At 28.1% G+C, this 72089-nt stretch overlaps 4 long non-coding RNA genes across 7 annotated transcripts; all 4 read right to left on the reverse strand.

Moving 5' to 3' along the window:
• Nucleotides 1–25360: 25360 nt before the first annotated feature.
• LOC136089270 (uncharacterized) lies at nucleotides 25361–27442 on the reverse strand. Its single transcript, XR_010642911.1, has 3 exons — nucleotides 27019–27442; nucleotides 26700–26893; nucleotides 25361–26513 (listed from the first exon to the last, which is right to left on the reverse strand). It is a non-coding gene; the product is annotated as an uncharacterized LOC136089270 (long non-coding RNA).
• Nucleotides 27443–29285: 1843 nt separating this feature from the next.
• LOC136090118 (uncharacterized) lies at nucleotides 29286–31797 on the reverse strand. 4 transcript variants are annotated; one of them, XR_010643183.1, is made up of 4 exons: nucleotides 31211–31797; nucleotides 30611–31011; nucleotides 30062–30134; nucleotides 29286–29379 (listed from the first exon to the last, which is right to left on the reverse strand). It is a non-coding gene; the product is annotated as an uncharacterized LOC136090118 (long non-coding RNA). The 4 variants fall into 4 exon arrangements; XR_010643185.1 differs by having other exon boundaries at nucleotides 29287–29379; nucleotides 30915–31011; XR_010643182.1 differs by lacking the exon at nucleotides 30062–30134 and having other exon boundaries at nucleotides 29294–29379.
• Nucleotides 31798–46348: 14551 nt separating this feature from the next.
• On the reverse strand, nucleotides 46349–47317 carry LOC136089392 (uncharacterized). Its single transcript, XR_010643009.1, has 3 exons — nucleotides 47210–47317; nucleotides 46625–46737; nucleotides 46349–46531 (listed from the first exon to the last, which is right to left on the reverse strand). It is a non-coding gene; the product is annotated as an uncharacterized LOC136089392 (long non-coding RNA).
• Nucleotides 47318–55266: 7949 nt separating this feature from the next.
• Nucleotides 55267–55969, reverse strand: LOC136090251 (uncharacterized). Its single transcript, XR_010643292.1, has 2 exons — nucleotides 55835–55969; nucleotides 55267–55545 (listed from the first exon to the last, which is right to left on the reverse strand). It is a non-coding gene; the product is annotated as an uncharacterized LOC136090251 (long non-coding RNA).
• Nucleotides 55970–72089: the final 16120 nt, after the last annotated feature.

Raw genomic sequence — 72089 nt, forward strand, 5'->3', positions numbered from 1 at the left:
ATTCACAAGCCATAGCAAGCCCTAATCTGTTACAGAAGTGAGTCAGATTAAAGATTGGTTGCCTGTTCTAAGCAATCAAAATCAGAAGACTTTTTGTCAAGACAGGAATAGTTGAGTCGTCAGCAAATAGACTTTAGATTTAAGGTTTTCACGAAGATCATTAATGTAGGTTAGAACCAAAACAGGACCAAGGATGGAACCTTGTGGTACCTCAGAAGTTACTGGAAATTAATAAGAGTATTGGATTTGGAGGATGACTTTATTAAAGCGGTTAGAAAGAAACAATTTGATAGTATGAAAAACATTTCCAGATACACCATATGAAGCAAGCTTATTGAGAAGACCAGCAAAAAATGCCAACTTTATCGAAAGCTTTGAATATGTCAAGAGCAATTGCTCAAGCCTTGCCGCCTCCATCTAATGCACGATAAAATCTTTTAATTACAGCAGTTAGCAAGTCTGCCGTAGAGCAAGAGAATCAAAAACCGTATTGGTTGTCTGACAGTAATTTATTTGATCAAAGACTCAAAGACCTTGGTAATAACAAAGAGAAGACTAATCAGACGATAATTGGAGGCGTTTGAATGTTTTCCGGAGTTTTTGAAAATCCGAACAACAGACGTCATTTTCCAGCAGGAAGAAAAACATGCTTCAGCCAAGCACTTGTTAAACAGTTTGAAGAGAATTAAAGAAGAGTTCTAGAAAAAAAGACTATGAAAGACTGTTGTCTGGGCCACAAGTCGTAGAAAATTTTAATTGAGATATAGCTGTAGCAACGGAAGCATGAGTGATTTGAATGTCTAATAATGGGTTAACCTGTTTAATTGGAATGAAAGGAAGATAATGGCCATAAGATTCGAATTAGAAGAAAACTTTTTTGCAAATAGTTCTGCTTTATCTTTGGGAGAGGTAATGAGTTCAGCCCCATGAATTAAAGTTGGAATGTTAGACCTACCCTTGTTAATGATGCTGTTAAAGATTTTCCAAAAGTCTCTTGAGCCTACTTTCTGAGATAAGATACAAGTGGAAAGATTTAATGAGAGAATTGAGAGTAATGGAGCTTAGCATCAGACAGCACATACTTACATCAATTTCTTGCAGTAATAAATGGCTGTTTGTTCTCAAGAGAGTTATTCTTTTGATAAAAAAGGGAAAAAATGATTACGGTCAGATATAGCAGTTGTACAAGAAGTTGAAAACCATGGAGTAGAATAAGGCTTGACTTGGAACAGACGAGAAGTAAAAAAAGCTTCCATTCCAGCCAGGATCCAAGAGAATAAGCAGGAGGCGCATTTATCAGTAGAGAGAGAAAAGACATCATCCCACGGACTACCATAAAAAAAATTATAACAAAAGTTTCAGCTTTAGGATAGTAGTAAGCACTGTGATGATAGGGTGAGTCCGAAAAAGAAGTATAAGATAAAATATTTATAAAAATCATTACGTGGTCAGAACCACCTAAGTGAGAAAAAGGAGAAACTGAACACAAGCTAAGGGCAGAGAAAAGACACAAATCAAGGAGTGAAGGTTTAGATTAGGGTTGCTAAAGTTAATTATCTGAGCAAGAGATTAAGAGATGCAGAAGTTATAAGTTTTAGTGCAAGCAGGGTCAATGGCGTTAGAGCCAAGCCATTCAGTGTGATGAGCATTAAAGTAACTAATAACAACAATATTAGCAGAAATTGAACAGATGATTGAATTGATGGCGGTTGAATAACCAGCAAATATCATCTTTCTCTATAAAATGTTAAGTAATGATATATTGATAGAGAAATTTTGTTGAACTAATGTAACTCATCAAAATATTATCATACAAGTCTTTTTATAGTACTTAAGAATAAACTCTATTAAAAACGATGTGTGATGATAAAGTTATACAATTATTAAAAGAAACAATTAGTATAGTTTACAATACCCACAAAACACGGCTGTTTCACGCAATGTAAAATTGAGTATTATGTCACGAGTTTAGCAAAAAAAAACCAAACAATTTTCGCAAAAAAAGGTATAATAATGCACCAACTTTAAAACCATGCCATATTTTTTTTATTAACGTTTTTTTATTTCAAATAAAAAATTATAAAAGATAAACCTTTCATTGTTAAATAAATGCTTACATTAAACGAAATAAAAATTATTATTATCAAAATATTGTTAATGACTTGGGATCACTTTTTTGTTTATTGCGATTTTTACGGAAAATCTGTCTTTGGCCAACTAAAATTTAATAACATAGCTACATGCTTGATACTTGAAGTTCGGAACACATATCAATTAATGTCTGTTCTAACATATTCTTAAGTTATGATTTTGTTACAAAAAATTACTTTTTAAGGTAGCAGACCCCCACAAAAATCAAAAAAATGTACAAAATTTTTTAAATTTGATTTCGATGCAGAATTTAACAGAGATTGGTAATATGAAAACTCTTACTTGTAATTTAATTTAGTTTTTTAAGTAATTATGTTTTAGTGCACCTCAGTTTTCAGACTTCCTTAGTTACTGCCATAGCAACGGGTTTGTTGTTACTTTTTAATCAGTAGTTTGGATGAAATTTAAGTCTTAAAAACATCTTGTTTGCTTAATTTTATTACCAGGGCTCAAAACAACCTTAAGATAGATTCCACAGCATGAACTCTAGTAAATAAAATCGTATCTTTTGACAATATTTGCGTGCTCTTTTTAAAAGCCTATTTGAAGTTTGTATTTTATATTTAAAAAAAATGACTTGTAGTACGATTAGAAAAAGTAAATATAAGTTCAAAGGCAATCAGCACACATGCAACGAAAAACAGAAAAATACTTTACCTTATCAATTGCATGTTGTTCAAGTGCAAAGAAGTTATTTTCGAAAATGAATACTACTCAATTTGAGTAGTATTCATTAGTAATCGTCATTCTTATCCTCGACATTTTGAGACTCGAAATGTCGAGGATAAGAATGACGATTATGAAAACAATTATAACTTTATTATGAACTTTTCCATCTTAAAAAGATTATTTAGTAAGTATATTTGTTGTCCTGAATGTGGAAATAAGATTATTTTGCAAGGTAACCTTGAGAAAAAAATGGGATTTTGCTTGCAATTTGAAATTTTTTGTAAAAACTGTGACGAAGTTATAGACACATTCCAAACTTCAGTAGTAAATAAAAGAAATGCAGAAGTCAATGCACAAATTGTTGTTGCTTTTCGTAGGGTTGCCAGATGTCCCGGTTTTACGAAGGAGAACTAAGTAAAAAAAATATTTTTACATATTTGGCGCAGAATTCTCCTTCGTAAAATCGGGACATCTGGCAACCCTACTTTTCGAGAAATAGGAAAAGGTTATACTTCTATAGAATCATTTAATCGTTGCATGAATATGCCAAGACCAATGACAAAAAAAAACTATGATAAAATTAAAAAGTCACTCCACATTGCTTATGTTGAAGCAGCTAATAGTTGCATGTTGAATGCTGCAAAAGAGACATATGATATTCTTTTGTTGGATGATAACAGTCATAATGTAAGTATTGTTGATTGCCATGTTTCTGTAGATGGTACATGGCAAAAAAGAGGTTATACATCCATTAACGGTGTTGCAACTTTGATATCAACAAATAATCAAAAATGTATAGACCATTTTGTTTTATCAAAACAATGTAAAGGTTGCGAATATTGGAACAAAAGAAAGAATGAACCTGGTTATAATAACTGGCAAAATAATCACAATTGTCTTATTGACCACTTAAAATCTTCAGGATCAATGGAATCTGTGGGTGCCATTGAAATGTTTGGAGGATCTGTGGAGAAGTACAAACTAAGGTATACATCTTATATTGGAGATGGAGACACATCCTTGTATAATGATGTTATTAAGTCTGAACCATATAGACCTAATGTTAGTATTGATAAAAAAGAGTGTATTGGGCATGTTCAAAAGTGTATGGGAACACGGTTGCGAAACTTGCATCAATTAATGAAACTAAGTATACTGTCTGATGGGGGGAAAATAATGGCTAAAGGACGATTAACAGATAAAGCCATAAATACTTTGCAGAACTATTATGGTACTGCAATAAGACAAAATCTCAACAACATTTATGAAATGAAAAAGAGTATTTGGGCAAAACTTTTTCATAACTCAATTATTATTTCATAACTCAATTATTATGTATAAACAGCTGGTGCATGTGGCAGTCAAATAAATTAACAGGTAAATTGAATTACAAAGCTAAATTAAATCTTCCATTAGCAATAACAGAAATTTTAAAACCTATCTTTCAAGATTTAAGCAGAGATGAATTATTATCCAAGTGTTTGTATGGACAGACGCAAAATAATAACAAAGCGATCAACAACTTCATTTGGAAAAAATGTCCTAAAGATGTTTATGTTAGCTGAAGTACTCTTGAAATAGCTGTATCATCTGCTGTTTTAGAGTTTAATGATGGAGCAACTGGGCTATATGAAGTTTTTAAAAAACTGCAGATAAAAACCAGTCGATTTATGCACATTGGGACAATTTTAAAAAATTCAACTCGAATAGGTTATATGATCAAAAAGACTTCCACAGCAGGTATCAGTAGAAGAAAGGTGCTGAGAGCAATAAAAAAAGGATTCATAGATAAAGAAAATGAAGAAGGAACATCATACTCTGCTGGTGGTTTTTAGAATGATAACAATTTTATTTATTTTTTTATTACGAAATCTGTAAAAGCATTTTTCTTGTGTTTCACTTTTTTTATACTTTGCAACACATTAAACACGTTTTCTCAACTTCTAATGAAGATTTTGATTTGAAATTTTCAGGAAATGTTCCTTGATGTGTTCTCTGGGGTTTGTACCTCAACAAAGGTCTAATTTTTATATTAAGTAAAAATTTTTATTTTTTTAGGTACTTAATTTTACTAATTTAAAAAAAAAATCTTTTATTTTATTATCTTTTGAAATATTTACCCGTTTTACAAAAAAGTGGTTGAAACCCTAGTTAATAGTTCTTCTAACATACCTTGAAAATTTGGAGTCAGTAGCATTTACCAAACTTTTATAATCTTATTTGAAAATTTTTCAAAATGGCTGCTTAAATGTCTAATTACTCCCTGGTTACTTTTTTTTTCAAAATTTCAAAATAATAATAAAAATATTTAATTAATATAAAATAGAATTTAATTGCAATTGATGCTCCATTACAACGATTTAAGCAACTTTATTTTAAGGGGATCTGCTACCTTAAGGCATTTATATATCTAGTTTTATGATTTACAAATGCGAAATAGAAACTTTTTGACGAGTAACCTAACTTCGACCTTTTATGAGTATGAAAACCAAAAAATTATTTTACTGTACCTTCGGCTATGTTATTAAATATATTTTCAAACTTGGCATGTTCACTACTAAATTTGTTTTTGCGTGAGTTTTTGTTTTCATTTTTAAGCAATGACGTAAGTTACGTCACAACTTTAAAAACGTTTCCAAATCAAACTCCAGTTTTATTTTTGTATGTAATAAACCTTATCATTTTTGTGAAATTCTCTTCGTGAACTTTCAATATTTGTTAAATACATCTTTAACTTTGATAATGTATTTAGTTTCCACTTAACCCTCCTCCCCTCCTTATTTTTCTAAAACATTGTATGTAATGTTTTGCGATTTTGTTGTCTGACTTTAATAATCCTTGTATCGGTTCACATTAGATTTAAATAAAGTTTTTTTGTTTTAAAAATGTTCTAAGAATGATCATATTACATTAAACTACAACAATATTTTTTTTTTGATTATTTTTGCTGAAAAGTAACATTAAATTTTTCAAAATCAGCTGAGCTCGTTATTTCTGCGTATTTTTTTTAAAAATCAAAGAAAATTTTGACATCATTAAATGCCAAAGAGTAAAACATTTAATTGGTGTTTATATTCTTTTTACAGAACAAAATCATCTCAAAAGAAAAATATTTCAAAAGTTGTAAAGGTTTTAGTAACACCCCTTAGGGTCATTCCACGCCAAGTGGTCCAGAGGTCCCCGCACAACCATCTCCGATTTTAATAAAATTTTGACAATATGTTTTTAAACATGTTTCATGAACATTGCCAAAATTTCAGATCAAAATAATTATTATTTCGGATTTTGTGGTACTTTTTGTAAAGCTTACCCCAACTTCAATATCTGTCAGTGGCTAAACATTGAATTTTTGGGGTCCTATATTTTTGCAATGAAAGGGTAATATATCTTAAAAACGTGGTTTCTTAGTAAACCGAAGGTGCAGATCACAAATAATTTATTACAAGTTTCATATTATGCCTACATATTAGTCTATGGTTCGCCAAATATCGTCACAAACGCAACACTATAAATACTTTTTATTTATTTGTAGGGTCATATCTCTAAAACTAAAGGTTTTTGAATATTGCTATTTTGTCTAAAGGTTCTACATACTATCATAATGATATGGATTAAAAATTTGCTATTTTAAAAATTTCTCTGCTGAGTTATTCTGAAAGCAGTATGGCGAAAAAAGTGAAAAACCCTAAAATAACGTGTGTTTGAACCCCTAAAACTTGATGTGGGCAAATTTTTTTTGTTTTTTTAATTGTATTATTGGAAAGACCTTATTTCAAAATTTTAGAAACAATAAAAACTGTCTTGGAGAGATCTTTCTTATAAACGAAAAATACTTGGTCAATATATAAATTTTTTGAATTTTACAATTTCGTCCTAAACATAAAGATTTATCATACTGCATCAAAATCAATGCTTATTGTGTCAAAAATCAAAATATTTTAATGTTCAAAAAATATTTTTTAACATTTGCTTGAGTTATTTCTAGGGATTTTTGGGTCTGGGTACCCGGACACGGCGAGTCTGTGGCTGAATACCCGGTCTAAGACTCAGCGAGTCTCGCGATTTGAATGCCTGGACTTGTTTAGGACGCATCAGGGTGTTTTTTGAATCCCTGACCTCTCTAGTCATCTGTATGTGATGCATAATAGCATGCTTAGATAATGCTGTAGTTATATTATTGCTAGGGCAACCCACGGTAAAAAAAGTTCATAAAATTAACGGTTGGATCAAAACTGTCAATTACAAAATAGTTGGGTAAATCTAATCCAGAAAGAGGCAAAATATAAATTATAATATTTTTTAATGTATTTTAAAACAATTTTGTATCATTTAAGAAACTCTTCAAGGTATTAGAAGTGGGCACTTTAAGAAAATATTAATATGGAACATGAGTTGACAATACGCTAAAGCCTATTAAATTAAATGTTGAAGCTTATAGTAGAAACGCTGCTAATCTTGCAACAGCCCGATTAGCAATTGATTTTATGTTAAGAAAATTAAAAGAATTAATGGTACTTTAAGTAGAGAGCTATTAATGACAATAAAAACTAGAATATATAGCCATTAAATTCAAGATTTAGAAGAGCTATTTTAATCTCTTGAAAATGGTACTACGCCAAGGAAAAGAAAAAAACTTACAACAGATTTATTGAAGAGATTATCTTATTATCTATAAAATACTGCGGATAAATGCATGTTATTGGCAATTTAAAATACTAGAGAAGTTGAGGCAACTGACTATGGGCACCAACCAAAAAGGGGCGCTTGTTTTTTTTGTTATATATGTATTTTTTTAAATTTAATTACGAAATTTTAGGCGACGATTATTCATATGCCTAAGAGCACCATCAATCCAACACGTCACAAATGCGGTCCTGGTTATAGATGCAAAATCTAGTTAAATAATACAGCTTTTACAACACGTTTTCTGCAACAAAAAACTAAAAACAAATATTTTTATGTTAATATATTGTTTCTTATCTACAAAAAAAAAAATTTGCGATAGAAAAAATTCAGTTGTACGAAACTATAATCAACTTGATTCCAAATTACATATTTAAAATAGCTTCAAACTTGGAATTAATGTCTGAAACAACAATTGACGGTAAATTGTAATATCGACCAGTTGCAGAACTGATTGGATTTGGAATGACTGCAATAACATGCTGCTCAGGAACCCAATAATTGTCCTTGGTGCTAGGCCAGTAAAATGACTGAGCCATACCATGAGGATGCATAAAATCAATGAAAACATCTTCCTGTTCTTCTGAAATTTCACAAACATGTCCAATCCACCAATGTGCATCGTAAATACATGCAACGAAATTTACAGGACTAAGATCAGACAGTGAAACTAATTTGGTTGAGTTGTTGTTGTAACTCTCATTAACGTTTGCAATAAAAGATGTATTGTCATTTGAAATACGACTGACACAAACCTGATTTTCATTTACAGATACAAATTTGTGATTATCGCGAGTACCTGCAACTGTGTTTCCAGTACTAAATCGTTTCTTATGATTGTCTTTAATATTTTCTACTTTATCACTATCAACATAAATAAATGAAATACCCGTGATACTTTCCTTGCAAAAATCATATAAATTTAAGGGCGTTAAAATTTGATTATCAATTGGCCGTTGAAGACTGGCACGTGCTGCTAAACGCTTCACAGTTCCTCCAATTCCATCACAGGGAGATTTTCCATGACTAGTTGCAAAGAAATTCCATTCTGCTCTAATACCATAGTCAGTATAATGGTGACATAAATTCATAAAATTTTTGAAGTTTTTGTACTGTGCAGCTGAACCGTTACTGAAATAATGAACAAGTTCAAAAGATAAAAATGTTTTAAGTTCAGTTAATAATTTACTAAGAAATACATGAACAGAAATAGTATCGTGATGCATGCAATTACTGATAACACAATAACATTTATTTTTAAGTATGTCATTAAGTTTGTAGTAAACAACAAAAGGATGCAAAGTTGTTTGGCTGTTTTCCCAGTGAAACCCTTGAACAGCATCTTGCACAACAAATGAATAGTTTTCAGAAAAATCCATCAAAATGATCAACTCATTTGATTTCAGTTCATTTTTCAATAATCGCAAATAGTTGTTTTGGTTTTTGGCAATAAAATGATGCTTAGATAAAATAGATACTTTTGAAATTAAATCATCTATGAAGTCGTCTACTGGTAATTGCAAAGATTCTAAAGTTTCACGATCTACTTTTATCCATTGCTTGAATGTTATAGTTTCATCAGATTCAAAGTCTTTAAATTGCTCTTCAAGATAAGCCTTTAATATTTCATTCCCTGGACATTTATTGCAACGATGAAGCATACATTCTTTAGATTCAATATCACAAACTATTTTTTCAATTAGACATTTATAGTCTACCGTAACTGGGCTACTTGCAAGCATTAATTTTATATTCTGGTGAATAGTACATACACAAATACGATGGGTACCTGAAGATCTAACAGTTATACACCATTTTGGACGTAACTCGCAGAATTTAGAAAATCCGACTTCAACTCCATTTTCTTTTTTATACTCCAAAAAAAGTTCCTTTAAATTAACTAACGGCAATTTTTTTTGCGTATGCACTTTTTTTGCACCAATGCGTACAGATACAAAATCCTTTTTCCCTGGACATGTTCTGCTAAAAGCTTCGTGTTCATAAAATTTCAAAATTTTTTCTTTAACATATTCTGGCAATTTCTTTGCTGCATTTCTTTCTGGAAGTGCTAAGATTCCACTTTTTGCTTTTAACTTTTTTGCTGCTTTAGCCATTCTGTCTGATACTTTAAACTCACTTCATATTTTTATTCTTGACCAACTGTTTGGTATAAGAGTTAAAACTTGAGCTTTTTCACGGGGATTACTGATTGTTGATATTTTATCTTTCAATTCTAATATCAAATCTGACCAATCAATGCAATTCTCACACTCTACACTTGCACAGCTTAGTGGTAGGACACTATTATCTGGCGATAAACCACTAACAACAGCTATTTTTTCTGCAACTGTTATTTGCACTTTCGAAATTTTGCTTTTTACATAACTAGCATGATCTCTCTTACTAACACGTTTTCTTAAAGGTGAAATTCCAAGCTCAGAAAGGCTAGTATTAATAGTGTCAGTTAAACAAAATATATCATCTATGCCATCAATATCGTCAATTTTTTCACTTGAAGAGCTTGTGGTTGAATAAGCTTTGCGGCAATTTGAACACAATTTTTGACCTGGACAAATAACTTTATTTGTTAAATTCGAAAGACAGTCTGTAGTCTTTTGGTCAATACATCTCAAGCCTTTAACTGAGCAACGATTGGCCATACCAAAAGGGTTTAAACAATCGCGCTGTAAATGCGTGTATTTAACCAACAGCAGTGATTTGTGGTGGAAACAAATTAAAGTAATATTTTTAATTAAATTATAAGTTCGCTTCACAATCAAACTCTGTTTCTCGTTCAAAAGTTCTGAGCAAAAGTCAATAAAACCGTTTTTTCGAGAATAAGTACTTAAATGACATAAACTTCCATCAAATTTTCCAATACAACAAGTAGTTAAGTTTTGTTCAACAGACATGTCAGGATAAATTTAAAATAACTCTTATTATAAGATCTATTCTGATTTTCGTCTTCGAATATTAGATGTTTGTGATAAACTTAAATAATTGAAATTAATTTAGAGAGATTTGTCCGTAGAATAAAAATATACTTACTTACTAAAATTACCTCTACATGGCAATAGTTAATATACAGACCTTAATATCGTTTTTAAAATATCATAGACTTTGTAGACCTAACTTAGCTTATAAAAGCTAGATTTTTTTGTTCATAAGAAAGATCTCTCCAAGACAGTTTTTATTGTTTCTAAAATTTTGAAATAAGGTCTTTCCAATAATACAATTAAAAAAACAAAAAAAATTTGCCCACATCAAGTTTTTTAGGTTCAAACACACGTTATTTTAGGGTTTTTCACTTTTTTCGCCATATTGCTTTCAGAATAACTCAGCAGAGAAATTTTTAAAATAGCAAATTTTTAATCCATATCATTATGATAGTATGTAGAACCTTTAGACAAAATAGCAATATTCAAAAACCTTTAGTTTTAGAGATATGACCCTACAAATAAATAAAAAGTATTTATAGTGTTGCGTTTGTGACGATATTTGGCGAACCATAGAATAATATGTAGGCATAATATGAAACTTGTAACAAATTATTTGTGATCTGCACCTTCGATTTACTAAGAAACCACGTTTTTAAGATATATTACCCTTTCATTGCAAAAATATAGGACCCCAAAAATTCAATGTTTAGCTACTGACAGATATTGAAGTTTGGGTAAGCTTTACAAAAAGTACCACAAAATCCGAAATAATAATTATTTTGATCTGAAATTTTGGCAATGTTCATGAAACATGTTTAACAACATACTGACAAAATTTTATCAAAATCTGAGATGGTAGTTTGGGGATTATTTCGGAAATTGGACCGTTTGGCGTGGAATGACCCCTTAAGCTATTAATTTGAATTAAAACAAAAATGTCAACCTTGAAACAGCTGTGAAAATTAACACAATACATCAAGTTATCATGAAAATATTTAGTTTGCATGCTCGAATGGGGATCATAATACCATTCTATTTGATAATCATTGTATTAAGAGTAAAGTATAAAAACGCTGTGTACATTGAACAAGTGTGAATATAGCTGAGAATATCACGGAATTGCACGTTGTTATTGAAGAGAACTCTCATGCACTACATGATACAGTTAAAGCCCTGACATCAACTAATCATTTTACAATCAATTGTAGGATTCATAACTCCCTTAAAAAAAGAAAATAATGATCACATCGAATACACCAAAAATTAACTAAATAAAAGGATAGAGTTGAAATATAAAGAACATTTATTCCAGGAGATAAACTGACACCCTGTTTAAATAGTAGGTGCAAAATATACCAGCCATAATATATGGTATTATGGGATACCTAGATAGTTAGTATTATATCAAGTGAAAATTATTAAGATATTTTATCCATTTTAAGGGTTGCTAACTGCTTGTAGTGTATACTAGTTTAGCTCGTAAAAATTCTTTTATTTCTCGTTTGTTATTATTTGGTTGTTTTTTTTGCGATATACGTTTAGATTTTCATTTTAAATACTCATTGAAGAAAAGATTTTGAATAATTAAATCCTAATTCATTGATAAATTTTCTCAACGAATCAGGATTTTTCACCACATTTTTCACCGCCGACAGGTTCAACAGTTGATTTAGAAACTTTACATAACTTTTGAAATTATTGAATATAAGCATTTTCAATTTTCAATATCAAAATTGTAAAAACTAATTAGATGTAAACCAATTTTACAAAAAAAAAAACTTATAATGGAATCATTTTATTAGCTAATAAGAAAAATCAATTTTTTTTTTAAATCAGTGGTAAATTTTTTTTTTATCCTGTAAGAAAAAATTTAAAAAAGTTACACCCTACATTTCGTAACCATTTGTAACTATATTATTCGATTTAAAATAGGACAAAAATAGGAACTAATTTTTGTCTTTTTACTAATTATTTGCTTAAAATAAATACAAAATATGTAATCACAAAATTATATTTAAAAAATTTGTTACGCTTACCATGTAAACACAATCAATCTAAACACAACGAATTTTTATTTACCACTTGAAAAGTATTTATATTACAAGCCCAAATTTGAAACGCTTCAAGATTTTGGGTTATTCGTCAATAAAAAAAAATTACAAGGGTATTTAAAGTTTTCGAACTTATAAATTTTAACCTGCAGTCAATTTTACATAAGAACTCCGGATTTGAAATTTATAGTTTCAGTAGATTAAATGTCCTAGCTTTTCCCCCCAAAGTAATCCTTAAGTCTCCGAACATTATCCCCCCAAAGTAATCTTTAAGTCTCCTAACATTTTTCTAAATATCAAATGCTTGATATTTACGACTAAATTATAGGCCGGATGAATAAAAAAAAGCAATTGCTTTTACTTAGTAATTGGTCAGCTTTACATAAATAAAATTTTAAAGTTAAAGAAACGCAACTTTAGGAAAATGAGAGACTAGATTATATTTAATTTTTTGCAACGAGCTGAGTTAATATGCTTCTCAGATACAATAGATAGGAATAAAAGAAAGCTGATAATTTGGATTTTAATTTTGAACTTCGTAAAATTTTTATTTGTAAATTAAAATCTAATCAGTTCTTAGCACATGGAATAGTGTAAAGAAAATAGTGAATATGGTTCAATTAATGTGTTTAAGTTACAATTAAAAAAATAATAGCAAGGTGACTCAATTGTTGAAAATTAAAAAAAATGCACATTTGTGTGCACTAAATTTCAACATTTCTTTTCTTTATTATAAATATTGTTATCACAACCAAATGAACGTTTATGCCAATAAACTTCACAAACTTATTTACCAGGGTAGCAGTCAAAGATGAAACATTTTATGCCCCCTACATCCATACGGCTTTTTACAAAAAGAAGAAAATATATTGTTACCCGAATTTAAACCTTCAGTCAATGTAGCAGCAAGTCATTTGAATGTTCTTTTAATTTCATTTGAATATAGGCACTTTTTCAATTTAAATCAAGGCATCTTTAAAAGAAGTTACAACGTATAAGGTCCATATTATTTCTGCCTGACCAGAGTTAGAGATTAAATTTCCTCTAGGCTGTAGGCTGTGCAAATTTGTAGTTAATAACTTTGTTAAATTAGGAGAATGTTCATGTAAGTTTCTTAGAAGCTACCTCATTGCAAGATGATATTTCTGTAGTAAATGTTTTAATGGAAAGTGTAACAAAAAAAAAAAAGTTAAAGCTAACCACAACTAATTCCTTTATACTTTTCAAAATCCAATATATATACATATATACATATATATATATATATATATATATATATATATATATATATATATATATATATATATATATATATATATATATATATATATATATATATATATATATATATATATATATATATATATATATATATATGTAAATATATATAAATTATATATTATATATATATACTTAGTTAAAATTTTTACTTGAAGTAAAAATTTCAACTAAGAATTTATTTTCCGTTTGGTGGAAAAATAGAAGACTTAATAGCCACAAGGGAAAACAATCTATGACATAGGCTATATGCACTGCAAATGGCAAAAATAAAAATACCTTTCTTGTTTACAAGTATTTCAGATAAAATTCAGCCTATTGGCAATAGGCTGTAATAGTATTGCAATAAATAGGTTGCAATAGTATTGCAACTAAATCAAGACTACAAAACAATCTAATCAATAAAAATCAGCATGGTTTTGTACCTTCTAAATCATATATAACCAACTTACTTAAAACAATCGATGAAATAACGAACTATCTAAACAATAAGACTTCAGTAGATGTTGTATATTTTGACTTAGCAAAAGCCTTTGATAAAGTTTCACACTTGAAATTAACTCACAAGATAAAAAATTATAGCTTCTCAAAAAATTATTTAAATGGCTTCACAGTTTCTTATCTAATAGAAGACAAAGAGTGATTTTGGGTCAGAATAAATCCGAGTGGAGAAAAGTCTTAAGCGGTATCGCTCAAGGTTCAGTTTTTGGGCCTATTATATTTATTATTTATATTAATGACTTACAGGACACACTTAAATTTCCATTAAAACTATATGCCGATGAAAGTAAATTGATTGCTTCTATAAGCAACGAATCCGAAAGATCAAAGCTTCAAGATGATATTATATCTATGCAACAATAGGCAGACCTATTTTGTATGTGTTTTAATGAAAAAAATGTAAAGTTATGCACTTTGGAATAAAAAATAAAAAACTCAAATATTTCATGATAAATATGACTAATAATGATGAGCATGTAGTATCACAAGAAACCGAAATAGAAAGTGATCTGGGTATCATTATTACAAATAAACTAAAATGGCGCAATCAAGTCATAAAAGCAGCAAATAATGCAAACCAAATTTTGGGGATGGTTAATGAAGCTTTTAGAAATTTGGATGTCTGCACCATGAAACTATTATACACATCACTTGTAAGACCACATTTAGACAATGCTATCTCGGTTTGGAATCCTCACCAAAAACAAGATATAGACCATTTGGAAAAAGTTCAAAAAAGAACGACAAAAGTCCCATCTTTAAAAAAAATGAAATATGAAAACAGATTTAAAGTTTTTAACCTGGAATTGTTAGAGAAAAGAAGAACTCGCGGAGACCTTATACAAATGTATTGAACAGTATATGGCTGCGACCAAATTTCATTACAAAAACCAATAAATTTAAAAACCAACAGAGTATTAGACAGAAAAAAAAGCAGAAATCACTACTTTAGATTCTCAAGGGAATACACTCCAAAATGTAACACAAGGCATAACTTTTTCATAAATCGAGTCTATAATAATTGGAACAATTTAAATTATGAAACTGTTAATGTAAAAACGATTAACTCTTTTAAAAACAATATTGATAAAAAAGATAAAAGAAAACTTCAACTGTTATAAGTAATCTCTAATGTGATTACTTTCCGCGTAATTTTTACACTATGGTTTTCAGTTTAATAATAACAATAAGAAGAAGAAGAAGATTTAAGATTTAAAGATGATCAAAACTTTATTGAAAGTGAAATATCACAGTTATTATTAAATAGTATAATTGAGCCTTGTTCCTCCCTATGGAAAGCCCAAATTGTGATAGTAAGCCACAACTTGGGCTCTAACAAAATTAGGTTCGGGTAAATCCGGATATTACGGAACCGTTTTTTCGGCCAAATTCTGCGACACGTTTTCAAGTATGTTGAAAAGTTGCATGGTATGGACTTGTTTTGCTCTTTTATTTTTTAGAAAAATGCATCAACATAGATATTTTTTGAATACTAGAGTTATTGAACTTTAATTTTGCATGGATTTCTTTGATGTAAAATTTTATTTTTTATAAGTTTGATTGTTGTTAAAAATTTGCTTGTTTTTTGGACATTAAGTATATATCGAAGGAATGCTGGTTCATATTTAAATAAATAGGCATTGACTCTAATACAGAGCGTAATGCAGTTTGTAGAAATGTACATATTTTTTTATTATTTACAAAAAGTAGTTTTTTTCTAAAATGAAATGTAATGAGAATAATTTTAAATTAAATTGAAATTATTTTCATTTAGTAATGTAATGTAAATGGAGTTAAAATAGAGTTATACTTTTTATTTATTTAGCTGGTGGAGAGCATTTCCTCCATCCCCGTATTTTTTTTCTTTCGTTGTTTAAAGAAAATTTATAAATAGGTTAACACTATTTTTTACAATTTTTATTTAACTTGTTTCATATCAAAAATTTTAAAAATTAAATTTGCCAGCTTCATCCACGTCATCACTGCCATCTAGCGCCCAGAGTGAAAACCAAGACCTCCTCGGTAAGTTTTTACTGTGTTTTAATTTTTGTTTTTCATTTTAATTTTTCGAACACTCATTTAATTTTATTTTAGATAAAAGTTTGTCTAGGAGTGGTTTCTTGGTTTGGCGCTGAAGCCACCCTGGGCCTAAATCAAAAAGGGCCTTCTGCCAATGAGCCCAGAATGGAGGTAAAGACCTGCCTCATTTTAAATACAAACCTCCAGGTGGCAGAAGGGATGGTAGAGGATTCAAGAATGTAGTTATTAACAACTATAAATATACTTTTCAATAAATTTATATATATTCACTTAGCTGAATCTATATACACTTATTGATAGGTGCATGTATAGTGTGTATGTATACATTTATTAAGTTGATACTTCTATATAATCTTTTTGGATATTAATTTTTGTATACCAGGTCTATAAGCATGAAGTGAGCGTCGAGTTACAGATGTATCGATAAAGAACATTTGTTGTGAACGGGCCTTAACTTTTTTTTAATTTTGTTGCTCTGACATCTGTCAAACATTTGGTAGACATCAAGTCATTGTATAAACAACATCATACTTTTTAATCGTGTTAAAAATGTCGAGTTTTCTACCAGAAAATGATGATTTGCGGAAAGCACTAATTTTTTGTTTTCATTTGAAGAAAAGTGCTGCAGAATCGCATCGAATGCTTGTCGAAGCGTATGGTGATCATGCTCTATCGGAAGCAACATGTAAAAGATGGTTTCAACTGTTCAGAGATAATGATTTTGATGTGCGAAATGAAGAACGTGGAAGACCACCAAAAAAGTTTGAAGACACAGAGTTGCAAGCAAAGCTGGATGAAGTTGACATTTTAAGTAAAAAAAAAAGGCAGAAATGTTAAATGTTTCACAACCAGCAATTTCTGACCGTTTAAAAGCTATGGGAAAGATCCAAAAGTACGGGAAATGGGTGCCACATAAATTGAATGACAGGCAGATGAAAAAGCAAAAAACCACATGTGAAATGTTGCTGTTACGACACGAAAGGAAGTCAGTATTGGATCGAATTGTGACTGGTGATGAAAAATGGATTTATTTTAAGAATTCCAAACGCAAAAGATTATGGGTAAATCCAGGAGAAGCATCAACATCGACTGCAAAGCCTGATCGGTTCGGAAAAAAGATAATGCTCTGTGTTTGGTGGGACCAGAAGGGAGTGGTGTATCATGAACTTCTAAAACCTGGCGAAACTGTTGATACGCAACGCTACTAACAACAAATGATCAATTTGAACCATGCATTGATCGAAAAACGACCAGAATGGGCCAGAAGACACGGAAAGGTAATTTTGTTGCATGATAATACTCCGAGTCATACAGCAAAAGCGGTCAAGGAAGTGATAACATCACTTGGCTGGGAAGAGTTACCTCACCCGCCATATTCACCAGACTTGGCTCCTTCCGACTACTATTTGTTTTCATCGATAGGACACGCATTGAATGAGCAACACTTCAATTCTTACGAAGAAGTCGAAAAATGGGTCTCCGAATGGTTTGCCTTAAAAAACGATCAGTTTTATTGGCGTGGTATCCACAAATTGCCAGAAAGGTGGTCAAAATGTGAAGAAAGCAATAACAAATACTTTGAATAAAATATTTTTTACTTTTCTATTAGAAAATAGTGTTTTATTTTGAGAAAAAAAACGCTCATTTCATACTTATAGACCTGGTATAGTTAAGTTGGATTTTTGAATGAAAAATTTGTGTTTTATATAAATACTATTTATTATTACAAAAAAATAATATTTGAGTTTTAACCCACCCTACCCAAGGTGTGAGAGGTGTAGAGCTTCCAAATAGTACCCTCTTGCACTCTTTTCACGCGTTTATTCCTAAAATCTATCTTTCTTTTGATGCTAAATTACATGCATTAGATTTGAAGATACTAGGTAATAATCTTGATATTGGGTCAGAGGGTGCACCCGAAGCCAAAAGGACTTCTAGCCTATCAACCTAAAGTATCCAAATAATATTTAATGGTACCCTGTTAGAATAAATTTAAAAATACAAATAAAAATTATAAATTTCTATTAAATAATAAAATATTCTTTTAAAAAATCTCATTTTTCAATATAATAAAGGGTTTTTTAGACGTCCCTCTAGCGCCCTTCGTACACCCTTTGTATATACATATTGCCCTTTGTTAGAACTATTTTTTGATACCAAGTTGTATGTATTTTCATAAGAATTGACCAAGTTATGACATTTTATGTTGAAAAACGTATAACCCTTACAAAAAAACCCAGCGAACTTCCAGTGAAAGTTCACTGGAAATGTAAAAGATCACTGGAAATTCACAGAGTTTGCTGGGTTTTCCGCAAAGTTAACGACTTCGCTGGAAGTTCACTGGAAGTTTAACGAAAAACGTCATTTTATTTCCAGTGATCTAAAACTTGGTTAGCAGACTTTAACATCCCTCAGAATTAGGTCGTATTTTTCGGTTACCGGATCATTTTTTATCCTATACATTGTCGCAAAACTTTTGCGGTTAGCGAAAGATACTATGACTCAAAATGAGGTTTTGATTTTTCTAAAAACGAAGACCAGATATATTACTGATTTGGGGAGAATTGTAAGAGAGTGCTTCTAGATTGGCTAATTTATGGATAACATCCAAGGGAATGCTGCTACATCGACTTAGGGTTTGGGTTGGGGCAGGTATAGATCAATCGATGTACCAGTACTCTCCTACATTTCTCCTAAAATCAGTAATATATCTGGTCTTCGTTTTTGTAAAAAATCAAAACCTCATTTTGAGTCATAGTATCTTTCGCTAACCAACTTTTGCGGACTCCCTAAGTCCTTGGGATGTTAGGATTAATATTTATTTAATTTAAGTTACAAGTACTAATAACATTTTTTTTAATAAAGCGAGTACCATCACTTTCTCCATTTTTATTTTATATTGAATTTAATATTTTTAACTCTATTTTAAACTGACTCATAGTCAATCCATTAACTCTATTTAACTATTAGAAGTTTATATTAAATAAATTTATTAAATAATATATAAAATTATTAGGGTATTTATTGGAGAAAACCTTTTTTTTTTTGGTAGATATCTACACAAACAATTGAAAAATCTAGATTGAAATATAATATATTCAATTTAGATTTTTCATTTTTTTTTTGTAGATATCTACAAAAAAAAATGGTTTTCTCCAATAAATCCCACAATAATTTTTATAGTAATATAGACTATATTATAGTGTAATAGGTTTTATATTAACATATTTAAGGTATAGCATAGCTCCACTTTTATTAGTGGTACCCATGTTGCTTCTGGATTTAAATAATAATAGAAATCCAGAAGCAATAAGGATCTTATCCTTTCAGTTTATTCAGTAAAAAGGTAGGTTTTTTCGGTTTAATATCACTGTAACTGATGTGAAGATCTTCAATAAATGTATTTCAATCAAAGCATTGTATTTCAATAGAATGTATTGGTCAATCCAAGTCACAACTAAAGAGGTTTTATGTAATACAGTTGCAATGAGTACAAATTATTTGTCACAAACCTAGGATCACCCTTTTTGCTTCCCTTTTGAAAATAAAACTCAAAACCTTACATATAAGAGAAAAAATGTTTATGCAATAAAAGTTGTCAAATCTGCGTTATCAGGAATATACCATCCATCTACATCATGTTTACAAAAAATAAAGATTTAAAGCTTATAGTTAAAAAGGAATAAACTGTCAAGGAAGCTTAAAACTCCAAAATTTCCTGTTGCACATAAGGTAATTTTTTATTTTGCCAATGACATGTTACTTTTGAACAAATGCAAAAAGTTTCTACACTTTTAGAGTTCAAGTGAAAAAAGTGTTCAAACATTAATAAATGTATGTAATGTACTTTTATTAACTCATAGTTCTGCTATAATTTAAAATAATAATCTTTAATACAGCTGTATGTATTTTCAAGTTTTTAATTATTTCATTATATATTCATTGTTTTTGTGTTTCTCTTTGATAAATTCAATTTATGAAATAAATGTTAACTTGGTTTAACTATTAACTTTCTTATTTTAATATTTGTAATATTTTTATTTCTTTTTTATTTTAATATTTTTTTTTTTTTTTTTTAGTCTGATTGCAAAGAGTATTTTTATTTTATCTGATGTTGTTTATTGATGTATCATAATTTATGATTGGTGTATCTTAGTTTATGATTTTTTTTGTTTTGGTGACTTTTATTATAATTATCATGACAATTTATCTTTTCATTCTGATTTAAATAATCTCTAAATATTTTATTGAAACATTAAAAAACATAAAAAGCAGGCAACATTTTTGTTTAATTCGTTAATATTGGCATTTTAGTTTTAAGTATAAAGTTGGAAAAATTTTGCAAAATTTATTTTTTGGTTTGGTAATATTTGTGAACAACTGTTAATTTAAAAAAAAAAAAAAGAAAAAGAAAACTGAAGAAAAAACTGCAGAAGTGGATTTGGACACTCATCTTATGAATGCATACATTCTGCATGAATTGACTTAAAAAAAGTCAATTCATGCAGAATGTATTAAAGATTATAGGCACGTGTTTGTTGTGATCCTGTTGATGTATTATCATCATCATAACTGCAGCAAAGAATTTTTTTTACCTCTTTGCTGCAATTATGATAATGTGTACACTCCGATTATGTGAGTATAACAGTGATGTGTTTGATTGCCAAGAGGAACACCTTTTGGCAAAAGATTGCAATATGAATGAGATAAAATATTTATAAATAAAGCATGAAGGAGGGATATCAATGTCCATGTTTCTCAGGTCTTAAAAAAATTTCTGGCACTTGAACTGCAACAAAATATCAACAGGACTGGAAGTCGTGGCAAACAAGCTTTAACCTGGAAAAACTACTCAAAAATGTTTAATTCAGATCTACTCTGATTAGATCTAAGTTTAATTCAGATCTACTCTGAGCATTTTTGTATAAATAGGAGTCGGTCTAACTGTCTGCTCATACTCATAGTGCTTGATTTAACAACAATAACAAAAATTTTGATTTTAAAGCAAAAACAATAAGTAACAAAAAAAATTCAATATACTTCCAAAATATTCAAAATATATATAGATGTTAACAATTTTTTTTACTTATTATAACAGTTACTTGTTTAATCTTCACTTCCAACAAAGCTGCAAGCAACCACTACTAGAGTTGGAAGTTACTGGAAGAGCCAAGATAAAGTTTATGAAGAAAGATAACAACTCACAGATGATTGACAGATTGCAAATCATATGAATCAGAAAAGCAAGATGTAGGGAGAGAATTCCAAAGAACATATGTTCAAGTAAAAAAACTAGGTAATTAAGAATTTTTACTTAGGAATAGTCGCAGTTAAAGGATAAGACTAAATTGAATGATGAGTAATAAAAGCATAAATTTAAGTAGATTGCAGAAGAGACGCTAGCTCTTTAGAGCTGCACCTATTATAGTATATTTAGAAAAGTGAAAGAGAAGCAACATTACAACAGTGTGATAATTTTTGGAGGCTGGCTGCAACCTTTACTTGTTTACATATATTATAAGCTATTATTATGCAGATATTTATATTGTCTATATGATTCTATAAAGCTCTTACTTATTATAAGATCGCTTGCTCATCATAAGTTGAACTTTCTTACTTATTATATGATTGTTTACTCATTATAAGTTGAATTTTCTTACTTAATTTATATGTGAACTCATTTAATAACTATAGTTTTTGAACATAATTATAGATTTGAATAAATTAATGTTAAGTGATTATTTTATTATATTTATAGTGTCAACTTTTTCCCGGATCAATGATGTGACAAAAGAAATTGAATCGAAAGTGGCTCCATGTTTTAACAAGGCAAGAGATTGCTATAATGGTCAAATGTGGTGAGGTATGTAAATGACTGATGTTTCAATCGATGAGAAAAATAACAATCGATGAGAAAAATAACAATAGTTAGAAGGGGATTGAAGAGGATGGTGAAAACGATCCTCAACAAAAAATCGGCAGATTTTAAATAAATATAAATATCATGTTTTAAATAAATATTTATACGAATACTTAAATATAAATTTCAATAAATAGTAATATAAATTATTTAAATGATGTTTTTAAAATTTTGTTAATAAAAAAAATTTCAAAAAGAGCCACGCTATACTACTCATCTTTTGATTAGTAGCGTGTGGTGTTTTTTTGTAGTCGCAATTGGACCATCCCTTAATGAACCCTTATATTTGGTGCAGACATTTTTTATCAGGCTCCCTAAAGTATTTTTAAAGCGGATGGTGGTGCCGAATATAACTTTTTTTCTTTTTCTTTTTTTTTTTTAATTCTGATTCACTCCCAACAAGGCTGCAAGCAACCACTACTAAGTTGAGATTTACTTTGCTGTTTGATGGACAACGCGTTATGTTGGTACGACTTATCTGGTTTTATATGTTTCAGTGAAATAACATTTTGTAAATGAGCCATGGGTCTAAACTTTTGTTAGGGGCATATGGATTCATTTTTAGTTTGATACAATGTTTATCACGTAAATAAACTATAATCACGTAAACATATCTCTTTCACCAAGATATTTTGTTTGGTTAAAGAAAAGTTTTTTTATTGCATAGTATAGGTTTATGTTTATGCATAAAAATGTTTGCTTTGCAACACAATAACTTCATGAAATGGTTTTCATGCACTTTTAAGATTCCCAAAAATAATGGAAATGCGTCAAAAAAAATCTGTATTTTGAAGTAACTTAATCCTCAGCAATATGTTTACATATTCTTATCTTTTTTTAATATCTGAGCCTTCATATGCTTACAAGTGTTATGTTTATGCAAAAAACATGAATTTTCTACAAAAAATATTATTTTTATTGCAAACCTTTATATTACGTTGAATTTCCTATAGATACCAGATTTAGAAGTGCATGTGCATTTTTTTTGGAACTAAAGTAGGCTATCCACGTCCACTAATTTGTGTAGTATAGTTTTTACTGAAAGCCACAGGAGTTTTTAGTAATTTCTCAGACAAAAACGAAATTACATGTAATGTATATATATATATATTTTTTTTGTCTTACAAATTGCTCAACACACCTCTGATTTGCTTTATACAACACAAATTAGTGGACGCGGATAACCTACTTAAGTTCCAAAAATATTTACATGCACTTTTAAATCTGGTATTTACAGAAGATTAAACGTAATATAAAGGTTTGCCATGAGAAGAACTTTTATTGTAAGAAAACATGTTTTTTTTGTAATGTGAGTTAAATCAATATACCAGCATATTGATAATATCAATATGCTAGTATATTGATTTGATTCACATAAATAAGCTACAAGCATTGCATCTGGTCTCACCGCAAGATTAAGTTAATTTGAAGTTTTAAATTCCATGTTCGGTTTTGTCTTTCTTTTTTTTTAATTTTCATTTGTATTTATTTTGTTTTTTTGCCCCCATAAAGAACCATTAACAGAGCACTGCGAAAAAGCATTTAACAAGAAGTTCACGCGAACCACGGATCCCTATATTTAAATTGCGGAAGGTTTAAAGTTATATCGATTTAAAAGATATTTCTAAACAGTACTTTATAGAAGGTGGTAAATCATAAAAAATAAATCGTTTTATAATAAAATTATGGAGTATTTAAAATGTCGGTCATTTTTATGTAAGAAAGAGAGAAAAGGTCATCAATAGAGACATTTTTAAATTGAAAAAGAGTAGTTATTGGGCGGGTCCGGACGGCATCAAAACCTATATTGGACTAAAAGGAGAAGGGTTGAATTTTAGCCCTACGTATTTAGATTTTTACAGAAACATAAAGAAATTACTTAAAATCACATTCATGTGAGCTATTATTTCTTTGTCTAAAAAGTTACTTTTCCCCAGCATTTTTAAGGTAAGAAACTTAACTTTATAAAATATTTTTCTTTTTACTCTGAAAGCTTGATTAATATTATATTAATTGATTGGTGTACAATAACTAAAACTGGTTTGTGATACAAGAAAAAAGTTAAAAATTATCGTTTTTTTGCTAAAAGATTATTAATTTTTTTTAATGACAACTTTGAACAGCTGCGGGGAAGCGTAAAGTGGTTTAACTTTTTTTTTTTTAAGTAAATGAAAATGTGGTCCGTTTGCAACAATCTTGCCCAAATTTTTCATATCAGATTTTTACAAAAATGGAATTCATGCCGTTTTTTGATTATTTCCAATAACTGTGAAACGGAGATCTCCGTTAATTTAATGGAGTATTAGTTCGACGGATTATATCCGTTAGGGTGAAGTGTCCTAATTCCGGCCACATCTTTACAATTTCGTTTCTAAAAAAAATGCCACATTTTTGCAATATTTTTTTTCTAAAAATGTGTTAACAAATAGGTCTTCAAGACAATCATACACTGTTAGAAAGATATGCCTTTCAGCACTCGGGTCTTAATTTTATTTTTTATAATAAAAACTGCGTAAACAAACAAAGATAACAAAGGTAAAAGAATTTGACCAAATTACAGCAAATTTGACGAAATATCAGCCTGGCTTTGAATTTTTTTCGATTCTATTTTAAATTGGAAATAATGCAAATGCTCATATTATAAACGATAACAAAGTTATTTCTTAAATATATTAATTCAAAATATTATAAAACGAAAAATGTTTTTAAACTTTTTGTTTTAAATATTCAGCTTTTATCATGCAAATAACATAAACAATTTATATTAAATGATGTAACCTTATTAACATAAATATCTTACTTGCCACAGGTGCTATATTTCAAGAAATTAAATTTAAAATGGAACTTGGTAATTGACTTGAATTTGGTCGCTTTACCCTACACGATTGAAACATACCGTAAGTTTAACGGATACAAAGTTGAAGTCACAGGATCCTTCGTAGCATTGAAATAAAAAACTATTTCGGTTGTCCTGACCTAATTGCCATGATGTTTAACAATTGGCCGTAATTTTTTTGTAACAAAATAAACATAACCAAAACATTTTGTAGTATTTATTTTAAAAGGAACAAATCATTTACACCGATTGGTATTAGAATCAGTCGGGTTTTGGATGGGATCAAAAGAAATAAATCTTTAGATTGAGTCAAGAGAAATAAACCTTTAGTAAAATAAAAAATAACACTTTGTAACAAAAATCGTAAATCTTCATGTATAACACGTTAACTAAGTGATGCACTAAATATAAACTAAACTTTTAGTTGTATTTAGCGAGTGTTAATCTGTTCAACGACTCCGTAGTCAATTTATCGTACTGTAAGGCATGAACATCTTGCATAAACTGCCAGAATATATTGTTGATAGATTGATAACCAATATATTCTACTTTATTACTGGGACTGAAACGGGTTTTAATGTCCTCCATACAGTCTAAACATTTAAGTAATTTCTCTTTAAATTTTAATAAATATAAATTTGAATAATGTTGAACAATGTGTCAATAAATGTGACGCTGAATTTTATGAAACATGAACAAACAATTATTATATAATACACTGAAATCTATGGAAACAAAAAAAAAAAAATTCTACACGCGTCAACTCCGTGAACTTAACAGAAGTATTCCGATAATTTGTAGCAAAAGGAGTAACCCATTGTTCTATTCTCTCATTTCTTAATTTAATCCATATATGTTACGAAGTTACTGTAAACTGTAATACTGGTGATACTCCGTTAACATTTTTAACAGATTTTTTAGAGTGTATTAGCATTGGAAAAATAATCAAGTGTAAGGAAATAAAATAATTGTGACATTGCCTTGAAAATATAGTGCAATGACTTTACTGCTTTGACATTATAAAAGATAAATTTGGAAAAATCTAAACAGGTAACAATATCACTGACAATATTACAAATATACAATAAAAAAACCTTATAACACACTTATCTTATCACAACGTTATCTTTTTGACTTCTTAAGACTATCAACCTATTTTCTGTGTGCAAAGGTAGACAAGCATCTAAAGAAAATATATTATTTAATATACATGTAAGCATCATATAATGATGAATTAAATGTATCTCATTATAAACTAATAAAAAAATTTAACTTAACTTCTTTAATCTTACTATCCTTAGGCACTCTTATAAATTAAGATGTTCAGCTGCTATAATGTTTTAAAAAAAATTTGGCTATGAAAATAGCCGTTTTTTGAAGTAGCATTGTTTATCATTTGTTTATTTTTCTCCCCCAACTCTGGAAAATGGTCTCTGATTTCTTTGCTGAAATGTAAGACTTTAATATTGTAATGACTTAATAAGACTTTAATATGGTAAGAGTTTAATATGGTCTAAATATAATATAAAATGCTAATAATAACTAATCAGTACATTAAATTTTGTGTAGAACTCAACTTAATTCTAGTAAAGGTCATTAAAGAAGCTTTGTGTAATTATAAACTTATTTACCAAGTCATTAGTTATTTGCCAACCTTCTATAGCAATCTTGACATTTCCAAAGTTCATTTTTGTTATTAAAACAACTGTGCTTAATTTTTTCGCAATCTCGATGAAACCAATTTTATATTGATTTTAGCAGGACACATGAACTTTTAATTATCTTGTAAAATAACATAGTTCTTTTGAAAACAGTGATCATCCATCTATAATCAAACAGTTATACAGTACATTTAAGGTGGATTATGCAACTTATTTTTCAAAATTTAATTTGATTTTAAAAGTTATTAAAGAAAAGAATGATACCAAAGATTTAAAAGTAATGTATTACGTTAGTTTTTCTTTTCTTTAGTTGATAACTTTTTTTTTTAATGAAATACTTCTGTTGAACCATGATGACAATCTAAAACTTTACATGAAACTATTATGAAAGGCATCCGAGAATAAGGAATAGCAAAATCATCCCAAAGTACATTATGATTCTTTGTAAGAATGTCTAAAGCATAACATTTTTTATAATTTTTTTTTATTAAAATATAAAAAAAAATTGAAAATAAACTGACTTAAAATAATTTAAAATATATTATTTTGAACATTTTTTATATCAAAAAAACCAGTACACTAGTCCTTCCAAAATTATTATTTGCCTTAAACACCACAAATCGTGTTGTTGTTGCTAACTCATATTTTTTTACATATTGAAGTGCTTCTTTGTGGGATTTACAATGATAAATCAGTTTTTTTTTCCATCTACATAAAATTATTAAACAATTATAAGAACATTTTAACATATAAATAAATATATATATATATATATATATATATATATATATATATATTTATACACACACACACATATATATATACACATATATATATGTATATGTATATATATATATATATATATATATATATATATATATATATATATATATATATGTATATATATGTATATACATATATATATATATATATATATATATATACATATATATATATATATATAAATATATATATATATATATATATATATATATATATATATATATATATATATATAAAGAGAAAGAGAGAGAGAGAGAGAGAGAGAGAGAGAGAGAGAGAGAGAGAGAGAGAGAGAGAGAGATATATATTATATATAATATATAATGAAAAATTTTCTGTTAATAAAATATTATACTATTTTTAATTAGGATTTACCTAATCCTATTAAATATATTGTCAAGACATGTTTATGTTTATTTAAACAAAAAAAAATAACGTTTATCATGAAAACGGCTTATGCCATGTTTAATTAGGATTACACATAATACGTGTAAAATGCAGATTAAAAACCTGTTATACTTCCAATTTCATCTGAAATAGTATCTTCAGAACTACTCATATTTACATTTTTTTCATAATTACTTAATTCATCCATACTCCTAATTTTTTTATTGAAAAAACTTTTTATTAATCTATATAAAATCTAGTTGCATTTAACTATTTAATGTTTTTAATAAAATCGCGGTTGTCACGTGATTATTAGAAAAAACAAAATTAGAAACGGTAACCGAAAAATACGGCCTAATTCTGAGGGATGTTAAAGTCTGCTAACCGCTTAAGAGATCTTTCTCCAATGACCGCGCGCATTTTGGGAACACGCTCTCAAAGCCTAGTAACTAATGAAACAACGTTAAATGTTAACTGTAGCAATTATTTTATAGAATAAGCAATTTCAAATTCGCTTGTTGTTTTCTCCATTTTTTTGTTTGATTTAATAAAAAAATAAAAAAAACATCCTAATATACTCTTTTTTTTAATCCAAAGATTAAAAAAACAAGAATAAAACGAGATTATCTTTTACGACATTATTTACGGACGACACTAAAATTGACATTATGGACGTCGATCAAGACGACATTAAAATTGACATTATGGACGTCAATCAAGACGGCATTATAACCCAGTCGGCAAATTTAGTTGTAAATTCGCATTAGAAACTCGTTTAAATACGTATCGATGTGGTATGTATGTTAGCCATTTTATCGTGTCGAATACGCATAAGAAATACGCATTAGATGCGTATAAAGACAGGTATACAATACGACGCCTTCTGAGTATCAAACTCGCATTTGAAACTCTTGTAAACACGTATAAAACACGATAACCAGAGAATATTCAATACGATATTTTCCTGGTATTACATGCGCATTTAAAACTTTCCAGAATACGCATTATTTACGAATATTTGTTAGCCATTTTATCGTGTCAAACGCGCATTAAAAATAGACATCAGATGCGTATACAGACAGTATACAATACGACATCAGATGCGTAGACAGGTATACAATACGACGCCTACTGAGTATCAAACTCGCATTTAAACACGTATAAAACACGATAACTAGAGAATATTCAATACAATTTTGTTAACTAATATGAATTCATAACATAATGATAATGACTAGCAGTAAGCAACCCATAATACGGGTTATGAGTTATTAAATCATTAATAACAATAAAAACACATTAATAACTTGATATATTATCTAAAAAATTAAATACAAATTTATCTATAAATATTTAACTTTGACTCCCTTTCAGTAACGTCATTGGTTATAGTTAACGACGAAGACCGCATTAACATCAGCTGAGTTCTTTTTAAAATCTGTCACAACACAGGTACCAGAAACGGAAAGCCTGAAAATACCTAAAAAATAAAATTAAAAAAAAAATTACAATTTTTAATTACGAAAGTACTATTTGCATTGTATTGTTAGTAGAATTAGGATAATAATAACAGAAAATATATATTCCGTGACTACAGAATAATTAAAAAAGATTATAAAAAGGCTAGACAACACAATGTAGTAACACTGGCAAATAACACCACAACTTAATAAAATATTTTATTAACTTAAATACTTGGACTGAAAAGATTTTATTTATTACAATATTTGAACAATCGAGGGACAATTATAGTTAAACAATTTAAACAATTATACCATAAAATAGCAAGCAAATCGTAAAATATTTCTTAGAAATGATCTATTTTTTTCATTTGACTACTATTTTCAAGTTGCCTATAAGCATTTACATTAATAACTTTGTTGAGCCTAATACTATCTATTTCAATTTAACTATTATCATTAAACATATTACCAGTAATCTTACTATTGTTGCAACTGAATAAATGAACGTAAAAGAATCTTACAAATTGTGATCTTTTCTAATCAAAGACTTTATTTAAACTTAAGATTTATTGAAATCCATATCTTTTTATATGTTTACATACATTAGTCGTTTATCAAAAATATTAAACAACATTTATTTACATCAATTATTTTTAATTAAAAAAGAATCTTGACTACAATGCACAAAATTATTTTTACCTTAATGCATAAAAATAATAAATGCACAATCTTGTATAAAAAAATGAAGCAATGCCAATCAGTATATTTTACTCTAAATTAATTATTTAAATGAATATATATATATATATATATATATATATATATATATATATATATATATATATATATATATATATATATATATATATATATATATATATGTATATATATATATATATATAGGGGAACATGGGGTAAAATGACGAATGGGGCAAGATGACAACCTACAGTTATCTCTTAAGCAAAACTAAATATAACAGTTGACTTTAGCTGAAAGGGAAGTAGATTAATTTTACTAGATTTATCAATGGTTTCTTTTTAAATATTATTTTTGTGACGAAAGCTAAGTATTAAAAAAGTTTTTCTGACATTGAGAAAAAAACTTATTATCCTCGTTTGACTTGATTTATTACATCGCTACATCACCAGCTAAAGGTAAATTTTATTTTTTGGACAGACTAAGATACAGGCATTTTTCGAAACAGTCGTCATCTTGCCCCATGTTCCCCTATATATCTATTCACATACCTTTAAAAAGTGGTATTACACTTTACACAATGAAATATGGAAATACATCATCATTTTTTTCAACTACTTTCAAAGAAATTTATTTATTTTTTCTAGTCTGTTATTTTTTCTAAGAAAGAATATTTATAAAGATACAGAGAAATATAAAATATACTGAAATATAGGCAGATTTATGTTTATAAACTTTTGTGTCAACAAATTACAGTCAGTTTTCCATGTTAAATACATAAAATATATATCAAATATAACATATATCAAATATCAAATAAATCCAATATAAAATAAAACAAAATAGTAAACTTACTCAAATCAGTATCAGTTATACCGTGTGAAGTAACTAAAAAACACTTCAGTTCTTTTCAATTGCTTTAAAAAATAACTTTCAGCTCTTTCCAATTGCACTAAAAAGAAAAAAAAAACTTACTTAGATAAGTTGGCAAGTTCTTAAGAATCTGAAAACAAATAAGTAAAAAAACAAAGAACAAACAAACATTTATTTGTTAAAACTACTATATTTAAACAAATTAAATTTAAAAAAGTGTAACGCCAATTCTCCTTAAAGGCTAAAAAAAAACTTTCAGCTCAAATTTGCTTGCATACCTTGCTTGTAAAACCATGTGAATAAGAAACACATTTAGAAAAGCCTAGAAACTACTTAAAGATGACATATGCAAAATTGAAGTTTGAACGTTGACTGGACTAACTATTAGCAGATGTTTTTAAAAAATTCATAAAAATTTACATATATTCGTTCTTTTATATTGCATAAATCCATCATATGATAAATCTGAAATAAAAAAATGTAATGGATAAGTAAATACAAAGAAAAACATCATATATGAATCACAAATCAATATAACAGATAGAGATAAGATGTCATGATAAGAGAGTAGTAGTTGTTAAGTATTGTTATTTCATGTTAGCTTTTAGAAAACAATTCATGTTGGTACGTCATGGTTCTAAAAATTCAAATTAAGATATAAACAAAATGTATATGTGGCAAAATGACTTTTCTTGAATGGCTTTTAGTGAATGATTAAAAGCAGTGACTTTCAATAATAAAACCACTTATAATTTTTAACAATAGACACCAACATAAAGGTAAGCCAAATGTAACAACATTAGTAACATAAATAACAACTTTATGCAAAATCTTGCTCAACACGTTTGCCAACTCACACACTTTGAAAACATGGTTCATAAATATTATAAGAAGTGTTTATATATGTTATATAAATTTAAATAAATATATTGTGTTTTATAGTTAGTATATATGTTTATATTATGTTGTTTCTATGTCATGGAAACAACATAATATAAACATAAATACTAACTATAAAACACAATATATTTATTTAAATTTGTAACACATATATAAACACTTCTTATAATATTTATATACACAATAGATACATTTTATACTATTTTAAAAATTCATTTATAAAACAATTATATAACACATATTACCACATACATATATTTATCAAAAACTTTTTAATTTTGAACATAATATAAACACATATGCAAACTATAAACATATATAACTTGAATTGTGTGAACAAAAAATTTAAAAATAACATGAAAATATCTAAAAAGGTTCATATATATTTATATATAAAGACATATATCTCGTAATAAAATATCAAATTATAATCATATCTAACTTAAATCAAATACTTATTGAATAAAGAACAAAAAACAGATAAAAGAACTGCAATCCTAATAACAAAATTTAACGTTTAGCAACAATTAAAGTGTCAGTGTTGGCTCAAAATTTTAACTTATTTTTTTAAATTTTCTAAAACAGAACAAAAAAGGTAATAGCATAACAGAAATGTCAATAAAATAGCATGCGCTTTATAAGCTAAGATTTTCGTTTTCCCCCTTATTTGTTAATATTTGATCAAAATTGGATTCGATATCATATCCGATTTTGATCAAATATTATAAATACGTATTTTTGATAAATAAGTGGTACTGAACTCGAGTTCGAAACTTAAAACTAAATGCGCATTTTTCTGGTATCAATGGCGGTATGTCATACGTGATCAATACTCAGAGTATTTACAATACTAGATATGCCGACTGGGATCAAACTCGCATTTAAACACGTATAAAACACGATAACCAGAGAATATTCAGTACAATTTTATTAACTAATATGAATTCATAACATAATGATAATGACTAGCAGTAAGCAACCCGTAATACGGGTTATGAGTTATTAAATCATTAATAACAATAAAAACACATTAATAACTTGATATATTATCTAAAAAATTAAATACAAATTTATCTATAAATGTTTTAACTTTGACTATCCCTATCAGTAACGCCATTGCTTATAGTTAACGACATAAAGACCGCATTAACATCAGTTGAGTTCTTTTTAAAATCTACACAACACAAGTACCAGAAAAGGACAGTCAAGTAAAGCCTGCAAATACCTAAAAAAAGACATGAAAAAAAAGTTACAATTTTTAATTACAAAAGTACTATTTGCATTTTATTGTTAGTAGAATTAGGATAATAATAACAGAAAATATATAAACCTGTCATTTCAAAAAGGGCACAAGTCAGTGGTGTACACTGGAGTTTTAGATGTTTGAGTTTTGACACTTACAGGCATTGTGCAAACTTCAAACTTTTTTATGTTTATGCTTATATCAAAAAAGAATGTTTTGCAAAGAATTGGGGTGATTGGAGCTTGGGAACAAGAAAACCCTAATTTTTGGGCCATCCCAGTCCTTAACATGGGAGCAACGAATTTATAAAATATTTTCTTCACTATTTTTATCTAAATTCATATTATATTTTATCTAAATTCATATTCATCAACAAATTTCAAGTTTCATGCAATAGTCTCTTAGTGTTCAGTTTTTATGACCCTGCAATGTTTAGAGCCCCCTCAAATTGAGGGGGGTTAAAACTTTATATGGTCATAGTTTTTAAAAAATAAGAGATTATTGCATGAAATTTGAAATTTGTTGATGAATATAAATTTAGACAAAAATAGTAAAAAAAATACTTTATAAACTTGTAGCTCCCACATTAAGGACTGGGTGGGCCCAAAAATTAGGGTTATTTTGTTCCCAAGCTCCAATCACCCCAATTCTATGCAAAACATTATTTTTTGATATAAGCATAAACATACAAAAGTTTGGAGTTAACACAATGCCTGTAAGTGTCAAAACTCAAACATCTAAAAATCCAGTGTACACCACTGCAAGTCCATTTACTAAAACTTTTCAAAATCAACAAAAATATGATTTTTATTAAAATAATGTCTAGGTTGCTAAAGAAATTAAACAAAGAAGTAGATAAATAAAGAACGCATATAACTTATGTATTTTTTATTTTTTAAAACATAAATCATACAGAGATTTTTAATTCAAACTTTTAAACTAACTGCTAAAAGTTTTGGACTTATGTCTTATTATCCTTTTCGACTTATGTCTTATTATCCTTTTCGAAATGACAGGTTTATATATTCTGTCTACAGAATAATTAAAAAAGATTATAAAAAGGCTAGACAACACAATGTATACATTGTTACTATAGTAACGCTGGCAAATAACACCACAACTTAATAAGATATTTTATTAACTTAAATACTTGGACTAAAAAGATTTTATTTATTTCAATATTTGAACAATCAAGGGACAATTATAGTTAAACAATTTGAGCAACTATATCATAAAATAGCAAGAAATTCGTAAAATACTTCTTATAAATGGTCATTATCATTTGTGGTTTTAAGAAATACGTAAGAGCTCAGTAATTACATAAGTTTTATTAAATCTCCCTCTCATCTAAGAGAGAGAGAGAGAGAGAGAGAGAGAGAGAGAGAGAGAGAGAGAGAGAAAGTAAGTGCTTCCAAAGCAGCATGTTAACAAATGTAAAAAAGCACAGAATAAATAGTAGTAACTGGTTTTATTATGTTACCAGTAAACAAAATTATTTTTACCTTGATTGAAAGCTAATTTCCAGCATTTCTTAATTAAGCTCCAGCTTCTCTTTAACTATTGACTAATGATTAATAGAGTAAATTTCACATCATACTAAATTTACAAAATTAAAACCATGTTTCAACAGTTAGCTAACTAATCGAAAGATGACAAAGGGACAAACTAAAAAAAAAAGAAAAAAGAACATATTTATGATAGAAATTATAAAGAAAAAATAAAATTATTTGGATTTAAAAGTGTTAATTGTTACTACAAATAGTTAAACTCATACTTTGCTTTGTTCTGAAGTGTCTAAAGTAAAATCAAATTAACAGACATTAACACTGCTTGACACTGAATTCTGTCAAGTTAGTTTTCTGCACGCCGAGTTGCATTTCTTACATTTCAACAACGATTAGTTTCATCCTGCCTAGATCTATTTTTTTCATTTGACAACTATTTTCAAGTTGCATATTAGCATTTTACATTAAAAACTTCGTTGAGCCTAATACTATCTATTTCAATTTCACTGTTATCATTAAACATATTACCAGTAATCTTACTATTGTTACAATTGAATAAATGAACGTAAAAGAATCTTACAAATTGTGATCTTTTCTAATCAAAGACTTTATTTAAACTTAAGATTTATTGAAATCCATATCTTTTTATATGTTTATATACATAAGTCGTTTATCAAAAATATTAAACAATATTTATTTACATCAATTATTTTTAATTTAACAAAGAATCTACAATGCACAAAATTATTTTTACCTTAATGAACAAAAATAATAAATGCACAATCTTGTATAAAAAATTGATGCAATGTCAGTCAGTATATTTTACTCTAAAGTGTGTATATATATATATATATATATATATATATATATATATATATATATATATATATATATATATATATATATATATATATATATATATATATATATACTGAAATATAGGCATTTAAGTTTATAAACATTCGTGTCAACAAATTACAGTCAGTTTTCCATGTTAAATACACAAAATATATATCTAATATAATATATATCAAATATAAAATAAAACAAAATAGTAAACTTACTCAAACCAGTATCAGTTACACTGTGTGAAGTAAATAAAAAAAACTTCAGTTCTTTTCAATCACTCTAAAAAATAACTTTCAGCTCTTTCCAATAGCAATAAAAAATAAAACAAAAATCGCTTAGCTGAGTTGCCTAGTTTATAAGAATCTGAAAACAGATAAGTAAAAAACCAAGAACAAACAAACATTTATTTGTTAGAACTACTACATTTAAACAAATTAAATTAACCAAAGAATAACACCAATTCTCCTTAAAAGCTAAAAAAAATTTTCAGCTCAAATTTGCTTGCAGACCTTGCTTGTAAAATAAAATGTGAATAAGAAACACATTTAGAAAAGCCTAGAAAAAATTCATAGAAATTTACATACATTTGTTCTTTTATATTGCATAAATCCATCATATGATAAATCTGAAATGAAAAAATGTAATGGATAAGTAAATACAAAGAAAAACATCAAATATGAATCGAAAATCAATATATCTGATAGAGATAAGATGTCATGATAAGAGAGTAGTAGTTATTAAATATTGTTATTTCATGTTAGCTTTTAGAAAGCAAATCATGTTGGTACTTCATGGTTCTAAAAATTCAAATTAAGATATAAACAAAATGTATATACGGCAAAATGATTTTTCTTGAGTGGCTTTTAGTGAATGATTAAAAGCAGTGAGTTTCAATAATAAAACCACTTATAATTTTTAACAATAGACACCAACATAAAGGTAAGCCAAATGTAATAACATTAGTAACATAAATAACAACTTTACGCAAAATCTTGCTCAACACGTTTGCCAAATCACACACTTTGAAAATATGGAAACAACATAATATAAACATGATATAAACTATAAAACACAATACATTTATTTAACTTTATATAACATATATGAACACCTCATATAATATTTATATACACAATAGATACATTTTTATAGTATTTTAATGACACATTTATAAAACAATTACATAACAGTGTTATGTAATTGTGATTATTACATATGTGTTATTAACATATATTACCACATACATATATTTATCAAAAACTTTTTAACTTTGAACATAATATAAACATATATGCAAACTATAAACATATATAACTTGAATTGCGCGAACAAAAAATTTAAAAATGACATGAAAAAATCTAAAAAGATTCATATATATATTCATATATAAAAACATATATCTCGTAATAAAATATCAAATTATAATCATATTTAATTTAAATCAAATACTTATTGAATAAAGAACAAAAAACAGATAGAAGAACTGCAATCCTTGCTAATAAAATTAGCAAGTTATGAAATGATAGGATTTATAATATATTTGAATTACATTAATTTAGGACTTCATAAAACTAAATAAATTTAAAAGTAGTAATAAATATTTTTATGATAAAGTTTTAGTAACTTTTTTAGTACAAAAAAGAATTGTAACTGTATTGGAGATATGCGATACTGCTTAAGCAGAACGATATCTCTTCATACAACTTTTCATGTATTCCTGACTATTCCTTTTCACTCCAGACTAACTTTTTACTAAATTTCTCAAGAGAAAACTTTTTAATTTAAATTTTGCTTTCACAATATCAGTTTAAGCATGCGCTTTAAAGCAAAGATTTTCGTTTTTCCGTTATATTTTGATATTTGATCAAAATCGGGTGCGATATCGTATCCGATTTTAATCAAATATTAAATAATACGTATTTTTTATAAATAAGTGGTATTGAACTCGAATTCGGAACTTAAAACTAAATGCGTATTTTTCTGGTATCAACGGCGGTATGTTATACGTGATCAATACTCCGAGTATTTACAATACTAGATATGCCGACTGGGAATAGAGCAAGCTATAAAAAAGATCAATTACGAAATGTGTAATAAAGAAAATTTAAACGCCAATCTGTCAAACACTGAACAATATTTAAATTTATGTCGGGATATGAACATAATGTTTCAAAATATAAAATTATATTTTGAGAATATTTTTAAAAAGTTTGATAATTTTATCATGTGTCCTTTTTGTCGAATTTATTATTTAAAAAGTGATGTCTATTATTTTCCAGACAATTATTTTCATTGTTATTGTCAAACATGTAATACGATTAACACTTGATATTATTTTTTAGATGAAAATAAAAATATTAGATCAAAAAGGTTGGAGTTGTTACGCAACCGTATTTACGACCTAGAAAAAATATTGAACTAAGAAAAAAATTTAAACAAGAACAAAAGCCGATAAAAAATGGAAGGATCATTAAGAGATACTATCGATCACATTGTAGAAAAACAACTAAAAAATTACCTAGCCGTTTGTTTGGTTTGACCACGACATACTAAAAATTAAAAAAGTTTTATTACAATTCAACACTTTAAAAAAAAATCCTATAGATTTAAAATTTATGACGAACTGAAACCGCTTTTAGAAAATTCCGTTTATGCAAAATGGGAAGGTATGATAACGGCGTGGTCACATTAAACTTTACTTTTTAAAAAAACAGCAGACGTAAACGTAAAAAAACAAGAAAACCGTGTGTATACGAAACTCATCAATTTTCATACGAAAACCCTCACCAATACTTTCAAGTCAATTTAGCCGACATGAACAGTTTTAATCTTAATTTCAGTCGTTATCGTCTCAAATTTTGTTTAGTTGTTGTTGACGGTGTTTCGGGTAAAGTTTATTTGAGAGTAACGAGTATAAAAAGCGCAGATAAAGTACTTAGCAGTTTTTATGGATATTCGCCGAACAGACGATAAAAGTTTTATTTATTTGCAAACTGACCAATACACAAAATTTTTCAATTACAAAATGGAAGAATGGTGCGAATCTGAAAATATTCAGCCTTTTCATTCTAAAAATTACGGAAAAGCTTATTTAGAAGAATCAGTTATCGCTCGCTCAAAATTACTTTTTCAAAAGCTAAGAAATCAAGGTAAACTTAAAAAACACATTTGGAGCTATTACATTGAAGAAATGGAACAAAATTAAACGAAAAGGAAAAAACGATTAGCGGAATCATTACTGAAGATTTGGACGCCGACAATGCAATAGGTAAAGCTCTTCGCTTAAGGTGGAAAACCCCTCAGAAATATGAAATTTTTGAAAAAAAATTTTATTTTCTTGTTTTGTGCAAAATTTATTAGAGGTTCACAATCTGAAAACCATTTTTGAAAATTCGCTATAGATCTTCATTAAAATAGATTTTATTGAACCCTAGTATTTTAAGCTTCCTTAACAACCGCCATAGCAACGGCACTATTTTTTACCTTAACTAAAAAATAGTCCAAAATCCAATTTTTTCATATGAAGAATATATCTTATCAAGTGAATTATATTTTCCATTGTTCAAAACAACTTTAGTATAAAAACAGTTACTGGAAAGCTCATAAATATATCATAAATCTTCTACAATGACGAAGGCATGCAGAGTTAAACAAAGAACTAAAAATAATAAAAGGAAAAAAATTTTCAATGTAAAAAAAAAGTTAGCTGTAAATAATGTTGATATGGATGTAAATATGGAATCAAATATTGTAGATATGAACATAAATGTTACTACAAGTGTTGCAGATGTAAATATAAATATGGAGAAACCAGTTGATTTTAACTTTATTAATTCTAATGAAATACGTGCTTCTGCTAAAAAAATAAAAAAAATTTCGTCATCAAGACCAAAGTTATCTAATAAAATTGTTACTGGATACCGTTTTATAGATTTAGAAATACTAAATTCTGTAATTTCTACCCTTATATGTCCAGTATGTATGTCATCTAAGTTGTTTCTCTCTGAAAATGAAAACAAGAGAAAAGGTCTAGCGTCTTGTCTTTATGTTAACTGCTGTGTATGTGATTATTCAAGAGAATTTTACACCTCAACATTGAATATACAAAAAAGTTTTGATGTTAATACCAGGGCTGTATATGCTATGAGATCATGTGGTCAAGGCTATTCTGGATTCTCAAGATTTGTCTCATTAATGGACATGCCTAAGCCAATGACTGCTAATAATTATAATAAAATTGTTATAAAACTAACTAATGCAGTAAAATCTGTAGCTGAAGACACTATGATGGATGCTGCTCAAGAATTAAAAGACTTGAAGAGTAATCTTGTTTTAAATTCTACTCCCGGCCATGTGCCCAATGTTGTTGATGTTGCAGAATCATGTGATGGCACTTGGCAGCGACGAGGCTATTCTTCAAACAATGGCGTTGTTTCTGTTATTTCGATGGAAACAGGCAAAGTAATAGATGTTGAAGCTATGAACAAGTTAAGTATACAATTTGTTTTTTTTTTTAGGTTTGCATTTATGCATATATATTATATGCTTATATGCATATATATGTTTGTCTGTGTGTATATAAACGCCCACCTGATTTGATATATATGTATACACAATACATATATATATATATATATATATATATATATATATATATATATATATATATATATACATACATATATATATATATATATATATATATATATATATATATATATAATACATATATATACATATATTTATATATATATATATATATACATATATATATATATATATATATATATATATATATATATATATATATATATATATATATATATATATATATATATTACATACTATATTATATATATATATTACATATTATAAAAGATTGGTATTTTTTTAAATATTGAAATCTATTTGATGTTACATACTTCAGATTTTAATATGTTTTTCTCAAAATATAGGTATGTAAAACATGTTTTCATAAAGAACATCTAAAGAAAGAAAACCCATTAGCCTATGAAAAATGGCATGATAAACATAAATGTGCTTTTAATTACCAAGGACTACCTGGTGGAATGGAGCCAGAGGGAGCCCGCAGAATATGGAGTAGATCTATTGAAAAACATAATCTAAGATATACTGATTTCTATGGTGATGGAGATAGCAAAGGTTATGATGCTGTAAAAAATGTTTATCAAAGTGTTCTTATAAATAAATTTGAATGTGTTGGCCATGTGCAAAAAAGAGTTGGAACACGTTTACGTAATTTAAAAAAAAAAGAAAAAGGTCTTGGTGGTCGTGGAAAATTGACCGATACAACTATCGATCGTCTCGAAAATTATTATGGCATTGCAATTCGCCAAAACAAAAATAATTTAAATGCTATGAAATCTGCTGTAAGAGCTACACTTTATCATGTTGCTTCATCAAAAAATGAAAATTTACATTTTCCTCACTGTCCAGAAGGTTCAGATAGTTGGTGTCGGTATAATCGTGACAAAGCAAACCATACCTCAACATATAGACCTGGTCCTGGCTTACCAATATCTATTGTTTGGAAACTTAAGCCAATTTATGATGAATTAAGTAGTGATATTCTTTTAAAAAAATGTCTGCATGGCCTTACCCAAAACAACAATGAGTCTTTTAACATGACAATATGGGAGCGTATACCAAAAGGCCATTATGTCTCACTTACACATCTTCAATTTGGCACTTTTGATGCAGTTGCCCATTTTAACATTGGTAGACAAGCTAGTGTTTTAGTTTTAGAAAAAATGAATTTAAGACCTGGAAAGTATTTGTTAGAAGGATGTAGAAAAATTAATCAAAAGCGATTATACTTAGCCATATATAAAAACACAGAACGAGCAAAGAAACGCAGACAAGTAATTCGTGGTAAAAAGAAAAGTCGATATGACAAACTTATTGAAAAAGGGCAAAACCCATATCAAACTGGTGCATTTTAAGATTTAACTTTTTTTATTATATATAGATTTGCACATTTATTTACACTATTTTGAAATTTTTTATGTTAGCATTTTTAAAAGCTGTTTTTCTCAGATGAAGAGTTTTTATGACGCCGGCCAGCATATCTAAATAGCTAAAAGTGGTGTTAAGTTAAAATTTTAAGTATGAATTTGTTTGATTGTCTTCTGTGATTTAAACGTGAGACATTTTTTTAAAAATTGAATCCAGTCTTTAAATAGGTCAACAAATTCATAAAATTTGGTCAAATTTTTTACATGTACTTCGGTCCAATATATAAGCCTATTAAAAATTATTATGAAAAATCTGCTTCGCTCATATCACAAAACTACTTTGTTAGAACAAGTATGCAAAAAAGATTTTGTTAAAATTGTGTACATCTTTAGATACGTTGGCCGGGGTCTTTCAATATTTTGGTGTTTTTGGCACCTGCTACAGCTACCATTTTACCAAAAAAAAAATATTTTTGTTTTTTTCAGTTAATTTTGTTATTTACTTTATGTATATGAAGTTAAATTTATAAAATGTCGATATTTACTCAAAAAAAATTTTTCAGGGGTTTTCCACCTTAATAGATCAATATGCCAATAGTAAAAGATGTCAATACAATTTCTCTTCCAACATGTTACATCGAGTAGAAAAAGAATAGAAAAATCATAAACTAAAATTTTAAAACCTCTGTCTATCAGAACAGAATGCTATTTGAAAAAATATAAAAAAGACGCAAAAGACACCTTTAGTAAATCGAGCAATTGTCTGTATTGGGACACAACAAAAAAAGTAATTATCATGAAAGTCTCCGAACATGCTAACCCTTTAGTACAAGGTTATAAATATGAACGGGTTCATATTTATAAAGTCAGACGAGAAGACGATTTAAATACAACATACAAAGTCAAGCGAGGAAATTTATTACCTATTAACGAAGAAGATAAAAACATTTACTTTAAAAACTTTAAAGAAAAGCTTGCAAGAAAAAATTAGTAAGAAAAATTGAACAATTTATTTTTCAAAGACGTATTGGATCTAAATAAATATGATTGAAGTACGTATTATTTTAGCTAAATTAAAAACAAAAATGAAGAAAGTGTGCATTTTGATGTTTTGAACGATTTTACTTTACCTTTATCCCCAAACGATATTAACCTACCTACTTTTCAAAATAATACCATCATACATTTGGTAGCTGTAAATATTCCGACTAATTTGACTCGTGTAGACGAAAATATATCGTTTACAGAAAACCAATATGGCTTGAGAATGGAAAGCAAGCCTGCTATGATAACAAATATTCAAAACGACATGATAATCATAATATAAAAATTCCATTTTACCTCGTGACCAAAAGTTGTTTTATATTTAGATTTTACAATTTTACGAGGCGACACATTTTCGTGTTTTGATATCATAGACATTGAAAAGATGAGTCTTTCTCATCAAAAAATGATGACGGTTCAATTAGGTACAGCTAAACTATTTGGCATAAATGCACCGAGTCCTTATCAAAATGATTTCTTGATCAGACGACTAGATCTTTTTAATACTACTTTAAATAAAAGACTGTTGATAGTTGACTGTTGTCAAGTTGTTCTTTAGCATTTGTTTTAATTTTTACAGCTTCTTCTGTCAAAGATAACATTTCTTCTCTAGTTAACGAAAATATATTTGGACCTATACAAGAACTTGCATTTGAACAAGTCATTTTTTTTTTAACTATCTAAAAAAAATTTAATCGAAATAAAATCATTTTTAATAGCGTCATTAATAATACCAAAACTTAAAAATGGTACATGATTTATAAATTAGCATTGTTTTATCATCCAATCTAAAAATTCTACAATCTTATTAAAAAAATTTTCTACATCAACTAAAAATTGGTCTAACATATTGTTATATAACACTTGATGCCAACAAAAATAATCTGGATTCCAATAAAAATAAATAAAAAGTCTTCATAGATTTGAAAATATAGATTCTTGTATGAAAAAAAAATTTTGTATCTTCTTCTGTTGCAGATTTAGAATCCTTTATAAAATTTTGAAAATATCTTTTAATTAGAAATCAAAATTAAATCTTCAATTAGATTCAAAGGCATATATCGTCCTATCGATTCAAATATTTGTTCTTTTAAATTTAATAATTTTTTTGTAAGAAGTTTTTGACTTGCCATGTTTCTTAAAACACAATTCTTTCAATGTATAAATTCTGTATATCGATCTTTGAAAACGAAGAGGTCCTTTAAAATAATAAGGAAACTAATTTTCTGATTTTGAATTCAAGATTTTGTTGTATTGTAGATAGCGTGTATTAATTTCGTGTTTTAGTAATATTTAATAATAATTTAATAATAATAAGTTTTAATAATAATTTAATAATATTCGTATTATTGATATGATATTCGTTTAATAAATTCATTATGAATCTAAATAAAATAATTCTTATTAAAAAATACTAAAAAAAAATATTATTAAAAAATTTAACAGTTATTATTTTTAATATACTGCAAATTTACAGGTCCTTCTAAAGGCTTGATGAAATAAACAGGCGAATTATAGCAACTTTTAATTAATTTACAATATCCGTCTTCTATTGATTTTGCGCAGTCACAATACTATTACCAATTAAAATTTTTTGAAACAAATCAAGAAAAGTTAAAGCGTTTTTCATTTCTATTTTAAAACCATCTAGAGTTTTTTGGTTACCATGAAAGACAGTTTCGTCAGGACCTATTTTATTTTTAAATAACCGTTATAATAATTTTTTTAAATGCATTTTTTATAAAATTGTTCAACTTCTTTATCTATAGTTATATACTTAAAATATTTTTCTCAATTCTGGTTTGTTTTTATGAATTATATAAACATCGTTTATATTACAAACTCGATATAAAGATACATAATAACGTGATTTAATAAAAGCGCTAGTGTTAAAATTAAAAACTAATTTTTTCATCGTGTTTCCTTGACCTCTGTGGACCGTGAGCGAAAAAGCTAATTGTAAAGGTAAACCTACTCTAGAAGCGACAACAGTATGCGTACAATCTAAAATGTCTTTTTTTTTGTTTGTTAATTCACCTCCTCAAGGCCAAGAAGGCCACTACAAACGAGGAGGCTACTTATTTGTGGTATAACGCTCTCTCAACTCTATAACTCCGATACACAAACCTTGACGAACAAGGCCGCTGCGCGGAAAAACGAGTTGAGCGCGGAACTACCAGGGACGTGGCGGGGATCGAACTCGGAACCTCTCGCATATAAATATGTCTTCTTTAACTTGTTCAATTTTAACTTCTTTTCCATTCATGATTACCCAACCACCGTTATTTTCTATTCGAGTTACAATCCCAATAGTACCATAACACAGACCTTCTTCAACGTTTATTTTTTTTACCAACATTACAATAGCGTTTATTTAAATGTTTATAGAAGTAGAAATTTGAAACGACAGACTCATTTTAGGATTTTATTGATATATATATATATATATATATATATATATATATATATATATATATATATATATATATATATATATATATATATATGTATGTATATATATATATATATAAATATATATATATATATATATACATAGATAATATATGTAATATTTATATATAATATATGATATATATATAATATCTATCGAGTAATACATCTCATGTAATATATATATATATATATATATATATATATATATATATATATATATATATATATATATATATATATATATATATATATATATATGTATATATATATATAAATCAGTAAAAAACACTTATCTAACTTTTATCTTCTACTTTTAGTTTCACCATTGCTGGATCATCTGGAAGAGATTTTTTTTTACTAATTTATTATTGCTCTGTTCTTTAAGAACATTGAGCACTCTATTTGTAAAATACACTAACATAATTTACATATATATATATACATATTTATATATATAATATATATATATATATATATATATATATATATATATATATATGTATGCATATATATATATGTATATATATTATATATATATACATATATATATATGTATATATAAATATATATATATATATGTATGTATATATATATATGTATATATATCATATATATATATACATATATATATGTATATATAAATATATATATATATGTATATATAAATATATATACATAGATAATATATATATACATATATATATATATATATGTACATAGATAATATATGTAATATTTATATATAATATATGAGGTACTACATCTCATATAAAATATTATATATATATATATTATATATATATATACATATATACATATATATATATATATATATATATATATATATATATATATATATATATATATATATATATATATATATATATGTATGTATGTATATAAATCATGTTAGTGTATTCTACAAGCAGAGTGCTCAATATTCTAAAAGAACAGAGAAATAATAAATTAGTAAAAACATTTATCTAATTTTTGATTTCTTCTACACTCCCAGTGGGAAAAAAGACGTCTTTTAAAGTCTTATTTCTGTCTTGTTTTAGTCGGTTATGCAAATCTAAAAGACATCTTTTTTCGACATCGAAAAGACGTCTTTTTTTGTCTTGTTCTTGTCATGAAAAGACATAGAAAATGCGTCTCTAAGACGCCTTTTTTAGTCGAATATGCAAATCTCAAAGACATCTTTTTTCGACATCGAAAAGACGTCTTTTTTGGTCATTAAAAATGCGTCTTTAAAACGTCTTTGTTAATCGACGTTATTTGTTTAATCTAGAAAAGTTTTTTTCTTGAGAAGAAAAAAAACCACTTTCAGATGTCAATATAAAAGAGGAAGCGTTTTCTACATCTTTTATGTTTAAACATAGACGAATTATTTATAAATAAAACAGCAGTATTATTCAACATAATATATTTATTTAAAAATCATCAGCAGATTCATTTCCAGATTCATAACTTTCTTTCTCTTTCTCTTTCTCCTCTGGTTCTTGAGCTCTGTTTCTTGGCGTTGTTGTTTACGCAACCCCCCAATTTGATCAGGGGCGTTCTTTAGCTTTCTCTGAATGAAATTAACTATTTCTCGTCGAGAACTCTTTTTATTCGAGCTGGCTACAATTTCTAAAAAATGAGTGAACATGAAAAACAGTAACTTGTTTTAATGTAATATAAAATAGCAAATTAGATTTGATCAGCCAAACACACTAGACTTACCGACTATTAATTCAAAAATGGCTGATCCTTTTAACCCCCTCTTGTTTGCAGCTCGGTCTTTTCTTTTTGTCCCCACTAGGTTAAACTGGGACAGGAGTGCAACGGTAAACAGTCTAAAAATATAGAAAAATGAATACGCTAAAGAAATGTACGGCCATCAAAATGACTGCTCAACGATGAATTATATTATGTAGTACTTAAACCAATCTAAACATTGCATCTCTCAGAAAAACCAAGTTATAGAAAACAGATATTGATATTTTTCTGTCTTCTATGACGTAACTTTTTGATTTAATTTCGCTGAAATTAAGTGTTGTAGACCCATAAAATTTAGAAATCCGTTATTGACTAAAACCATCAAAATTGAGAGGATAACTTAGCTAATACACCTTGAGAGTTGTTATTCATTTAAACTGGATAAAAGTATTATTTAAAGCTCTATTTTAGCCTGAAACATAATGATGCTTTACTTAACAACATAACATTATAAAAACTGGCGATATCATTAGCAACACAGATGAAATACACATAAACAAAAACATAGACTAGAAAGCTGTAATAATGTTTAGGTATAAGAAAGTGTACCTTTCCAGTATCATTTTCACTTGGTCTTTCGTATCCGAGCCACGGACTTGACGTCCGAAACCATCCGAACCACGGATTATATTATATAGCTATATAATATATATACTCCCTATATATGTAAATAAATAAATAAATAAATAAATATATATATATATATATATATATATATATATATATCATATATATCATATATATATATCATATATATATATATATATATATATATATATATATATATATATATATATATATATATATATATATATATATATATATATATATATATATATATATATATATATATATATGTTATATAAAGTATTATTTGATTACATAAATTATAAAATAAAGCATTTTACCGAAAATTGTAATTTATTAAATAGTAAAACTGTCGTTTATTTATATGCCAAAGAGCTTTTACATATCTTTTGACAAAAAACGTTTTTGTAGACAAAAGACGGGCCATTCGTAACGTAACAAAGTTGAACGCAAAGCTTCGTTTATAGTGTAACTATAGTTACACTAAACCTGTAACATCGTTTTGCGTTACGAAAGATTCTTTTGTTTAAACTCGTAAGTTCAAAAGATTTTTATAAGTTTAAAAGATTCTTTTGTATAAACTTATAAGTTTAAACAAAAGAAACATTTCAAACGCAAAACGATGCAACAGGTTTTAGTAACTATAGTTACACAAAAACGTGTGAGCGTTTATAATTGTGAAAATAAGTATAATTATATTTGTGTTTTAAAATCCAATAAACAATTGTAATCAAAAAATTCTAATTTTCTTTGTTAAAGTGTTTTCACTTAAAATTTATACAAATAAATAGTAGATAAACCATAATATCGTAAGTTAATTAGATATTACGGTTTATCTACTATTTAAGATATTACGGTTTATCTACTATTTACAACACGATAAAACAAATGAAAACTTATATTGCCTATTAACAATTAATTGTTAATGGGCAATATAAGTTTTCACTTGTTTTACCGTGCATTCTGTTCCCAGTGGAAAACGTTATTGAAATTTCCCTCCCCTCCTTAAAGAAAAGAAAGTTCCACTGCTGTTGCTTAATTTGACATTTTTTAAAATTTTTTTAAAAGGTCATGAAAGGTTATGAAAGACGTCTTTTCTACATCTTAAGAAAGACGTACAACTGACCGACGTCTTTTCGACCTCTTTTTTAAAGGCGTCTTTTTAAAAGACGTCTTTCCACGTCTTTATTTAGGCTAGTTATAAAAAGATATAGGAAGTCATAAAAAAGACGTCTTTTTGTCGTCTAAAGATGTCTTTTTTCCCACTGGGCTGTGTCTCACCATCAGTAGGTTCATCAGGAAGAATTCTTTATCAGATTCTTCCTGACGAACCTACTGATAGTGAAACACAGTGTAGAAGAAATCAAAAATTAGATGAGTGTTTTTACTAATTTATATATATACATACATATATATATATATATATATATATATATATATATATATATATATATATATATATATATATATATATATATATATATATATATATATATATATATATATATATATATATATATATATATATATATATATATGTATATATATATATATATACATACATATATATATATATATATATATATATATATATATATATATATATATATATATATATATATATATATATATGAAAGTAACAATAAAATCATCTTTTTAATAATCGGTACTAAAAGGTTTTTTTAAAAACTAATTTAATAAAATAATAACGCTGATTTAACAATTAACTTTTAACAATTACATAATAATAACATTAACAGTTGGTAAAATTTTTTTAGCATGCACCAAAAGTAGGTTACTGTTGTTTTTGAATTGTTTTTCGTTTTCGCGTAAGTATAAACAACTTTCCAGGTCCGCAGTTTAAACAATTTTCACAACCTACTTTTGGTGCATGCTAAAAATGGTTAATGCTAAATAATGTCGTTCAAAAGGACATTTCCGATTTTACTAAAATCGCAGACCTAGAAAAATGTTAACGCATGCGTAATTTCCATGTATTTTAAATCAGTATCAAAATTTGAAAAAAAACCTCGTGCGCTAAGTGTCGTTCAAAAGGACATTTATTTAAAATGTCTTATTCATCTATTCATGATATTACTTTTTTAATGTTTATTTTCTTAGGCAGTTAACTTTATTTTATTTATTTAGCATATTTTTGAAATTTGTGCATTAATTCTTGATTGTAAAAAGAACGAAGATAGTTGCTCCCTTGATTTAGAACATTCAGTGGATAAGATTCTTTATTATCTTATGTGATTCCTATTCATTTACTAAAAGAGCACAGCACTGCTTTTATGATTATAAAATTTTATTTTATTATTTTCAGAACTAATGTTGTCAGTTGAATCTACAGTGTTGTCAAGCATGTTTTTGCCACCTATGCAGATGTTTGTGCAAAAATTGCAGAGCACGAAATGTTGAACACAGTGCATTATGTTGCTACTTGTACAGGTAGCATGGAAAAGAACTTTAAAGGTTGGTAAATTAATTAAGTAATCTGTAGATAAAGTTTTGTCTAACTGTAGCAATTGTTTAACAATTGTTTCATGTTTTCCCCCGTGTAACATTGTAATAAAATAAACAAGTGTAATTTATTTCATTTAGAATTGTTTAAGAAAGAACACAAATTGTTTTATGAAGACAAATATTTTATCTACACAGGAGTACCATTCATTGTGTCAACACGGACAAAACTTGACTGTCAGCATGGAAAAGACCGAAATATTAAGAAAAAGCTCCATTACAGTAAAGAGAAAAATAAACAAGCTGTAAGTTTTAATCATTTTTTTGAAACTTAAGTTTAAATCATAATTTCATATTTATTTTCTAGAATAAAAGTTATAATTACTTATATTACAAAGATTATAATTTGACATTTTAATATTCTTTAACATTTATATTTGTATTTATTTCATAAACAACAGATCTGTATTAAGATTTTATCTTATTTAACTTGCGTTTGTTTATTTTAATGTGTAGAGTACAAATCACTATTGCCAAAAAAATAGTCTTTCTGCAGGATACCAAAAAATTTAATTGCCCTGCCAAGGTTTATATTAAAGAAATTGTTGAAGTTCCAGAGTTTAAGGTATTGTATTGTTATAGTATTAGTATTGTTATGTTATTAGTATATACTAGTTGATCTGACCCGTAAACATATGTGTCTTTGTGAGTCTATTCCACACTGACCTTTTCTATACTTTTTTCTTTATATATATCCTAGCTTTCCGGACCCATGCAATATGGGTCTTTACCAAATCTACCATTTCTATACTTATTTATTCCACATCAATCATTTTTATACCTATTATTTGTTTACTTTAACATTTTTACGTAAAATAACTCATTTTGAAAAATTGCTTTAAAAGCAAAAAAATTAACATGTGCACCCTTTCAGCATTTTTTTTCTCTTAACCGCGTATCATTGTTGGCTATATGTATATATATTATATATATTTATATATATTATAGGCATATACATTTTCATTTTTGTTATAACAACTTTAATCTCATTATTACAGCTTCCAAAAAATTCAGATAGGTTAAGAAAAGAAACATCAAAAAAACTCCGTGTCGCCTTAGTTAACTCTGAAATTTTACTTAAGTGCAGAATATCTTAGTATTGCCTAATATTTTTGTTCATAAGAACCATGCCGTAGGTGATGTAAGTGAATATTTTCCTGTTAATATGTTCCTGATATATGATAATATGATAATATGATAATTCCTGATAATATGAGATATGATAATTCCTGATATATGATAATATGATAATATGATAATTCCTGATAATATGAATATGTTCCTGTTTTTTTCAAATTTACAGTTGTTTTTACTTTGTTTCTTTGTTTTTTAAAGTTTTCTATAAAATTGATAAGGTGTTATTGTTTAGAGTGCTGGTCTCAGTCAGCCCATTTCTGAAAATCTCATTGTAAAAATTGCTGAGTTGGTAAAAAAAGGTGTTAATACTGTATCAGAAATGAGATGGCATCTTGAGTTTTTGGTTGATGCAGAATTTACTGCCAGTAGTAATTTACAAAGTACAAACAAACGTTACTTTCCGATAGATAAGACCATTTGAAATCATAAGCTGAATGCAAGAAGAAAGCTTTGCAGATCTTTGATCGACCAAGAATGTTTGCATGATAAAATAAATGAATGGCGAATAACTTTTCAAGAAGCAATGATAAAGTTTAGACCAAAAGGTGTAAATATTGTTGATAGCAATGAGCTTAAAGATTCATTGTTGTTTATTTATCAAGATATGTGGCAGAAAAGATTACTCTTGCGATATGGAACTGACCTTATTTTTCTTGATGCAACATACCGAACAACTAGGTATGCTCTACCGCCTTTTTTTTCTGGTTGTAAAAACAAACATTCATTATCAGGTTGTTGCTATTTTTGTGTGTGAAAATGAAACCACATCTGCTATCACAGAAGCGTTATTGTGCATTAAAAAATGGAACCCTACTTTTCAACCAGAGTTTTGTTTAACTGATTACTCAAATGAAGAAATAAAGTCATTGGAATCTGTTTCCAGGTGAAGAGTTGCTTTATAATCTTGTTTTTTTAATTTTTTTTTATGTTAACTTAATCATTGTATAAACAAAGTCCAGCTGTTTTTCATTAGGGCGTAATGTTTTAATTTGTGACTTTCATTAAGAGCAAGCTTGGGAGAGGTGGCTTTCTAAAACTGCTAATGGATGTTGTGCTGTTAAAGATACAGTTAAGTTAAAACTGCATAACATTGCTCATGCAACTTCAGAGGAAATTTGCCAAAATGCTGTTGACGCGTTAAAAGATTCAGAAGAGTGGAAAAGTAACCCAAAACTAGCAGAGTATTTACATAGTACTTGGTTATGTAACCCAGATGTTAGTATATATGTTACAAAAAATAAAAACATTTTGGTTTTTATCCATCCTTTAGCAAGAGTCATTAACAATAATTATTTATTTACTATATTTTCAAATATATATTATTTCATAATAATTCTTTTATTAATAATTGTTCTTCATTTTATTGCAGTCATGTTCCCTTTGCTTGTAGTGTTAATCTTCTGTTTCAGAGATGGGTATTTGCTTTTCGACAACAATGTTTATTGCGAAATATTAATACTAACAATGGCACTGAACGACAAAACCAATCTTTAAAATATAGTTTTTTGGAGAAAAGAAAAAATTCTTCTCTGACAGCTATGCTTAGTATTTGTATAGAGGAATTTCTTCGTCACAATTACGAAAAGTTAGTTATTTTATGTTAATTATGCTACAGCCACTTATATAAAAGTACTGCTGATTACAAAAATAAATAGCAGTAATTTTATGTCTATTTCAAACTTTCAAAAATAATATTGTTGTTACCATTATTGTATTGTTAAACTAAATTGATTAAATCTGGGCTAACTAGACAATTTCTTTTCTTTTAGCTATGTTGATAAAAATAGGAGAGCGCATTCATCTTACAGAAAATATAAGGATAACATTCCAGCATATTTGACAAATCGTCCACAACCTTTAGTAAAACATTTTATGAAAATGATAGACAAAGTAACAAGCATGGATTTAGTCAGAGTTAGCACAATAACAGACGGATTATACAGTGTTGCTTCATTTCAGAGTAATAGTAGAGAAACTTACCGATGCTATCTTGGTGATTCAAAAAATTTGCCAAGTTGTTCATGTTCAGCTTGGTTATATAGTGCATATCCGTGCAAGCATTTTTTTGCTATTTTTATTAAAGAAAATCTTTCGTGGTCTGATTTTGGTTCCTTTATAGAGATTCAGCATATTTTGTGCTTGACGCATTGCCAGATGAAAATATTTTTTTAGATTTGGCTTCAAACAATAAATCATTAAAAATGAATAGTCTTGAAGATGTCAAACAACTGCATGAATTTGTGCCACCTGAGCATAATCAAGCAATACACAGTATTTGTTCTATAAGTAGGAAAGTCTCAAATATTGATCAAAATATACCCCATAGTCTCCCACAGGTAAGACACACACCAGCAGCATGTCATGAGCTTCTAAATGCAATAATAAATGTGATACATTTATGTGACTCTCATATAGCAACAGACAATTTGTTTGATGAGCTTTATAAATTTAAAACAAGCTTTGAAGAAACTCTTAAAAAAGAGCAAGGTGTTATTCTGCTTCCAGATAAAAAACCAGAAACCTGGATCAAGTCAGATACAAATTTACCACATCTTGTTAATTTTCCTGTTCAACACAAAAGAAAAATGCCAAAAAGAGTTGGCATAAAATATGACATGTTCAAGGCAGCTTCAAATATTGACGTCATCTTCAAAGAAAAAAATGAATCTTGTAATTGACTGAAATTTTAACTAATCACGTACTTGATGAAAATTGTGAAATGTTTACAGTACCCAATGAGTTGATAAAAATTGAAAGTAGTGTATGTCAAGAAAAAATTGTATTATTGGATATTTGTCAAGAGTTTGATGAAGCCAACATAGTTAAAGATAATTTCCAACTTATAAGAGATTTGCACTCTATTAGTGATCTAAAATGCTCATTGATTAGAGATTAAGAAAGGAATGACATAGGAAAAGGGAAAATGCTTAATGATGTCATTCACTTTTTTCAACAAATGATGTCAATTCAGTTTAACATTAATATTGGTCTGCAAGATTCTATTAAAGGAAAAGTTATGTTTTGATATATGTCCAAGCAATCCATTTGTACAAATTCTTCATGATGGCAATCTACATTGGGTTTGCGTTACCACATGATTGCAAGCCTGGGGAGATATATATTTTTGACAGTCTTTTTCAGGGTTCAGTAAGTATTGAGACAAAAAGGCAAATATGCTCTATCTTACATTGTCCACAAAAAAAAACTGTTATTAAAGTTCTACCAATTCAACAGCAAACAAATGGTGTAGATTGTGGTCTCTGCTATTGCGTGGGCTCGACAGGTACTTGAAGCAAACAAGATACCACCAAGTACTCTTATGTTTGAGCAAAGTAAAATGAGGGTTCATCTTAACTGTATACTAAACAACCGGTTAGATGTCTTCCCAACTGCCATTACCCCTTCTGTGTTTATGAGATGTGTTGCAAAGAGTTTCCATATTCCTCTACATTGTTCTTGTCGCATGTTTTGGATCCTTGAAGAGGAACTCATTTTTAATAGGTATGTCCTAATTTTTTAAATAGTTTTAATCATGATGTTAAACTTGGAGTTGGCGAGGCTCCTTAGTTGTTGCGATGTAAGTCTAGCTTGGAGAAGAAAACTTTGATATAAAATCGATTGATAAATAATTTATTTTATTTTCTCTCACTTTAGTAGGGGTAGGGTGACCGTAATAGCTTTGCATGGTAATGTTATAAATCATTGTTTCACTATAATTTTTGTTAGTATTCATATAAAGTTATAATTAGAATCAATTGTTCCATTTATAACTTTTTATTTATAACAACTAATGGATTTGCTTTTGCAGACAAATGGCTTAAAAAATGGTTCATCGTGAATGTCAAAAAATTCCAGTGTGCATATGAAAAGGAAGATGTTTTATGGAACTGTCATAATTGCCAAATGTACACAACAAAAACCTAAGGTTTGATCTGTTAAAAAATGTCACAAGTTGTTAATGTAATCTGATATATTAAACTGTTGAAGTTATAGTTGATTACATTTGTTATAGTTATACCCAGCAAGCATTTCAACGTTGATTCAACGTCGATAACGCGTTGATTTATTGACGTTGATTTTAGCGTTGAAATGGAAACAAAATATTGACGTTGAAATATCAACATTGATTCAACGTCATTAAATTAACGTTGTACTGACGTTGATTTACAAACGTTGATTTGGAAACAAGAAATCGACGTTGAAATATCAACATTGATTCAACGTCAATAAATTAACATTGAACTGATGTTGATTTATAAACATTGATTTAAGCGTTGATTTGAAAACAAGAAATTGACGCTCTAATATCTACATCGATTCAACGTCAAAAAAACAACGTTGAAACATAACACTTTAAAAAGTTTACTAAAATGTATATGTTAAAGTTTTTTACAAAGGAGATAATTTCTTTTTCTTTTTCGAAACTACTTCCGCTTTCACTTGACTCAACGTTATCGTCTACTACGAATTCATCTTGATTTTTTTCTTTATCACTTTCGTGACTTCATCGTCTATTTCGTGGTTGTCAGATTTCCGTTTACCTCCATTCAAACGATAAGGTGCATACTTTAGGCAAGAGGCTATAAATAATCCAGTTTCTTTGTCTGTTGCCTTAGGCTCAAAGCGCTTAATCGATTCTAAAAAATAAATGCAAAAACATTCAAATTTGGTCAAGTGAATAAAATTGTATAGAAAGGAGGAAAGAATATCTTCAATTTACATTATTTCATAAGAATACATGAAGTTTACAATTTTAATGTAAACTAATATATTTTATTTTTTGAGTTTTTATATCTATTTTTTGTGAATACAACTAAATTCATTTATTTTTAACAGGCAGCCATTAAAAAGAAATATAAATATATAAAAATATATAGATCAACATCTTTTCCAATTTTCAACACTTAAAATTAAAATTATAGCTACCAATTACTGTTTTGTAAACATTTAACCATTCTGGTTCCATTAATTGTGTGTAACTTTTTAGATATTTCGCTTATTTGCAAAGTTATTTGGAACAACCTCCGTAATACTATATGTTGAAATCCTGAGTTTGAAAACAGAAAGTACTTTATAAATATAACTAACATATAGTATATATTACATATATATATACATAATATATACTATATAATACATATATTACAGTATATATTACATATATATACATAATATATACTATATTATATATATATAATATATATAATATATTAAATGATTTACTTGAATGAATGTTGCATACAAAACAACAGCAAGTTAAAGGACAGCTGAAACTCACAAATGATATAGTAAAGAAACCTACCATTATCTTTTATTATTAAATATTCACTGTATATGACACAAAGTCAGCCATGCTATACATACAGTCTGTTCAACTGACTAGAGGCTACCTGCTAACTGTTTTAGAAAACAAATAATTCTACTCCACTTCAGACACTCCTGGTAACATTACAGTCACATGACATATTCACAGCTAATCTTATAACTTATTCAAAATACAAAATTCCATATAATTTTAGAATATGAGTTGTGAAATATATATACAGATTATTAGTTTGTTAACTAAATATACAAGTTATTGTTACTATATTGGTGTAATTCTATTTAAATTTTCCAGATTATCAAGTTGCAATAGTTTGTTATTTTTAAAATACATGTTATCAGACTTCTAGTATTCACATCTAGCTTACGTTACACTAGTTTTAATGACTTTCAACCAATTTTATACTAACAACTCATACCATCAAGACATTATAATACAGTAGACACACACAAGAACACTACATTGACTGTCTACATTACATACACATCTATAAGACTCAAAACAGTTCACAACTCTCACTGACCCTCGTTAAACTGCAACAAAGCACTGCACTTATCGACACTCATGTCAAAAAAGTGACTTACAATTGTATGCAAGTAGTACTGAGCCCCACTAAGTGTCCTCTGGTCCCAGTGTCAATTCAGAAGTCTGTGGCAATTGCCCTGACAGGATATTCCAAGAATAGTCCTTTTGGGATAACAGAATGGGATACCTTAACAAAATACCCTGGTGTAGACCCAGAGTGGAACTTCTTTTGGGATGTCGGTTTTAGGCAAAAGCTGGAGGTCTTCTTGTGTTCATACTGTACCATAAGGCGCAAACCCATACGGTACTTGAGACGTCTATGACACACTTATATCAATAATGTACGTTTACCACCCTAATAATACAGACCACATAATAACTACTTATAAAACGAATAACTCTGCCCCATCACTGATACTGTCTACACTCACACTTATGCTGGACATTAACGAAAACTTAGGAGAACAACAGAAAATGACTCTTACATATCTCGACAATTGTTTATTGTTATTTTTTGTTTTTACAACATTTTACTTATCATTTTTTTAGTATTTTTCTACTTTGAGGCTCTTTTTTTCCACTGGACATCTGTTCTTTTGTACTTTTATCTCACTCTGCTAAACTCTTTTTAACTTATTATTCATTTCTAAGGCGTTCACTGCTTGGTGCAGCTTCACAAAAATGCATTGCATTTACAACATAATAATGTTTGTCAGGAGTTTTGATTTCATTTTGTAATAAAATTGATAATTCGTTTACAAAATCAAACATAAAGCTCTCTTTAGAAGAAGGTTTGCTCTTTCAAAATGGTTGAATAATTGAAAATGAGCAAAGTATGGGCCATAAAGTGACTGAAGTACTTTTAAATAATGGCATCCCATCAACATTCACAACTAATTCAATTTTCTCCAGATCTGGAAATTTACTTTAATGTTTTAAAATATTAGTTTTCAAACCATAATAAATGTAATCGCCACCACACTTATTCTGCAGAGGAATGTTACATGGAGTTTTCAATAATTTCTGCATGGCCATTGTTTCTCAAAATAAAAAGAAGTTGATTCGATGCAGAATAAGAAGTTTGGTTCACAACAACCCATTCCGCTAATTTTTCACGAAGATTTCCATTTACTGTTTTTTCTATGTCATCTATGTCTGATTCTGATTCTTGTGTTTTGAATTATGGAAACATTTATATCTGTACGTTTCCATGATTCAAGACACAAGAATCAGAACTACCCGAGTCAAGATTGGAATCTGAGTCAAAATCTGTTTCTTCAACACCTTTAAGTTTTTCCTCAATTGATTCTTCTGAAACAACTCTATAATCTGAAATAAATATTTATTGTTTATTTGTTTTTGTTGTATTATCTGTCTCAGTAAATAAATCAATTACTATTTTATTCATTTTTCTCCATTACATATTCTGTGATGACATATCAACTGAATACTTATCTTTCTATAAATAAATATATTATCAGGTTAGCCAGGAATATATTTTATATAGCGTTTTTGCAATATTGGGAATAATATTGTTATTGTTCTACTAAATATTAAATTTTTTTTATAAAATTGTCATATATATATATATATATATATATATATATATATATATATATATATATATATATATATATATATATATATATATATATATTAGGTACGCGGAAATCGCGATTTACGGAACCGATTTTTATGCTAAAATTTTGGTTCTCATTTTTTTAACACTTTTTTTAGGCAGCGTGGGACAGACGTGTTTTTGTAGAATTTTTTTTAGAAACATATATACACATAGATACTTTTTTGAAAGAAGAAGAGCTAATCTTGATTTTTCAAGACTTTTATGTATGGTTACTGAACTTTTTTATGGATTATTTTGCTCCTGAATATTTGGTTGATGTTCACACATGAAATTGCAGTAGAAGAAATGTCGATCCCCCTTTTTTTATTATTAAAACAGTTTTCTACATGCATTTCTTATTCACTTGCCAAATTTCAACGAAAAAAAAATACCAGCAAATAGTTTAATTTGTGTTAGATTAAGTTTACCACTTTTTTTAGGTAGTTCTAGGCAAACGTTATTTTGTGGTGATTCTTATTATAAATATATATGAACCTAGACTATTTTTAAAAAACGAAAGGTTAATCTTGATTTTTTTATAACTATAATGTATGGTTAGCATACTTTTTTATGGATTATTTTTTCGAAAATTTTGCATGAAAATTTGGTTGATGTTCGCACATAAAATTGCAGTCGTAAAAATGTCGATCCCCCTTTTTTTATTAATAAAATAATTTTCTACATGCATTTCCTATTCACATGCCAATTTTCAATGAAAAATAAATACCAGCAAATAGTTTAATTAGTGTAGAACTTTTGGTGCCTATTTTTGTTTTTTTGTTGTTGTTGTTTTTTTTTCGGTAAGCGAAATACGGGGGCGGATAAGGGGGGGGGGGGCGACTCTACAAAAATTATTGCAATTTTGTATTATGTTGATTTTTATTATTAGATTAAAATTAAAGTGCAAAATATAAATAAAAGTGTTTTTAATTCTCTAACAGATTAAAGTTAATTTCTTTTATTTCATAATAATATTATAGTTAACTTATGTTTGAAACAAAAAATAATGATAAATGTAAAAACTTATTGTTTTCTTAGGTTACATATAAAAAGAATAATGTTTCAGATAAAGACTCTTGCTTTTGAATGGATTGTTAAGTGATAGTATCAGTTGACAATTTTATTAACACACCATATATAAATAAGTATACAAATCAGATTCTTCATTGGTTTATTCCTAACAAAAAATTTGTTAGTGTTTTTCAACTATAATAAAAGATATTATTGTTATTATCTTTTTTTACTTCGATTGTATACTTCCATAACTGGACTATTATTTAAATCATTATACTAGCATGCCTTATGTTTACTGATTGTTTAGACTCTACTAAATATTATGCTTATTTTTAAGATTTCATAAGTATAAATAACATCGTTTATATATATTTACAACCAAATTAACATAATTTATATATAAACAAAGTATGCATAATAAATACCATTATACCATTATAAACCAAAGTATATACATTCCTAATGTTAGCGTATTGTTTAATAAATATATATTTTTATATTTTTACTGTTATATTTTGATTGTTTATTTTCATTTTATTAATAAGGTTGTATCTTACACAGAACTGATTTGACGATTGTTACTTTTGAAATTTTACAATTTTTTTGTTATCTTTAGTCCAATCTACACAGTCTACCACTGGTAAATTTGTATAGGATAATTTTTAGTATTGATTATAAAATTAAAAATACAATCAGCAAATAAAAAACAAATTTGCAAATGTCGAGAAATGCATGCATATTAAAAAGTAACAAAATTGTTACTTTTTAATATGTATGCATTTCTCGACATTTGCAAATTTGTTTTTTATTACAACTTTGTTAACCTTGAGATACATCTTCAGCTGCTACAATTGGTATGTTTAAAAAAGCTTCTCTATAATCAGCACAACCTTCTGCTAGTAAAATTATGATTTAATTATTTTTCTGAATGATTATTGAATTCATAATATTTCTATTTACATACACTATTTAATACATTTTTATTATGTTATCCATCAAAGTGCAGTAGAAGTAAAATCAAGAGTAGTATTTAAATTTTTACTTTGATTAACATTTTTAAAATATATAGTTGATTGTCTTTCATTTTATTTGTTCAGCCAATGACTTTCACAAATAGTTGGTTTATATTAAATGTTACATAATACCATTCACAAAAATGAGTGACTGCTAATCGGTCCAGGGTGCTGATACATGTATCTCTGATAGACACCATATGTAAGATCTAATGACATTGAATTGTAAATAGATTAGTACTGAATGGTATTATGTAACATTTAATATAAACCAACTATTTGTGAAAATAACTAATCTATTTACAATTCAATGTCATTAGATCTTACATATGGTGTCTATCAGAGATACATGTATCAGCACCCTGGACCGACTAGCAGTCGCTCATTTTTGTGATGGGTCCGGTTAAGAGGGAGAGACAGGGAATCATTTAGCTGGACCTATTATCCCCTAACAGGGGTGCTAGGAGCTACAGCAGAAGAAAACTGTTGTAAAGAAGTTTGCAGGCGAAGACAGCATGGTAGCAGCTTTGTGGTTAATGGTGGCATACACAATCATTAGGCACCACCATTCTTGTTTTTTTATTAAAAATTTATATGTAATATCATCAAGTTTGTTTTCCGTTTTGTCTCAATTTTTTCAAACATTTGAATTATTTATTTAAAATTTTTTTACCCAAAATAATTTAAAAATGAAGCATTGACAAGTGTAATAGTTTTAATAAAATATTTTGTATGTTTTCAATGTGATTAATAGTTGTAGTATAAAAAGTAGTCAAGTTGTACCTATAAATAGTTATAAACTTTTAGATACGATCAGGACTTTTTGAGGATTTCATAGCCCATATTTAATACAGTGTTAAATTTATGTGTAATATTTTATTGAGTTGATAAATATGAAAAGTCTTTTTTTTAGGGTGGATACTCCAAACTGGATTTTGTAATGTGATAAGATTTGTAAAGTTATGTCTTTATTTTATTTAAAAGCAATTTAAAAACGTTTTTAAATTTCTGTTGACATTTTTTTCAAGTTTGAATATAATAGGAATATTAAAAGGAGGGGGGGGGGGGGGCGTTAGTTGTGGCACACGCCCCTTTCCTAACTAATGTAGTAAAATAAACTTGTATACTAATTTCTTTTTTTCAATAAACTCAATTTAAAATCTTTTTTCAAATCTCTTTACAAATTTTTTTTTTTAGGTTGGAAGACTAAGAAGATGGGGGGGGGGGGGAGGAGGAGTTAGGCGTGGCATATATCCCACCCCTAATGCCAATTTATACACCACTTGTAAACGCTGTAGAGTAAAAAAGTATAATTTATACTTTTGAACACAAAATATAATCAGTGTTTTTAAAATTAAAGTATTTATAAGAATGTAACATTTCACTATGAGGGTGTTAAAACGTAACGAAAACATCCACCCTTTAATATAAGATAGACCACTAATATTTGAAAATGGAATGGAAGCAAATCAGAACACATTTTTGTGTATAAAGATAAAAAAATTTATCAGAAAAAACAATCTTTCAGATGAAAAACTTGTATTTTTTAAGGCTTACGATAGTGTGCCGAACCCCCTCTAGCCCTCTAGACACCCCCTATATCTATATACTAATATAAACTTGTAGCCTACTCTTACATCTATCTTTTGATACCAAGTTATAGGCATTTGGATAAGATTTGACAAAGTTATAACAAGTTCAGTAAAAAAAATAGTAATTTTGGAACCAGTTTATTCAATAAATCCATATATCTAAAATTTGCTACTAAAAACGTCATAACTTTTTTTTGAATTGTTCGTTTTTGATAATTTTTTCATCTTTAAAATACTGTATTGAAGGGCTTTCTAATGATATATAACATTCTAGTATATCCTCAATTTAAAAATTTCAGTCCACGTACCTATATATATATAAGTAAAAATTTTACGTTCATATATTCAACAGTGCTCGATGAATGATTTCAGAGCTATATAACTTATATAGCAAACTTATATTATTAATATAAGTTTATTTTATATTATTAATATAAGTTTATTAATATAAATACAAACTTATATTATTAATATAAGTTTGTATAAGAGATTAAATAAAAATAACTACGCAATTTTTTTACAACTTAAAGTTGTAAGCAGAGTCTTAAATGTAATTTACAAATGTATAGTGTCAGCCCCAAACAAAAGTATATATTGGACTATTAGAAAGAGAATGGAAAAAGAGATGGGCAAACCACAAACAAACATTTGTAAACAGAAAACTACAAAATTCAACCACCCTTTCCAAATACAAATGGAACTTAAAAGAAAACCTTAAAATAACACCCAGTCTATTTTTGTAACTAATTAGTTACAAAAAAAATAAAAAAATGTATTTTTGTAATTGAAGCTGTGTAAAACAATGTTTCGTAAGAAAAAGAGAATTCTTTTCAATAATCATTAATAATATTAAAATTGAAGCATTATTACTTCCAACCAGGAGAATAAAAAACGAAAATTATAAACTAAAAAATCTTTAATTATTACCCATAAATGAAAAACATATATGTAATATTGTAAATACTACCACTTTTAAATAAAATACAATTAAAAATAGCACATTTCTGCGAGTGATTAGCCATCTTTATTTTAATAAGAATTCTTATTTGTCTCGATATCAAAACGAAAGTAAAAAGACATGTTGATTTAACGTTGATTAAATCAACATTAGTTTATTAACAATAAATCAACGTGGAATAAACGTTGAAAATTCTGACGTTGAGGTTTCCACCTCGATAAGACGTTGAATCAACGACTTTTTCTTTAACGTTAGTTTATCAACTACAAATCAACGTGAAATAGACGTTGAAAATTCTGACGTTAACATTTCAACCACCCTAAGACGTTGACATGACGTCGTTTGCTTGCTGGGTAGTTGTTGAAGTTATATTGTTTCAAGGTTATTATATATATGAGGATAGGTATGGAGCATTATTTTTTATATACATTTTCATTGTTGCAGGTTAAACTTTCAAAATCTCAATTTGAATTTGAAATATTTTCAGTATATTGTTTATTTATAAAAAGTTTTACATTTTCACTACTTATTAAATTTTATTACATTCGGTATGTTTTAGTATTCTATGTTTCTTCTTTATCACTAAATTGAAATTAAATGATATTGCTGCATTCTGGCATTTCAATTGCTGTTATTATGATGCATAAACCTATGAAATAATAACAGTTGTTATTGGAAATGCATATAGCTTGGTGATGTTACCAGCAATCCGATTGTTATTATTGGAAATGCATATAGCTTGGTGGTGATACCTGCAATCCAATTTTTGTTATTGGAAATGCATATAGCTTGGTCATGATACCAGCAATCCAGTTATTGTTATTGGAAATGCATATAGCTTGGTCATGATACCAGCAATCTAATTATTGTTATCGGAAATGCATATAGCTTGGTCATGATACCAGCAATCCAATTTTTGTTATTGGAAATGAATATAGCAAACTTTTTAAAAGTAAGTTTTTTTTTAAGATTTTTTTATATTTGAAGTGGTATTCTCAAATGCTTAATACATAGTCAAGTAGAAATGAAAGGAGGGTAAGGTAATATTACTTATAATGTAAGGAGTGCAAATTATTTTTTAAATCCAACTAGGGGTTGTATTTCTTTTTAGTTCAAATAAACGGAAGATGGATCACACCTATCCAAAAATGGTCCCAACCTCAATTTTGAGGACCAAAACAACGACCTATTGGACATTAATCTGCAAGGTCTCTTGTATCACCAGATGTAAAAATTAAAATCTAATCTCTATAGCCTAAGGAGAAAAACACATTTAAAGTTTTATAGCTCTTTGCGCTACTGATTACACTTGGAGCTCCGTTGTAAATCTATTTTGTTTTTTTGTTTCACTTTTGGGTTATGGAGTTATTGAAAAATATCAAAAACTCTTTACATATATGTGTTGGCTATAACCTGACAAAAAATCAGCTCTTTAACACTTGTGGTTTGTGTACAGGGACCTAAAGTATAGAGTATAGCACTAGAACCTCTTCAAAAAGAGACAACGGATGCTTAACGTTTTTATTATAACCTTATTATTGACTATGGAAGTTTCGAAATTTAATAGAATGAAGCCTTGGCATGTATCTTTTAGACAAAAAAAAATAGGAGCAAGATATCTTTTATCTGTGAAAAGATATAGCTCTTAAAGTAGAAACCTCGCCTTTGAAAAAGCGGCCAAAATGTAGCAGTTTTTTGTGGTTTTTATGTCTCTTAAAGATTCAAAGTTACATTAAATAACTAATCTAGTAACAATATGAGGTGACTAGTGGATATGGGATTCTATGGTTGTTAGACATCACATCTGTGTGTACTTTGTCTGCAAAAAGAGTGCTTTTTTTGACCTTGTTTGTACAAAAGTAGGAGCAAAAAACACATAAAGAAATTTGTTTCTAGTTGTTTTGAATTTAAAACGCATAAAAACCTCTTTTTGTTTTAGTAGTTAAACCTACAGGTTTGCTTTGTTGTTTTTTCTAAACATTATTGACCAAATATTGGAAATAAACACTTCAATAACAACTACTTTTATTTAAATAGGAAATATATCTTTACTGAATTGGGTTTTAATAAGATATCAAACAGAAGAAAACCCCATATAACCTTAATCTTCCATTGAAAAAACACATATACACGGACATGAAATGATTTCCTTTAAAAAAAATTACTTTATGGTATTTTTGTGATATTTATTACTTTTTCTTCAAATTGCTGTTGATATTTTTTCATTTAGAACTTTCAAAATAAGCTATATACTTCTGAAAAATTTTTTTAAACTTAATAAATATAGTTTTTAATATAAACAAAAGTTTTAGACAAGAAAATTTATTATCAACAAATTTTGTCACAAGTATTTCTGGAATAAAACTCTAGAAATCACTGTTTAACTGTTAAAAAAAAAAGAATTTTTTAGATAATCCAATAAAAGATGCTTGCTAGTGTACTCAATAACACAATTCAGTAACTGGCTTCCATAACTAGGGTGATCAGGGTTTCTTTTGTACCTTGCCAATTAAGCACTGAAGATTAAATGCAAGGTTTCTGTTGATTGCTCACTAAAAAAGCCCAATGCTAAACCCTTATAGAGCGATAAATTCAGGATCATGGTAGAACACTGCATGGGCTTTTGGAGTGACTGAAACTGACAGTTGAAAATATGTGTTCTTAAAGTCTTTGATATTTTGAACATATGCAGTATTTAATGGACTTCCAAAACAGGAGCTGAAAATACTCTTAAAATGTTGGAATGTTTTTACAAAACCAAGCATGTGTTCTGCTTTTTCGTTTTCAACAATTCTTTGCAAAACATCTATGTTCTTCAAAAGCTTATGACAATCATTTCCAACAAACTTCCCACCATGATAAGGTTGCAATTTCGATTTGAGAAGTAATGGCCTTCTTTGCCTTTAGGCCATATCTTTAGCATTGATTTGTAAAGATGATTTACAATTCCAAGGAGAAGATGAAGTTCCATTGGGGGAATAAACTCAATAACTTGTTTGACATCTTCTTGGTCAAACAATGGATTATGAACAACATTATGAAAATCTTTTGCGCACATTTTTCCATTCCCTTTCTCAAAGAATGCTTTGTATTGCATCTTAATGAATCTGAAGTTTCTTGGAGTTCCCTGTTCTTTGAGGTCATCAGATTTAACATCACATCAACGGCAAGGGTGTTTGCTTGAGTGAGACTGAATGCCACAAATGATATTGGCTAACTTCATGTCACATGCAATAATGAAAGGCACATCAATTTTCCCAATTGAACTTTTTTTGACATTTTCATAAGTTTCTGAAACATTTTCAGCAACAGCAACAAGTAGCTGACGCTTGGCACTTGTTTCTTTCCCATGTTTTACAGTCAGTAAGCTTTTGTCATTTGAGGCTGAAGTTTTTGTGACATTTCGACATCCAACATTGGAGATAACACTCAAGCTGAACTTTAGAAAAGATCCTCCACCATCAATACCTAGTTTGATGAGAGGCGATGAAGTGATTGCTCTAACACTGAGAATTGAGTTATAAAAATCTCCTAAACTCTTGCAATGAACAACATCCACCAAATCTTCAGTTTTTGTTGATGGCTTTGTAAGTGAGATTTTAGAAACTTTGAATAAACCTTCAACTTTTCAACCAACCATTGTAAAATTTTCCCTAAATTTTGTTTCAACAATTTTTGAATTTGTAGTCTTGTTTAATGTTACAGCCAGTTCTTGCATCTTTTTATTTGAAAGACCAGTATTGATTTGAACTTGAACCATGTCCAAAGTAGTAAGAGAAGTTCTTGATATGCACTGAGCTCTGGAGGTACCTGGAGTAATAGTTAATGCTTTACCACTTTCTCTGCTCAATCTAATTGTGCCCTGTGGAGAGAATACCTTTTGAGTTATTGCAGAGGACGCAAATTTTTCAGTAGTTCTTGAATCAGTTGCTATCATTTTCTTTAAGTTTTCATACTTGGTAGTTTGTGAACAAACATGTGCTATTCCTCTTTTAACTACACTGAGACAGTTTGAGCATAGTTTATCAAAGCTACTTGATGTTTCTTTCAAATCTTGATTGGTTAAAAAAGTGAGCTTTGTAGAATGTCCTTTTAGTTTGCCAAATTGGCAAATTAAACAACTACAAGAATCCAATCTTCTGGTCTTTGGTCTAATAATCACTTTGTTATAGTCATGAGGCTTGGGAAGAGGCAAGTTTCTATCACCCTTGCCATACTTTTGTACCATCGCTCTGCAGGAATTGCATATGCCCAATGGAACTCTATCATCCTTAAAGTCAATAGAATTTCCAGAAAAAATATTTAGTATCCTTTCCTTGATGAAATCAGTAATATGTCTGTCACATTTTGAAAAACAAAAAAAGCATACAGATTGCCGACAATCATGATGAGTTTTTCTTTTATATGGCATTTCAATGGTTAAAAAACTGATCTTTGAAAAATAATTTCAGTACAAGCTTGTATTGATAAAAAATCTTTTTAGTTGTTTAGGTTTTAATTACTTTGAAGTTGCGGCTTTTGTAATTACTTAAAAGTAATTACTTTTAAGTAATTACTTTTAAGTAGTTATTAACAAAAGTTGTGGCTTTTGACTTTTAAATAGTAGAAACAAACTTGGTCAGAGCAATAAAAGATAGGAGGTCTAGGAGGTACTTCAAAACAAAAAAAAAAGCACAACAAGGTTATGCATTTTTGATTTATATAAAAAAAACTTGATTCTAACATTAATACTGAAATTATTTTATAAATTACCAACTAATTTTGAATTTACAATTCAAACATAATTTTTACAATATGAAAAAAGTTGTTATTATATCCAATTTTTGTTCAATAATGTTTAGAAAAAACAACAAAGCAAACTTGTGGGTTTAACTACTAAAACAAAAAGAGGTTTTTATGCGTTTTAAATTCAAAACAACTAGAAACAAATTTCTTTATGTGTTTTTTGCTCCTACTTTTGTACAAACAAGGTCAAAAAAAGCACTCTTTTTGCAGACGAAGTACACACAGATGTGATGTCTAACAACCATAGAATCCCATATCCACTAGTCACCTCATATTGTTACTAGATTAGTTATTTAATGTAACTTTGAATCTTTAAGAGACATAAAAACCACAAAAAACTGCTACATTTTGGCCGCTTTTTCAAAGGCGAGGTTTCTACTTTAAGAGCTATATCTTTTCACAGATAAAAGATATCTTGCTCCTATTTTTTTTGCCTAAAAGATACATGCCAAGGCTTCATTCTATTAAATTTTATAACTGCTGTTACACTAATTTCTATGAGATGTAATATGCAAGTTTTATACTATAATGAAGAGTATTACGTGCTCGGTAATGCTACAAAAAGCTCATTTTTGCCTAAAGTTTTGATCAGTTAGGGTTCAGGGATACAGTTTCTTTGTTTATACCAAATAAAAATTAATGTGGTGTAAATGAGGTCGGTGTTGGTAAAAATTTTATAAAATAAGTTAATAAACTTGTATTAAGCATTTGAAACTATGCTATGTACGACTTATAGTATTAGCAATAAACTTTACAATTATGTCGCAAAATATATTGCACAATAAAAATTTAATTTTTTATTTTTAGCTAGCAGTCATTATTGGCGCCATGACCTGCAAGTTTTACGTATAAATCTATTATCACAGTCCCGTGCTACACCATCGCTCCAGTGTTTTGTCTAATTTGCTCTAGCAATTTATTTATAAGTAGTTATAACGTGAATGCTAAATGAGTTGAACATAAATACATGGAATCTTGTGCAAATGTTTTTTCTGTGTACTTAACAGCAAAATAATAAATTCAGTCAACCTAGTGAGAGCGACGTGGGTGTTTTTTTCCTGACCAGATATCAAATGCAAAAAATATTTTGAACAAAATAATCTTTGGTCGTAATCTTGTTTAACTAACCATTTATGACCTTTTTTCTTACAAAAATTAAACTAGAGTTGGCCTTAATCTGAATACAAGGTTCGTAGCAAACCTGGGAAATTGGTTCGTTTTAACTAAAAGGGTCTTATTATTTGTTCACTAGATGGTCAGAGAACTAAAGAATTGCAATTGAGAAATGACTCATTTTATAATAGAAATAGTGTTTTTTCTTATTAAGATAGATGATTTTTATAAATAATATTTTGTGACAAAAATGGGCCGATTTTTCTAAAAAAAAATCACACAGTAGATTGTTAAGGCTTGGTTCGATAAAATTCCACATTTGCTCATAAATAACAATTTTTCAAGACTTTCTAAGTCCAAACTCTTTAGAAAAGATTTATGATACCATGATAATTCTTCCCTAACTTTTATAAAACAATAAAGAAGTTTTAAGTTATGCTTTTAAGATCATGCGAAGCAGTAATATATTACATAAACAAGATGACTAACTTCGATCCAAAAAGTGAGATCTTGAAAAGCTGCTTTCGCCCTTTTACAAATGGCGGATTAAATTTGTAAAGAAATGTTATTTAACTTTTCTTTTCTTAAAAATGAAGTAAATACAATTTTAAATATTATTCATATCAATGTGTTAAGAATTAAAATACTTGTAAAATAATAACTTATCGACGAGGATAGTGTAAAACCGCGTAACTAGCATTGGATAATAACGCGTATCTTCAACACATACTTTTTACTGGAGAAAGTTAAAACTTTGCATCACTTATTTCAACAGATTCAGGGCTCTTTTTAGCATAAGCAATACTATTGATGTTTTTTGTAATGTCAACAATAAATATTTGGTGTTAAGACTATTAGTATCCAATTGTAGTAGCCAATGCTAGTTACGACGTTATATTCCCTAAATTCATTTCCGATTAGAATAGAAAATTTAAAAGAAAAGTGAAACGGTAAACGCTTTTGGAGGCCTAAATTTATAAACAAAAAAACAAATGGACGACTATATTTATATACAAAAAAAACGAATGGACGACTAAATTTTTAAAATAATTATTTGATTAATTTTTCGAAACTTAATTGTTAATTCCATGGCTTTTTTGCAATTTATTCTTAAATGACCAACGTTAGTGTCTGAGCATAGATTGTATCGTATATGCAAACTTTTCAAGTTTCAGTAGACGCTAAACAAAAATTTACGCTATTTTATCTAAAATATAATAACTGTTTTTTGTTGCGTTATACTACCACCTTAATATTTGTACAAGTTTATTTTTACTAATTAACTATGTAATGCACTTATTGATCAACATTAGAAGCGAATTCAGCGAACTCGCCATGCTTGTTCCATCATCGGCCGACAAGCACGGCCCAAATCAAGTGTTACTCACCGTTCAATGGATGGCAGCCGTTTTTCGACCAGCGTTTAGCCCTTGCTTCGCCAGTGCTCATTTTGATGTTATTTTGGGTTTCTTTTTTATTTAATTTTAAATGCTTTTACCCGGCGTTGCTTTGCCATTGCTCATTTTGCATTGCTAGTTTTGCTTTATTATTATTTCGTTATATTTTTCGTTTTATTTATAACTAGTACTTAGTAGATTTTAAATTAGGTGGAATTCCTACATTTCTTTTGTTCGAAAACGTAATAAAATGCCGGATGAAAAACATGAAAATAAGTCAAACCTCACTCAAAAATGGTATACGCAAAAACATACAACTAATGAGATATTTCAAAACATTATAAAATAGAATGTAAAAAATTAAGTCCATCGTTTTTGCAATATGTTATATATCGATAAATATTTTATATTTCAATAAAAGTTTAACAAAATACAATTCATATTCATATAAAGGTTTGAGATTAGCAAAAGCTTGACCATCATTTCTTCGACCTATCGATAACTATCGATACTCCCCAACTTCGCATTTTACTGCCATCTTTCTTGCATCTCAAACTACTCCTGATAGATCGAAAATAAAACAATTGAGCCGTTCCTAATATAAGGCATTTATACTTAAATTACATTTACACTAACTACTTAATATATTTACATTTATTACGTTAATTAACAAATTGCTCACTTTACATCGCTGTCAACAATTAATCCAAGCAAGTTTTTATTCATTTTTACATTATACAATTAATTCAAGCAAGTATTTTTATATACACACCTGCCTGCAACCACTTTTTAGTTTAGTGATTTGACCCCGGACATTGCCATACATCGTTGGATTCGTTACAATGAGTAGATTTAGGTTTGATGTCACCGAAATCATAAAATTCCTTTTAGCAAAATATTTACGTTTTAGGGGCCAAAAGGGCCCAATTTAGGAATATTTTCCCAAATTCGTGGATTTTTAAAATTTTTTTTTTTTTTAAATAAATTTATTTAACAAATTTATCAATCATTTAAAAGTTATAGTCATTTAATTTGTGAAAATAAGTCATAAATAGAATATATATATATCTGATGAGATGTTATAATCGGGTTTTATTTTTTTCATCATTATCATGAAAATTGCGCCCTAAGAACGTGATTGGTTGTAATGGTTCTCACATGACCGAAAAGGTGGACTGACCAAAAAAGTGGCGTTAAATGGGGCGTCAAGGGGTGTGACAAGTGGTGACAAGTGGTGACAAGTGACATGGTGACATCGTGACATGGTGACAAGTGACATGGTGACATCGTGACATGGTGACATGGTGACAAGTGGTGACAAGTGACACGGTGACAAGTGGTGACATGGTGACAAGTGACATGGTGACATGGTGACATGGTGACAAGTGACATGGTGACAAGTGGTGACATGACGACAAGTGGTGACATGGTGACATCGTGACATAGTGACAAGTGAAAATAACGCATGCGTGACAGGGTCATTCTTGTCACAGTGTGCATGTTGTGACATGGTGATTTATAAAAGAATTAAAAAAATTGCGTTTATATTATTGAATTTATTAAAAAAAAACAGCGGTTTATAATCTCGATAGGGTCGTTTGCCATAAATTAAGCGGTTAAAAAAGAAAAAAAAAAATGTTTTTATATTATTTCTTCACAGTTGTAAGATAATTCAGAACTGAGCGCTTCTTCTGCAATAAAATCTTTTTCTTTTTGTGTCAATGATGGCGAATAGTTTGGCATTTTTATTCTAATCTAAAAAAAATATTTTTAAACGGGTTATTCTTTAAGGAAAAAAATTTTCAAGTTTATAAATTTGAATCTGTTAATAAAAAGGTGT

Source organism: Hydra vulgaris, chromosome 13 (assembly GCF_038396675.1).
Source record: "Hydra vulgaris chromosome 13, alternate assembly HydraT2T_AEP".
Taxonomy (NCBI): domain Eukaryota; kingdom Metazoa; phylum Cnidaria; class Hydrozoa; order Anthoathecata; family Hydridae; genus Hydra; species Hydra vulgaris.